The sequence below is a fragment of the Streptopelia decaocto genome (assembly GCF_964273445.1).
Source record: "Streptopelia decaocto genome assembly, chromosome: 4".
NCBI classification, from domain to species: domain Eukaryota; kingdom Metazoa; phylum Chordata; class Aves; order Columbiformes; family Columbidae; genus Streptopelia; species Streptopelia decaocto.
Window position 1 is genome coordinate 74,897,767 of NC_138658.1, and position 72,089 is coordinate 74,969,855.

Consider the following 72,089-nt stretch of genomic DNA (forward strand, 5'->3'; position numbering starts at 1 on the left):
TCATGCAAAGTGAATTACCAAAAGGTTTTAGGCTATTGGGCTTCGCTGGAATCAAGATCATGACCTTGCTTTCAAAGCACACCCCTGGTCTGGACTAACACACATCGGTGAACTCACCCTCTTGCCTCACCTCTGCCAACAGAGCAGCCCCATGGCCACCCAGTGCCACCTTCTGCCCCGTGTGTTTTTGTCCTTGTGGCCACATCACTTCCACCCTCTTCTTTCCCTCCTGTCCCCTTTTTCCACATCTTTGCCCTGGTGTCCAAGATGACACATGAACATAGAATAGAATCTTAGAACAATTTTTATTGGAAAAGACCTTTAAGATCAAGTCCAACCATTAACCCAACACTGTCACTAAACCATGTCCCTAAGAACCTCATCTATGCATCTTTTAAACCCCACCAGGGATGGTGATTCCACCACGTCCCTGGGCAGCCTGTTCCAATGCCCAATGGCCCTTTCCATGAAGAAACAGTCTATGGCAGAAAGGTCTATAGCAGGACCAAGCTTGGTGGTACCTTCACATGCATGCAGCATGCTGGACACCATGTGGTCTCCAAACCCAAAGACCCTCATGCCTTACAAGTGTCCCCTGCTCCTGAATGCCAAAGAGAAGCCCTCAAGCCAAACACCCAGGATCCTCTTTTCTAACCCTTCCCTCCTCCTTGTGGTCTTGACATCTCCATTTCTCTACCCAGCACCTATATCCCCTGTTTATTTAAACTGCAGCTGTTGAGACAATGACTTTTTGAAGTTTTATGGTTATCTTACAGTTGCCAGGATGGAACGACGTCATGACAACTTTTCTTTGTGGATCAAGTCCTATCATAGTTTGTCATCCTTTTCCAAAAGCTGTTTCTCAGGACTTTCCTTTATGAGCCAAAGAGTCAACCTTGAAAGGCAGGCTTTCACAAATCAAAGGTTCTTTGGTTCAGGTCTATAACCAGACCTGCCATTTGAGGCACTAATGGTAAATAAATGCTGACGTTTGGAGGAAGTGAAATTCCTCAAAGAAACAAAACAGCCAACAAAAATATTTTTCTGTGATAATGGAGAAGCCCTTCATGGCAGTTTTGACCTTTTGTAGCATTTTTATTTAAATATTTGTTCATGCTGTGATTTATCTTTTATGCTATTATTTATTTTATTCTATACATCAGTGACTGCTCTTTTTACACCATCGTTAACAATTTTTCTGTTAATGGTTAATTCTGTTAGTAATTTATGAAGTAATTTGCCTTATGTTTTGCTCATTCTTCCCCAGAAAAAAAAGTGTTCTGAAACATGGATCTAAAATGTTCTTTTTGCTATTGAAGTATTTTATTATATGCCCCTTAACAGAGCAAAAGACAAAAAAAATAATAAAAGAACATCTCTGAGGAATGCTTCATTTTGAACACATCAACATTCCCCCTGAAATAACAAACATGTCCAACTAGCCCTATAAACCACAATTACCTGCTTGTTCTATCTACCCATCCCAGCAGCCTCAGCTGCCCAGATGTCAGGATGGCACTCAGAGCTGTTCCCCTTGCACACTAAAAGAAAAATAAAGATCTGGCCTCTTTCCTTGGCTCCTGCCCACTGCATTGGGCTCTGTCTGAGATCTGGGGTAGAGATTTGCTCCTCCTGAAACGCCTGTAGCCCACACATGTCAATGGGCACTGATTGCTTTGCCACCTCGTTTTATGCCACCTCTTCTTTTGAGTTCCACATGGCTCCTCTTAGCTTCTGCCTTTCTCCCCCACTTGCTGGGTCAGCTATAGTACCCAGGAAGGCAAAATAATTTCTACTTCTGAGAGTATTCACAGCCAGGCTCTGTTAAAACATCTTCATTGCAGTAGGACAGTCAGAAATAAGGAGTCAACGTGCTTGGTAACTCCTTTCCTTTCCTTTCCTTTCCTTTCCTTTCCTTTCCTTTCCTTTCCTTTCCTTTCCTTTCCTTTCCTTTCCTTTCCTTTCCTTTCCTTTCCTTTCCTTTCCTTTCCTTTCCTTTCCTTTCCTTTCCTTTCCTTTCCTTTCCTTTCCTTTCCTTTCCTTTCCTTTCCTTTCCTTTCCTTTCCTTTCCTTCCCTTCCCTTCCCTTCCCTTCCCTTCCCTTCCCTTCCCTTCCCTTCCCTTCCCTTCCCTTCCCTTCCCTTTCTTTTTTATTTTTTCCATTTATTTTACATTTTTTGTAATTCAGTTGCCCCAAAATTAAATTAAAATCTGTAAGAGGAAGGTAATGCATTAATCTCTGCACCAGCTGGCAACAAGCCATGAAAGAAAGTTTTGGCTAGACCAGAGAAGACTTTCTAACCAAGAAGGCAGAGAGGCATTGGCATCTACTGCAGGAGGAGAAAGCCACCGTGAAGGGTGGGTTTGGAAGAAAAAACTCCATCTTCAGTAAAAAGGCTTGGACCAGATCACCGCTGTCCCCGCCATGTGTGGTTTGGGGACCACTGATGGCCACCAGATCTGCAGCAGGGTAGCGAACAGTTAAAAACTGAACCAAACTCAAAGCAGACACAGTCATAGGCACAGGTGAAAAGTAGCAAATAGAGCAAATGTAGCCATGGTCTTAATGTCGTGGTGGCTGGGATGGCTCGGCAGGGTGGAAAGGCAAGGGGAAAGTGAAGGGATAATACATGTTTGGGTAATTTTAGGTAGGTGTCACAAGAGGATTGTCTGATTTTCTTTCCCCCCGCCTTTATCAGTCAGCTGATATAAGCTATTTACTCTCCTTATACTTCTTGCCTCACTAATTAGACATAAACATGCAAAGTATATCCTGATTTTTCCTAGGCTTCAAATAAAATTGCAACAATGCAACAACAGAATTAAAATAGACATTCATCACAAATGTCACATACATCAAAAAAGAAAATACCCAAAAAAAAAAAAAAAAAAGTTGAAATAACATTATCGCAACATGGACAAATTTATGCACACTCCATCCCTTAATCACAATTAAAAGAAAAATTCCCCACAATTGTAATGTTTTCTGGTAATATCCAGTTCGTGTTTTGCCTGTTACCTCTCCCGGTTACCGTCTTTATCTGAATTTCTCAAGAGCCCTATGCTGGGCACTGCAAAGGACAGCAGCACAGCTTTGAATCCTCTCTTGCAATCACTTCTGGCCCAGTTTTAATATGTTTGAAGACCTGGGGTCGGCTGGACACAGGAGCCAGCAGAGCAGGAACATGCAGCCAGGACCAATCCCACCTTCCCAAAGGACTGTTGAATCATCTGCCCACGGTAAGGCAAGCCCATATTTATAATCACTTAAATATTATGATTGCAGAACTACTCTGCATTGAATGTGAGCAGGATCCACCTCTCCCAGCTCTGCACCCAGGAGATGCTGCAGGCAGCTGCATCGCAAAGGTGAACCCAGGACATGAACCCAGGGTCTGCCTTGTGTAAACCTGGAGTACATGCAAATACTGATCAAAATCACTTAAGCCGTGGTCTTTTGCACTGAAAAATTGCCTTTGCTTTTCAAGACTCAAGTATAACATGCAAATGCAGTGTGACAAACACTGTTCCTCAAGTGTATGTCTCTTTTATTTAAAAAAAACGGTTCACACCACTATATGGCACTACCCAAGTCCTAGGATGAACTCTGCCCCAAAAGGGTAAAAAAGAGGGAGGAAAGAGATGTAACACATCAAGAAGGGAAGGAGCTGCATCTCCTTCCAGCTCAAGCCCAACAGATTGGCAACGTCCCAGGAGCTCGAAGATCTCCATGTGAGTTTACTTTGACTTCTTCCATGCAGACCTACCCGAACACTTTTATTTGAGTTTAAGTGCATTAGTAATAAACCTGTTCCTCATTACTTTAAATTATCTGTAATAGCCCTGGTTTCAACTGAAACAAGCAATGGGATAACTAGATCTTAATGAGTTGATGTTTGCTAGCCGACCCGCGGTGACGGCATGGGACATGTTTTCCCCCTACCTGGTTCAGGAGGGGAAAGGCATCAGTGCAACCCTAAAGGTTTTATTCATGGTTGGGGCAGGTCCATCAGAGCAGCACATGAGGTGCCAGCCCCAGCCTTACCCCCAAAAATGCGCACCTTCATCTCAGCATCCCTGCATCCATTTGAACCCTGCGGTCCACACCAGCTCCAGCCTTCAACCGAACGACATTTCCTATCATGTCATTTGGGAGAAGCCTTTCTTTTCTGATCAAAAAGGTGGTTAAAATCCCACTGTACAAGAGAAGCTCAGTCCGGCCTTCACTTTGGAGGAAGGCACATGTTTTCTTTATCTCTGTATGTCACCGGATAGATTAAATGAGATATATTTATCTAGTCAGCAATCTGTGTCGCTGCAAAGACACAGCTACAAAATTCCATGGGCTGAGATCATCCCAAACTGAGTTTAGCATCCCAGTAAGAAATGATGCTTCATTTTGGTGGTTGACATGTTTTCATCAAAACAGAAGGAAAATTATTAATTCGACCTCAAGTGTTGGGTGTTTGGGCTTTTTGGTTTTAATTAACATTTTAAAAAATTAAAGGATTTGCTTAGTGGGTTTTTTTTAAGCAAAACCAGCCTTTTGAACGCTTTCTTTGTACAGCATTTGTTCCTGCTTGCTTGTGTTTTCCAGTTGCTCTACTTTGCTTGTTCCCAGCAGAGTCAAAAACCCTAGGAAGGAGGGCAAAATCTGAAGAAAGAGAAAAGTGCATGAGCAAAATAAGGAAGATCAAAAATGTGTCATTTCCTGTAATCACTGTCAAGGAAAATAAGGGAATAAATATGCTATTATATTTTTTTGTCCACTCTCATATCCAGTGAACTGACAGATCTCCCGTGCTCTGAGAGACAAGCAGTTAAATCACCTCACTCGGACTGCCCTTTAGAGTCATCTTTTTAAGAAAGAAAAGTTGAAAAATCATGAATAAACACACTCCAAGGAAATATTTCCTGTGTACAGTAGAAAGGAGCTGAGGGAGAGCCCCTTTTTGACACTGGGGTCAATCCCCATCGCAATGTATGGAGGCAGGAGAGTAGGGTCACTGGGAGGAAACCACTGTAAACAGGATCTGCTTTTATCAGTGGGAAACAAAAACAACCCTGTTTAAATTAGCCAGAAATATGTGCCTATATGTTTTAATCACAAGCTGCCATTTCCAAGTCTTGCATCAGGGTTAAGGCACAGACACGGAGCTGCTGACCACGGGCTGCCCCTTAATGCAAGACACTGATTGTCCCTTCTGATTTGGGGATGGAACTAGTGAGGGACAGCAGCCTAAGCAGGATTCCTGGGATAGAGCTGAAAGGAGGAGGAGCAGGGTTAGCATGGGAAGGATGTTTGCTGGAAGCCCTGGGTGCAGCACAAGAAAGGAGACCTGACAGCTTTACAGAGCACAGAATCATAGAATAGTTTAGGTTAGAAGGGACCTTCAGAGCTCCCCCAGTGCCACCCCTGCCATGAGCAGGGACATCTTCACCAGCTCAGGTTGCTCAGAGCCCCGTCCAGCCTGGCCTGGGATGTCTCCAGGGATGGTTCATCCACCACCTCTCTGCCCAACCTGGGCCAGGCTCTCACCACCCTCAGGGACAACAATTCCTTCCTCATGTCCAGCCTGAATCTCCCTCCTTTAGTTTAAAACCATCACCCCTTGTCCTATCACAACAGGCCCTGCTCAAAAGTCTGTCCCCATCATTCTTCTCAGCACCTTTGACGCACTGAAAGGCCGCAATAAGGTCTCCCTGCAGCCTTCTCTTCTCCAGGCTGAGATGGGATATGGCCACTGGGAAGGGGAACACCCACCAGCCTTGAAGAGCATCCCTCCTGCTGCGATGTGGTGACTTGGGGGGACCCGCCAGCCTTGCAGGGCAATTTTCTGGCCGGATGCAGGGGCTGGAAGGACCTACCGGCCTTGCAGAGCATCCCTCCTGGTGGGATGCGGGGCCTGGTGTTCAGTGGGGAGGTGCAGCCCCCCCACCAGCGCAGCGACAGGACCCCACCCGGGGCGGGGGGGGGCGCGGAACGGGACCTCCGGTCAAACCCTGAGCTCTGCTGCCCCCTGGCGGCGGCGGAAGGCGCGGCGGCGGGACGGCTGCACCCCCGGGGTACTCGCCACCCCCTCGGGGTGTCTCCACCCCACTGCTGCGTGCCCACCCCACCTGCATGACCCTGGGGGGCCTTCTCCCAGGGAGTGGGTGCCTACCCCCCCAAGTGCGTGCCCCCTCCGTCTGCTCCTGAGCCCACCAGCGGTGCCTGCCCCCCGTCAGGGGGTCTCTTCCCCCAAAATGCGCGCTTGTGTCCCCCTCCCATAGTGTCTCGCCTCCCCACGCTGGGTCTGAAAGCGCACGGCGCTGCTGCCGCCTTCACCCTGCCCTGGGCTCGCCTCGTCCCGCAGAGCAGCGCTGCCGCCGCCTCCTCCTCCTCCTCCTCCTCCTCCTCCTCCGGCCGGCACCTGACGCGCGGGGCTCCCGACATCCCCCCCCCGCCCGTCCCTCCCGTCCCTCCCTCCCCTCGCCTCTCCCGGAGCTCTCCCGTGCGAGCGGGAAGACGAGCGGAGCCGCCGAGCGCTGCCGGCGCTGCCCAGCGCAGCCCCCCGGAGTATGCGAGGGCAGCGGGGGGGCACCGACCTCGCTGCCCCCCCGGGGCTGAGCGGCGACGAGAGCCGGTGGTGGGGAGGGGGGCAGAAAGACCGGACAGTGTGAAGAGGGCTGGGGGGGGACGAGGAGCAGCGCATCCTCCATCCCGGCTCTGGGGACCGAGCCGTTCCCCGGGGCGGTGGTGCGGGGGAAAACGAGGTGCTGAGCGAGTTTTGGAGGGGGCTGCGGGGATCATGCCGAGGGGGCTGTGCCTCGGCATCGCTTTCTCCTCGCCCTCCATGGAGCCCGGACCTTTTCTACAATGACTTTCCCTGAGCTGAGCAATGGCAGCTTGAGTGGGAACCGGACGGGACAGGGAAGCCAGAGCGGTGCCAATCGGTCCTGGGGGCTGCAAGGTGAGGAGACCCCCGAGGGCAACGGCACCACGCTGACTTTCGCCTTGGACGTGCAGGCAGTGGGCGTCGGGGTCTTCCTGGCCATCTTCATCCTCTCAGCCATCGTGGGGAACATCCTCGTCATCCTCTCGGTGGCTTGCAACCGGCACCTGCAGACAGTCACCAACTACTTCATCGTCAACCTGGCCATCGCTGACCTGCTGCTCAGCACCACCGTGCTGCCCTTCTCAGCCACTTTGGAAGTGCTGGGCTTCTGGGTGTTTGGGCGCATCTTCTGCAACATCTGGGCAGCTGTGGATGTGCTGTGCTGCTCTGCCTCCATTATGAGCCTCTGTATCATCTCTGTGGACAGGTATATCGGTGTCAAGTACTCCATCAAGTACCCCACAATCATGACTGAGAGGAAGGCGGGGGTCATCCTCGTGGTGGTCTGGCTCTCGTCCATGGTCATCTCCATTGGGCCACTGCTGGGATGGAAGGAACCACCACCGCCAGATGAGAGCATCTGTAGCATCACAGAGGAGCCAGGCTATGCCCTGTTCTCCTCCCTCTTCTCCTTCTACTTGCCCCTCATGGTCATCCTGGTGATGTACTTCAGGATCTACGTGGTGGCCAGACGGACCACCCAGAGCTTGGAGGCAGGGGTCAAGAAGGAGAGGAATAAATCCATGGAAGTGGTACTACGTATCCACTGCCGCAGTGTGCTGGAGGACCCACTCTCCAGCACCCGGAGCAAGGGACACAACTTCAGGAGCTCCCTCTCCGTGAGGCTCCTCAAGTTCTCCCGTGAGAAAAAAGCAGCCAAGACTCTCGCCATCGTTGTGGGTGTTTTCATCCTCTGCTGGTTCCCCTTCTTCTTCGTCCTACCTTTTGGTAAGTGACCTTGTACTTCATCCCAGCCCCACTGAGCCCCTGGGGAACTGCTCTTTGGGACAAACTTCCAAGGCACAACTCATGCATGGAGGTGAGGGACAGGTAACTGACAGGTGAATAAACAGGCAATGAATTAATTCAATTAATTAACACTTATTCAATATTTATTAACCAGAGTCATATAATCAAAGTAAATAGCAAATGAATAAAATAGCAGCATAATAATTGGTTTAATTAATTCTTTCTGCATTCAGTGCTTTAATTAATGAAGTTCAGACTCAGGAGGAAGCAGCTCTGTTTCAAACAGGCTGCAATTATGGCACAGTGGTCCCCCAAAAGCTTTGCTGGCCCTGCTCTCAGCCTCCCTTCCTCCCAGTTTGGGTGAGGACACCCAGATCTGCCTCTGTGTGCCCAGGGCTCCCACTCCTGCTGTGAACCAGTGATGACACTGGAGATGAGTGAGGTTTGATCCCTCCAAGGTTAGTGTCAGGGTCTGAAGCACAAGTCCCACCAACTTTCTGGGATGCCAATGTTGTGCAGGGACCTGGGGCAGGAGCAGGTCTTACCTCCAAGGCTGGTGGTCCTGGGTGACTGATCCACCTCCCATAGGAGTATTGCCCTCAACTCCTGGCCTTGCTCCTCATTTGGGGGTGTCTGATGGGTTGTGCTCTAAAGTTTTGGCAAGTTGTCTGCCTGAGTGAAGAGGATGCAGCTCCCTGCATGCAGAGGAGGCTGAGCAGGCACAGAGCCCACCAGGCAGGGGGGCACACGATGTCCAAGGCAACGTCCCCCTCCAGCACCAATGCTACAATGACCCATAAAGTGCAGGAAAGCCAGAGCTCTTTGTCTCCACCTCATCTAACAACAGGCACCCAGTTCAGGGGACCAGATTAACCTTCTGGAGTACTGTAGCTAAACCCAGGGGAGAAAATAAAACAAAATAAAATAGGATAACTTCTGAATATCAATGATGGCCTTTGCACAGAGCTCAGCAAAGCAGAGAAGTCTCTCACTCCAACTGCTGGGTAGGACCCATGTGTCCCAGAACCCAGCAGGGACTTGTCTCCAAGTAACACCGCAGCCAGAGAAATGTTATAGTTAGTTCCACGCTTTTTCTCAAGATATTTCAAATCCTCTTGCTGGAGGCTGCCTCTCAAGTCAATGGACACAGAGTATGGTGACCACAGGATTCATTTTGACCCTTTAAGGTTTTGATCACCCTCCAGCATTGTGGCTGTCCCCTTGGGGACAGCTGAGCCCAAGGCTGTTGGACACTATTGAGGACACTCGGTCCCCACCTGATCTCCAGTGGGATAGTTCACCAGGACCAGTGGTGCCTCGGGAGCTGAGGCGTCCCCAGGGTGATGGATCAGGGTTGTGGGTGCCTGGTCCCACCATGTTGCTTTCTTGTACCTCCTTGCTTCGGTTTCTCTCCCTGAGTGAGGGTGATATTTGCTGAGTTTATCTCAGTTCTCTGTAGATGAAATTGCTGCTGTGAAGAGTTTTCACCCTAAGTGAGCATGAGCGTTCATGGTATAACTCAGGCAGGGAGGAGAAAGGCTGCAGTGAACTTGTCTCACTGCAACACCCAAGATGAATTATCCCGTCTATTCGTGCCTCAGTTTCCCTTTCATTGATCGGGTGCATTAGTGGATTTTTATAGCCTGCAAATAAACAGTTTGGGAATTGTGGGGCTCAGAGAGATTCTAGTACTTGACGGCTGAGATCTATGGGCAGCCCCGTTTTGACATTTGCCTCCTCGGCCGATCAGAAGAGCAGGAACCAGCTCCAAACATTTACACCCTACAGCTAATGAACTGGGAATCGGCATCCTATTCCTCTGAGTTATTCCTCATACTTGGAAATAGAGAACAAACATCAGGCAAATACTTTTCAGTAGGAAAAAATGTTTTATTTTGTTTTACCATATCTGTCCACATTCAAAACTCTTGAAGCAGCTTCTCACTGATGTAAATCACTACCATCGCACTGAAGACAAAGGAGACACTGATTTACACCCGCTAAAAATCAAAACTTCATTCTTTAATTACCCCCTGTGAACCCATTTGCTTCCTCCAAGCACACAACTTGCCAAGTTCTTTATAAACACAGTTTTGGTCTTTACTTCCTGCTGTATTATGCATATAATCTAAACACAGCTAAAGTTCATTTAATTTATGACAGCAAAATATGCTGCCTTTGATTTCACCCCCCTTTTATTAATTGCAATTTCCTATTCAAACCTAAGAATCATTCAATGCTATCTAGAAGGAGAACAGAAACTTGTGCAAGGTCTAATCTCTGATTTCACAGCTCAGGAGGCAGATCTGAAACTCAGAGAAATCAGCGAAGTTCACTTTAAATGCACAAGTTGAAACATGCTGGAGACAATTCCCTTGAAAAGAAGATTGTAAGTGGTTAACTAGAATGGCTGTTTTATTTGCTTGTTAGACAAACTTACATGAAAGAATTTGAGGCCAACTGGAAACGATATTGATACATATTTTAAATGAATTGAAGTACTGGTGAGAAACAAAAATCACTTTCAATTGAAGCGAAACATATTGTTTCAATCTAAGAAAAAAGGTGAATGGAAGTTTATTAAAAAATGAGTACTTAAATACAGTTCAACATGAACTGTCATATTAAAATGAAATGAATAAGCCATATATTTTCTTCTGAAAATTTTGAAATGTTTTGACTTTTATTTGACATGAATTTGCAAGAAGTTGTCATTGAGTGACTTACAGTGTTGACTGAAGGTTTTCTCATTATACTTTTAAGACATGAGTATATTTTTTTTTCAACTAAAAAAAAAGACTCCCTTCTCTACTTAGCACAGATTTAGCAATAAGAAACTTCTGTGTCATCTCTGTCACCATTGTCTGTGTGAGTCTGCACGCATCTTTCTGCAGAATAGTTTCCATGTTAGTTAAAAAGGAGTAATATTTATCCCATCAGTGTTGGACAGCTGAAACAACCAACAATTTTAAGTAACAGGATCTATGTATGTGCCAAACATTGTCAGACATTTCTCCATGCTTGAATAATCTACAAAGGTTCTGCTTTAAATTATCTCAAACTCCCCAATACTCTATTTACACAGTCTATTTATCAGCTAAGTAATTTAGCTCACCCTTGGGTTTGTGATACATGTCCCTAAGCACAGGATGCCATCACCACGAGTTTTAACACAATTAACAGTTTCCATGGCTAACAAGGCTCTTTAGGCAGCTGTTTTTTTGACAAGAGATGAAACCATAATTACCCACACAAGTCTCGTGTGGGTTGAATATTTTGCTGGGTGTGTAGTAGAGCTCTACTGAGCTGCTTTGTCTGGGGATCCTGGGTGGTAGTTGTGTGTTTTATGCCAGGGTCCTTCTTCCTTTAGCAAAGACCTGTCAAGAGAATGTAACTGGAGGTTCCTCAGAGACGTGGGCCAGTTTGTAGTGTAGGATTCATCTCACTTGGTTGTCCTCAGGCATCTTGTGCCTTCACCTCAGCTAGGCTAGTATCATGGAGATGCTAGTTGGAAAGGACTTCTCTTGTATATCCTGAAATTTTCTGAGTCATAATGGAAGTGGCAGAATTGGCATGGAGAAAGGAGTGGGCAACTGCTTCGGAATAATTTGCTATGGCCCAGAGGATCAGATCAAACTGGAACAAGAGCAATTGAAATGAACTGTTCCATCTGCCACACATCCCCCATTGATCCTGGTCCACAGGAACCATACATTCATTAAAAATGCCAGCAAAGACACACACAGCCTCAAAAGCTGCTATTTCCTGGTCTCCAGTTTGATTTATTGGGCATCATCCAGGCAAGAGGCAAGATTCTTCTTGTCTGCTTTGCACCACAGGATGTTTCCATCAAATGGGCTCATGCCAATTTAGCATATTTCATTAAATCATAGGGGACGGACGGGTCTTCCAGCCTACTTCCCTTTCTCAGGGACAGATCACTTGACCCCAAACCATTCCTGACCTGGTTTTAAAGACTATTCTTAAAGCATTACAGCAAGGGCAAATCCCTTGCTTTATCAGGCAAATCATATTGTTGCTTAAGCAGCCCTCAAATGTGATTTCTGCTTCTATTTTTCCTAGGGCATGGCAGGAGGCATGCATGTGGTGGGCACGGGACAGGGACACACGGGGGTGTACAGCCCGCTGGGATGACACTGGAGGGACAGTCCAGGCACAGGGGACCTGGCTGGGAGTCATCTGTGTCAATTGTGTCTATCTAGAGATAATCATAGAACCATAGAACGGTTTGGGTTGAAGGGACCTTTCAGGCTCCCCCAGTGCCACCCCTGCCATGAGCAGGGACATCTTCTCCAGCTCAGGTTGCTCAGAGCCCCGTCCAGCCTGGCCTGGGATGTCTCCAGGGATGGTTCAGCCACCACCTCTCTGGCCAACCTGGGCCAGGCTCTCACCACCCTCAGGGACAACAATTTCTTCCTCGCATCCAGCCTGAAATAATACTGTGGAAAAACAACCTGTGAGATGGGTTTCCCTCCAGGAAGAACATTTTGATATCCTGCAGAAGGGCACAGGAGAGAATTATAAGTAGGCACATGGATAAGGAGCCTACAAGTAAATCATTTAGCTAAATCATTTTACAGTGTTGATACACTCCTTGTGTCCTCCTGCAGAAACCACTAGAGTGCAGAACAACAGGGAAAGAGTGAACATGTGTTAAGAAATATCCAGAAAAAAAAAAAATATTATTTGGAACCCCAAATGAATGCGTTTGGTTCCCTTCCTACCCATTCCCCTGTGAAGAAGGCCAGAGACAGATGGAGAGGTTTTAGTACAGTTTTTGCTGGTGCAAGAGATGAAACATTCTGGGCCTCAAATAACGACTTGGGCACCCAAGCCTGAGCATATGCTTTGCCTCTGCCTGGCCAAAGTGATTCATTGAAGTGACTGGGAATAGGACCCAGATCTCCCATGACCTATGTATGAGATTACTCTGCTTCCAGTATACCCACCACACCCCCAAATGAAACTACTTAAAGCCAAATGTCTGGTTTTATACCACAGTGTCATGACACATCTGGAGGCAGTTGCTATAATGGACGTACCATAAACAGGAAAATAATCCATCTTGAAAAATTTAAACCTACTGTGATTCAGTGGACAAAATGTTATAAAATCTCTCAACAGGAGTTTTGGAACCAGTACTAAAATACACTATATAATATTAGACGCATCTATGTTAAGCTGGATCGGATGATTTTATTACAATTGCACACACAAAACTTTGTCATGGATATTCTGGGAAGGAGCTTGTAATTAGCTTGATCTATATTCATTAATTCACATGTGGATAAATATTTGCTCATTAATTCTGATAATCTGGTTAATGAGATGTAACAAAGATAGAGCAGAAGGGTGGGGATGCTCTCTGGTATGATCATGCAAGGTGGGCATTTAATCTCTTGTGACCAGCTTGTTTTTAAAGGGTTTTGCCACAACAAACAGCGTGGACTGGGTGCTAGCAACTCCCTTAGTGTGTATATACAGCATTTGTGCTCAAGGCTCTTCAGAAAATGAATATATTTCCTTGGGAAAGCAACATGAATTGTTTTCCAATTGATCAATCAGGACTTCTACTGTGCTGTATTCTAGGTAGCCCTGGTAGTCCCTATTAAAATCATGGGACTCTTGTGGAATAAAATCCTGGTTTCCGGTGCCGAACATTATCTGTTAGGTGAAGTTTTCCATTCTACGTCTTTGTAACAGGGTGAATTTGTTTTGACAAGTGTCAGACAAAATGAGATAGTCATATCTGACAGAGATGACAGGAAGAAAACCACAACTTTCACTTCCTATAGGAAGTTTTATGTTGACAGCCCTGAATTTAAAAAGTTCTGGCAGTACCATATGTTAGAGCAGAAACTGGACATTTTATTCCATCCAGTTTGGGGGGTGATTTATGTCAGGACAGGGCAGGAATTAGACAAAGCTAGCCCAATATGGCCAACCTCTGTGAAAAAAAAAATGCATGTTTCTGAGGTGTTGGCAAGGATGGGCAGTTTAGCAAAACTGGAGTTTGCTGAGGAACGACTTTTAAGATCCATGACCTGATGGTGTCTGATGGGCTCCTCTGCAGTCCCTTGTACTGCTCATTTCTACACTGTTCCCATCTGCTCCGATGTCAAGACAGTCCCTACCATTAGATGTCAAGAGTATACCATCTTCAGCCAATTGCTCTTCAGCTTTCTATATAACCAACAATAAAAAATAGGTGTTTTGAGGCTGCAGTTCATCTCATCCTGACATTGCTATCAAAATGGGTCATCTGAATCACACCCCAAAAGCACCGGTGGCTCCCCAGTGCCTCTGAGGGAGGCTGAAGATCCCAAGCTCCAAGGTCCCTAATACACATCTAAACCAGCTGAGATGAATCTCACTGTAAAACCAAACATGGGACCAGTTTTGCCAAAGTCTGACATACTTCCAGCTGGAGCTGGAGCTGATAGACATTCTGCTTTAAGCATGCGAAGTGTCCATAACACCAAGGACTCAGGAATCCACACTCAAAAACATAGACATATCTTGGTATTGCTGTGTACATGGGATGGTAAAATATTTCTAAAGCATCTTTTTCTCCTTGGCGACCTGTGAAAAGCAACATGTAGTTATTTGCAAAAAGTTTGGCCATAACTGAACTAAGTGCCTTCAGATATCATAGAATACCAGCTTGGAAGGCACCAGAAGGACCATCTGGTCCAACTGTCCTTGGCAAGCAAATAGTTCTGTCATCAGAGCGGAGGTGAGCAGGAGGAGTTTGTGAAGTGTGGAGCCGCATACTGACCAGTGAGGAGCTCAGCCAGGCTATTATTTGATTGAGCACCCATCTTACCTTGTCACTGGTATGGCACAGACACTGCGGAGACAATAGAGCATGATATTGAAATTAAATTCTTTAAATGTTAGAAACCAAAGTTTTCCATATGTAATTTTTCAGTTTGATCTTGTCAATCTTTTGAGTCCTTAACTTTGAATTTCCTTAGTGCTTATTTATCAGTTTTATTATTTAGAGTACAGTATAACTTGTCTGCAAGCTATTGCTTTGTGTGTTCAGTAAAAAACAGTGTTCAACAGAGAGGTAAACAAGACCATTTTTAACACATAACCCAATTGCAAAGCAAATAATATTATAATTTCTTAAAATATTTGCTCCCTGTATAGGAAAAAACATCTTTACAACAGCCAAAGCCCAGAATAAGCAGCTGCAAAGGCTGTGGTTTACGCACTATATTTTCAGTAGTCACCTTTGTATGGACACTGTTGGGATTTTGAGTGATACCTGCAACAACATTCACTTTTTAACATAAACTCCTAAATTCAGGTGGCTGATAAGGACAGGAACTGAGAAATTAGAGTTTTTATTTGAAATTTCTCTTTCCTTATAAATTCAATTCAGGAATATACAGTTCTACCTCTGGACATTTCTATATGGCGCATGGCACCATTGGGTATATATTTTGCCTGTCTCTTACCCTTATTGCCCTTTACATGGTGATCCTCCTAACCGGTTTATTTTTTCCTGGCAAACCTCACTGTCTCCCACTTATCTAAGATAGAAGTGTTAGCCCGTCTTGCATCATGGGTTATACCATCCTCCAGACAAGTAGCAAAGGGAAAGCAGCTGAACTGCAACTCTTGGAAGAATGACATTGTCATTTACAATAGAAAATATTTCAGGGTTTGTTTGTTTGGTGTTTGGGCAAAACTAGGTTGTAAAGAGCTTCTGGCCTGAAAGGTACTTAGTGAAAAATCCAGCTTTCCAATTAATTGATGTTTAGACTTTTTTTGCCAACCTAAGTGGTTCCATCTCCTTATTCCTTTTACATACAAAATTTTGAAGTCCTCCTAAGGTACCTAACCTTGAGGGTACAAAGCAGGTTTTTTCATCTGTCATTCCTGCAAGATAACTTGACTCTTCTTGTGTTGAGGGGATTCCTTGGAGGTTGTGAATCAGCTTTGTTCTGAGCAGACCTTTTCCCAGGAAAGCCTAGTACTAACTACACTTTGCAAATGTGGTTTTCTGCTCTATGTTGTGAACTAATTACCTCCTTTCCTTGTCATGTCAAAATGAGCCAAGGCTAAGTGTGGTCTCGTAACCCTGAGATTGTCATTCGCTTTCTCTTGGATTGTTATCAAGGCAGATCAGTTGCATGCGTCAACCCAAAATAGCTCTTCTGAAGACAGCCAGTGTTTTATTATTCTGTGCACTGGCTGTTAAATGGTGGTGTGGGCATTGGTGACTTTTCCTGCTGGGCCAGGCCCTAGATGAGCGTGGCTGCTGTAAAGTTCAAGGTGTTGTTTTTCTTTCTTCACAGCAGATGTTACATCAGGATTGTCACTATGGCTATATCCACTAGATAAATACACCCATTCTAGGAAGTAAACCCTGTACTTTCTCCAGAAAAGTAGTGCAGCATGACTCACATTCACATTACTGAGGGCTAGCCCTCCCTGGAGGAGACGTGCACATCCACAGGGACACAGGGTCTTCTCCAGATTTCACAAGGTATCTCAGTGTGTCTAAGACTTAATTAATATTTTGAGCCATTTTTAAAGCAAGATATACCAGTTGTTGGCAACCTGTCAAAGAAGGATTTAGGTAATCCAAGTGCCTTATCATTCAGGAGGATCTCTACAAATGAGGCCCATTTAACCCTCTGTCCCATCAGGTTAATATGTAGCACCTGTTGGGTGGTAACTCACTGTGGGCAAGGTCTTCTCTGTGGAGTACATGAGAGCACTCACCTCTTCCTCATAAGGAACTCTTGAGTGTGGTCATGAGGTTGGAGACAGCCAACCATCTGTAGCTATGATGGAACTTCTCATCTATTGTGACTTGTTTCTATGCAACATCTGTGACAGGAGGCAAGGAAAGGATTTGGAGATCTGGAAGGCACAGTAGGAGATGAGGAGGAAGAGCAGGAGGCTTGGAGTGCGGTGAGTCTAGCAAGGTGCTGGGAAGACTGGGATGGGAGCCTTTCTTGTCTCTGGCAGCCCTGAGGTGATGGAGCTTTGAGGTTTGTTGAGATGACCCAACAACAGGTGGCTTGCTGAGCGCCACACCAGAACTGTGCCCTCCCTCACCTAATACTGAAATTCAAAACAGTGTTTTGGAGGGCCAAACATGTCTCCTTGTACTTGGCACTGGTGAGGCTGCACTTCGAATCATGGGGTCAGTTTTGGGCATTTCACACCATGAAAGCCCCTGAGGTGCTGGAGCAAGTTGAGAGAAGGGAACAGAGCTGGTGAGGGGCTGGAGCACAAGTGTGATGGAGCGGCTGAGGGACCTGGGGGGTTCAGCTGGAGAACAGGAGCTGAGGGGAGACCTTCTGATCTCTGAACTGCCTGAAAGGAGCTTGGAGCCAGGGGGGGTCAGGCTCTGCTCCCCAGGAACAAGCGCCAGGAGCAGAGGAAATGGCCTCAAGTTGTGCCAGGGGAGGTTGAGGTTGGATCTGGGGAACAATTTCTTCCCCAAAGGGCTGTGGGGCATTGGAACAGGCTGCCCAGGGCAGTGCTGGAGTCACCATCCCTGGAGGGCTGGACAGACAGAGATGAGGTTCGCAGGGACATGAGGCAGTGCCAGGGGTGGGTTAATGGGTGGAGTCAATGATCTTGAGGGTCTCTTGCAACCAAAATGATTCTATGGTTATGTGTTTTATGGTCTTGTTTTTGTTTACCCACCTGGTCTTAATTTGGTTGTGGCTGAAAGATTTTGGGGATTTGAGAATGAGGATAATTCATGAGGAGCAGCTTCAGTATTAAAGTTCAGCAGCTGGCTGCTTTCACAGGAGAGCTGCTTTCTGATTTGGCAGTTAATTGCCATTCTTGTTAGCTGTAAATATTTTCTTTAGAATGTCATTAGGAACACTGAGTGATGAGATCTTCCTTCTGAGGGCTTTGCCTTTACAAGCACTTTTCATCCAGCAATCTCTCAGCCCTTTGCACCTGCACCTGAGCACACAGTCCCAAATGTCTTCATCCTCCTCCTTCCTCCAAAGCAAATTCCAGCCACTGCAACACAAAAGTGAAGTCTCTGGTGGGTATTTGTTGCATCGACTATCTGCTGTCTGGGCTGGTGAGGAAACCTGCCAGAGTGGCAGAGGTGGCATTCACATAGAATCATAAAATCATAGGACAGTTTGGGTTGGAAGGGACCTTCAAAGCTCATCTAGTACAACCCCCCTGCAATGAGCATCTTCCTACACGTGTGCTGGGGACAGACTTATCCCAGAGGTGCCATCCCCATAGTTCAAAGGTCTAAAGAGGAAAAAGGGGAACACATGCAAATGTCATTGGGAAGGGAGACAACCCATCTGTTTCAACACTAATCATCATTTTTGCTGAAGGAAACTGAGGCACTGTTACATACCTGTGGTCACTTGACTAATCTTCATTATTGCTAACACATCAGCTGTGCCTGTCCTGCTTTCTCTGTTTCAGTGCTGTATAAAACTTTCACACGGAAACAGAAAACTGCACTTCTCCCAGCACCACAATTTATGGGTGCGATTAGCCCAAGGATGGATTTACTGGAGTGGCTGGAGCAGGACATGGCTTTTTAGTTACTTCTAATGAATAGCTTTTCTCTAAGAGGGCTCCTTAGCTAATGCATTTGGAGCAGAGCCAGAGAACCACCAGGTCTGGTGGCACAAAACCAACTGCCAGCTTGCTAAAAGAGGGCATTTCCTCCTCCCGGGAAGTATCCAACCTGAGGCAATTCACCATTCAGTCATTAAGGCTCATGAAATGCAACTTTTATTTTTACCCCCTCCAGTAACATAAAAAATCAAATGATAAAATAAAAATTGCAAGGGATTTCTGCTGGAAGAAATCCCTGACCTAGACAAGTCCGAGCTGCTTTCCCATTGCTCACCACTGATAGATACACTGATGGCACTCAGTAAATCAGGACTGGCAGGAGATGGCAAGCACTGGACTGGCCCCAGCCAGCTCTCTCCAACACAAATCTGCCCAAGAAGTGTGCCTGGAGCAATATGAACATGAGATGGTTGGTGCCACTTGAGTCCAGGACCTGGAGTGAGACCTGCTCTTCTTCTGTTCACCAGTTTGTTTATTTATCGCAGTTAATGGGATCTGCATTTTCCCCAGTGAGATAAAGGCCAAAGAGCAAATCACAGGGGTTTACTCCTGAATTAAAGAACTCCTGGCTGCATTCCACTGCAAGACTGTTGCAATGTGAGGTTGCAAGTGCTGAAAAGCTGAAGACAAGAGCCAGGCTACAAATCCTCCAAAACATCATAGAATCATTTTTGGTTGGAAGAGACCCTCAGGATCATCGAGTCCAACCGTAACCTAAATCCAGCACTAAACCACATTCCTAAGAACCTTGTCTAAACGCCTTTTAAACCCCTTCAGGGATGGTGATTCTACCACTGCCCTGGGCACCCTGTTCCAATACCTGACAACCTTTTCTGTGAAAATTTTTTTCCTAATATCTGATCTGAAACTCCCCTGGTGCTACTTGAGTCCATTTCCTCTAGTCCTATCCGTTGCTACTTGGGAGAAGAGATCAACACCCTCAATGCTACAGCCTCTGTTCAGGTAGTTGTAGACAGCAATAAGATGTCCATGATGGGAGTGAGGGGGAGGAAATATATATATATATATATATAGGGAAGCTCTGCAAGAGATCTCCCATGCAAGGATCAATCAGGCTAGACATGAGGAAGAAATTGTTGTCCCTGAGGGTGGTGAGAGCCTGGCCCAGGTTGGGCAGAGAGGTGGTGGATGAACCATCCCTGGAGACATCCCAGGCCAGGCTGGACGGGGCTCTGAGCAACCTGAGCTGGTGAAGATGTCCCTGCTCATGGCAGGGGGGGGCACTGGGGGAGTTGGGAAGATCCTTTCCAATTCAGACTATTCTATGAGTCTATGATTTCCTCAGAGCAGCCTCACAGATCACTGAGGAACAGCCTGTGGGTAACAATAGGGATTGTGGAGGGCACTGGCTCAAAAATCCAGGGACTCAGAGCCACTTCTGAACCCCTGTGTCACCAGATGAAGCTGGCAATGGTGTTATTTCTTACCCTAGGTGAAAGCCCCTTCACCTCAGTCCCAGGCAGGGGAGTTGAAATGTGTCTTCCCACCCCAGACGTGTTTTCAGAAATGCAATTTGGAAGGGCATGGGGGACACATATATGGACAATAAACAGCGGAGACACCATCAGCTTCTCACTGACCTAGTTTGAGCATAGAGAGCAGAGAAAGTGGGTTCAAAGCAGCTGCCAGTTCTTGAACCTCTGCCTTTAAAGCCAAGTTCTCTCGGAGACACTTGTCAAACTGCACCAGAAAAGTTTTTCAGCCATGGGCTATTTCTGTTCCCAGGGTCCCTGCCATAGGAATTATCTGGAAAGCTGTGAGGATGTGTTGTGAAGTCGAGCTGGCAGCCAGCCACGGGCTTGTCTGCTTCCCTCAGTATTGCACTCAGGCTTGGGATTTGGGTAAAAAAACACAACAAAACAAACTTCACGTCACAGGGTTTGCTTTCCTTGCTCAGAGACAAACATGCAGAGACAGAGGATGAAGAAGAAAAGTTCAGTTTTCCAAATATTACATTGCTCTCTTTACTCTGCCTCGTAAAAGCAGAGTTATTTGGGATTAATCACCCTGTGCTTCATTTCCAGTGCCACCACACGGTTACAGCACTCCAGGCCTCTCTGCAGACTGATCTGAGATCCTTAACAATGCACAAGCCCATTTGTCATGTGCTTCAGCCCCTTTTGTGTCAGGTGCTGTACAAGCAGTAATATTATTTCTAGCCCAGAGGAACTCAGTGTAGTGGATCCAGATGGAGGTGGGAGGCAGGAGAGCACCTGGTGGTGCAGGCAGACTGCAGTTTTGCCAGTATTCTGGTAAAGGAGTAGGAAATAGTGATGTAGGTATCGGCAGATAGTTTCTGCTATGCTAGGAAAGTAACTGAGGAAAAGGGACCAATTCCCATTGCATCTGATCACCTCCTTGGCCACCACCCTCCATCCCTGGGTCCCCTTCCCTGAGTTCTGCCATACTGGTGTTTCCCCTCTCATCCATAGAATCACAGAATCATTTAGGTTGGAGAAGACCTTTAAGATTATCTGGTCCAACTATTAACATAACACTGCCAAGGCCACCACTAAACCATGTCCCTAAGCATCACATATACTTGTCTTAAAAAAAATCATTATCATTTAATTAATTATCATATTATTATCTTAATTTATTGTATTATTAAAGCACAGTGATTTAATTTCATTTCTTTGTGGTACAAAATTTACATCTGTGATTCACAGTTACTGTATAGGGAATATGATTTCACTAAAACCAGTAGCTGGGATTTGATCTACAAGCTTGTTCACTAAAAACACCATGACCTTAAAAGATTAACAACTAATTAACAATTAACTCTTGTCAGGATACATAAGAGAATAAACTCAGACGTGGTACCAGTGTTCATTATAACTATATAAACTGGGATCTATCCATTCCTCTGATTAACAAGGTACATAATCCTGGTTTGTGGTAGACAAAGAGATCAGAGGTAGGACCAGGCTCACAAGTGAAGACTTCTACATATAGTTGTCTATGGGCAGGTGTCTGCATGTGAGCTTGATGTCTCAGCTCCCATTATTGTCCATGTCTAGAGAGCTAGAGTGCTAACCAAATTTGGATTGTGACTGACTTCCCTCAAATATGCCCAGTGCTGTCCAAGATCCCCTAAGGTAAATGAAGCAACCATGTGGGGTTTTTGGTAGCAAGACAGGACCTAGAGAAGCCCAGTGCTCTTCCAGAGACCAGGAGGGACATCCCAGGGCGTTTATCTCCAGTGGTACAAGACAGGTAGGCAAGCTAAGTATCTACTTTAGGATGATTTGGATTGTGCCCTGGATTAATTTCCTAACAAATTAAAAAGAAAACCAGACACCCTCGTGGAAAATACTTCTGGTAACCTGCTGACACAAAGGTTACATGAAGGTTTCCCTGTCCCATAAACTGGAGTGTAGATTGTGCCTTGAAGCTCGGTATTTTGGTAGGTCAGTACCTTTCCCTCATGTGCACCCTTGCACAGGTTACTTCTGAAGCTGTGTCCTGAAAATAAAAATGAAGGGGTCACTGCTTCTTTTTCAGATGGCCTATTTGGAAGTCAATCTGGCTCCCTTTACATCACTGTCAAGCATTAAAAAACACACTTAATGTTTCAATGCAGGAATAGTAGGAAATACATAGGAAAGTTTTGGAAGGAAGGGCTTAATCTTTGCTGACTGGAAGAAATAGAGAAGAAAACTCATCTAAGAGAGTATACTGGTCTGACCTGGCTGTTTGTTCCGTAGGCTCCTTTACTTGGTATGATTATCATAGATCCATAGACTCCTTTTGGTTGGAAGAGACTCTCAAGATCGTTGAGTCAAACCTAACCGAACTCTGGCACTAAACCATGTCCCTGGGAACCTCATCTACACAACTTATAAACACCTCCAGGTGTCCACTTCCCTGGACCCATCTGGCCAAACAGATGAAAAACATGAAGCTACCTGCCAGTGGTGGGTTTGGTCTCTCCAGGTTGCCCAGGGAGATGGTGGATGCCCCATCACTGGAGACACCCCAGGCCAGGCTGGACAGGGCTCTGAGCAACCTGAGCTGGTGAAGATGTTGCTGCTCATGGCAGGGGTGGCACTGGTTGAGCTTTGAAGGTCCCTTCCAACCCAAACCATTCTGTGATTTAGGACATGCAGTGATAGTAAGGCTGTTGGAGATGGTGCTGGTGCACATGAAGCTTGTCCCATCACAGCTTTAAGTCTTTGCCCATCTGTTAAAGCTGATATCTGTGAACCAGCTCAGAAATAAACAACATGACACATGTGATGCACAGACTCTTCCTGGGCTTCATTAGCATCCCTTGATGACCCCAGCGGGAGCTGTGGCTGCTGCTTTCCTATAGGATGGATCCATGAACTTTTCCTAAAGGTCAGGGGAACCAGGACGTGGGTGGTTTCATTTTTCTGCTGCAATGACAGGGCAAGGGAAAGTATTTACATTCAAAACAGAACTTCTCCAGTGTCTGAGGCTGTTTGAGTCAAAAGCAGCGAGGGTAGGGGGCTGAGTGGAGATTGTTTACATTGAATGTGACCATCAGCCTGTCAGGATTTATTCCCACGTTCAGCTGGAAAAGGTCTGTTCCTTCTCTCCGGGTACTCTCGCTGCACACCCATCAGCATGCACTTAGAGAAACCACAGGTGATTAAATTAGCAGCCTAATGTATGGAACAAAAATAATTTGCTCCAAAAACAGGCATTTATCGCTCGTAGTAGAACTGGGTGACTCACAGTAGAATTCAGACAAACCATTGGAGAGCAACGTAACCAGAAACATGATCACATCTGCCATCCCACCAAGTGCATTAGCAATCTCTCAAATGCCTTCTTCCTTCATCACTCTTCATCTTCTTCTCCCTGTTCCCCCACCTATTTGTACCCCTCTGTGGCTCTGGTGTACAAATAGCACAGGCAGCTCTCACCATCTTGAGAAAGGCATGGCTGCCACTGCAGATCACCATGTTGCATGATCCCATTCAGAGTCACTTGAGCTTCATGTGTGTCCTAGTCCTTGACTGTCTGCTGCCTGTGCCTTTGGGGAGGCCATTCTGGATCTTATTGCACCCAGCTCTTAGAAACTTTGTTCACAGTGGGAACGTACCCTTGCCTCACTTGCAATCATTTAGTTTTGTATCCATATCATCTTCTTACGCAGTTATATTCTCTCTTTGGCTTTCACCCTTCTGGAAGATGGGTGGTCAGTTGTCTTCTTCCCCCATAGCCTCTTTTTGCTGCATTGAACAAGCAAAAATTCGTCCCACCTGATTAACTCCTTTTGCCTTTATCATCCATATTCCTCCACTGGTCCGTCTGGATTTACTCCCCTTTAGGAGAAGATCACTGACGGTTTGGATGCTTTAGGAGGACAAACTTGGACTTTGCACTCAAACTCTTGAAAATGCACCAGACAAGTGGATATCTGGGCAAGCAGTCTCACAATCCTGATGTCCCTGTTAGCAATGGCAGTGGCAGGTAACACCTCCCACCTAGAGAAGAGACAGACAAGGCAACCACTTGCACAGTGTTGGTGGATGTCCTCTGTGATTGCCACCATGCAACCCATGCAGCTTGGTGTTCTAGCTATTAAGTTGGCACTGGGTTTGGACTTTTCAGAGTCGTTCCACAGAGATCTCCAAGGAAGAGTATCTAAAGAAATTAATGGATGCTACTTGCCATGTCCAAGTGCATGCCCAGGATTGTGCCAGAGGGTTTATTTCATAAGCCCATCTTTTTCGCTGCTGTTTTGCTCCATAGAGGACTCTCCAAAGGACCCTCCTTCCAAACTCAGCAGGAAAAGCTCCCCAGGTCATTGGAGGGGATACACCTTGAAGACATGACATCTCCATCAGCCAGTTCTGAAATGTGGATTAAGAAATGCTGCTCCACTGCCAGATATGAGTCATCCTGCCTCTCGAACACTTACTGATGGTCACCATGGTGACTGGGTCAAGCACCTAAGAAAAATGATCTGGGAAAATACATTTTTCTTTCTCCCTGTTTCTTTCTTGTCACTTCCAAGTGCTTGCCTCTCACCCTTCTCCTTCTCCAGCCCACAAATGACCTGCATTTCAAGGATAAAACAGCTCTCAGGGAACCAAGGAGACCTTATTTTATTCCAAACTGCAACCATGAAGGTGGCAATTCTACCACACACATTTGAAAAAAGTGTCACAGTCCATGAGAAATCACTTTGCTTGTGAAGAGAGAGACAGATGGAGTGGGCCAACCATTGGTGGCATCAAGACCTGGTTCCACCACTCTTTTTTCATCAAATACTCCATCATCACTGGAGTCACCACAGCTGACACTCTGATACCTGCACAGATCCTTGTACCCAGGACCTGTCTCCTTCCTTCACAAGGCTGAATCCTTCCTCATTTAGCAGCTGTTGGTCTCCATCCCACTCTGAATACATTTTTTAACCAACTCTGCTGGTTACTCAGAAAAGTTTCAGCATTAGCAAGGCTTCTCTTGATTTCATCCTCTCATTATTGCATGTTGCTCCACTGCATTGGAGCACAAGTCTTATGAGGAGTGGCTGAGGGACCTGGGAGTTCCTCCTGGAGAACAGGAGCTGAGGGGAGACCTTCTGATCTCTGAACTGCCTGAAAGGAGCTTGGAGCCAGGGGGGTCAGGATCTGCTCCCCAGGAACAAGCACCAAGAGCAGAGGAAATGGCCTCAAGTTGCACCAGGGGAGGTTGAGGTTGGGTGTGGGGAACAATTTCTTCCCCAAAGGGCTGTGGGGCATTGGAACAGGCTGCCCAGGACAGTGCTGGAGTCACCATCCCTGGAGGGTTGAACAAACGGAGATGAGGTTCTCAGGGACATGGGGTGGTGCCAGGGGTGGGTTAACAATCAGATTCAATGATCTTGAGGGTGTCTTCCAGCCAATGATTCTATGATTCTATGTTCTGAGTCGGAAGGGACCCACAAGGATCACCGAGTTCAACTCCTGTCCCTGCACAGGACAACTCCGCAGGTCACACCATGTGTCTGAGAGCATTGTCCAGTCTGTTCTTGAACACTGTCAGGCTTGGGGCTGCGACACCTCCCTGGGGAGCCTGTTCCAGTGCTCCACCCACACAAAACAGAAGCACCATTTCAGGTTTGACAGATAAACTGAAGTCTGGGTCCTGCAGATTTTGGCAGAAACCATCAAGGCTGACATCAGTGCTAACCAGTAGCTGTGTCTCTGTTACCCCAAATAGAGGTAAGGAACAAAAAACATCCCACTCAACAGATGTTTCCATTAAATTTGGGAATGCCTGCAAAACCATGCAGGAAAGGCCCACAAATGAAAAGCAAACTGAACTGTTTGTTGCCCTTAGCAAAAGGAAGGAAAACAAACAAACAAACAAACATGCACACACAGAGTGCAAGAATGGGATCGTTTGGGAGCAATTCATTATTTGTTATTCCTTCTAATTAAATCTAGTCATACTGCAGTTACATCCGGGACTGTGTGTGTAGGAGCTGGCACTCCCCTAGCAACATGGCAATTCCTCACTCACCTTATTGTCTTGGTTTTGTGAGCTTAACTGTGCAAATTGTTGACCTCTGGCCACCATTAGTTTGTGGGACTATCACAAGGGGTCTACAGCAGATGCACAGAAGAACATCAAGCATTAAAATGTGTATGTTTTCAGTGAAAAGTTGGATAATGAGGTTGTTGAATCACCCAAGGGAGATCCAGAAGGGTGATAATGGTCCTTTATCAGGACATTTAGGGTGTAGTGAAGGAAGAGATAGAGTCGTTGGGTCAACAAAAGAAAATTAAGCACTGTTTTGCAAATTGACCCATAGCATCCTATTTCTTTTTATGTTTTGATTAGACTTGGTTTAGTTTGTAAACTTAAATGTAAATAAATTTTAATACGAAGTACTTTGGCATATCTGTTCCTCCCTACTCCAAAAAAAAGTTTTGCTTAGAAAAGTTTCAGTATTGTTTTTCAAATACTCTCTACCACATCTGCTTTTACCAAAATAACTTGACAAGTTTGCCCTGCATGAAAATCTGTCTTTGTCTCCTCCAATCTGTATACTTTTTAGTGAATGAAAGCAGCAACCAATATATTTTTCCCTGATACCATCAGATGTCTTTTCTTCTGGCAGGCTGCATGAGGGTAGTGTCAGGAGAGATATCCTGGTACAGCCTGGAAAGCTCTTGGGAATCTGTGTATAAAATGATTAAGAAGTTTGGATAATAAGGCAGACACATATTAATGCTATGAACAGCCATGACGTTTCTTGTTTGCACCCATTTTTCAGTTCCCCTTTGCAGAACAACTCCCAGACCGAAATGCACCTTTTTGCTCTGTATATCCCAAAAGCCATTTTAGGGGACAAAGTGGCCTCTTTCAAAGGAAAGTCTTGAAAAGGATGTCACCCAGCCCTCAAATCACCCTTAAGCTGTCCAAAATCCAGGCAAGAGGGGTCAGTTCAACATTGTTGGCCTGAAAACTGTCAGTGCACTTGATCGTGGGAGCAGCACCAAGGGCCAGACACCAGATCAGACTCAGATATGGAGCCAAATTCTTCCTAGTGTTACCTCAAAATTTTCTTGGAGGCTATGAACGCAGAAAATATCACCCATACTTCCTCGTATTGTCCACAGCTGGGACACCTGGGCTACAGGAGGTGAGGAATAAGGGCAGATTTGTAACTATGGAGGTTACCAGCTGAAGTACCAAGGGAGCCCTGACAGTCTGCAGAGCCAGCTCATAAATTGGACCGTTTCCTCTCTCTCAAAAGGAGCGCCCAGGGACTTCTCCATGCCAGGATGTCAAAGAGGAGATTAAAACCATGTATCTCATACAGCTAATTTATATCAGGGCTCTTTATTCCTCAGGGAGGTGTCTGAGGGATCCAAGCCAAGGGAGGTCAAAAGGAATGAGCAAAGGAGCATGAATGTCCCAGAGCATGAGGAGGACAGAGACCACCTTCACCCCAGGGTCTCCTAGGGGGAGCAATCTCCCAGCCAGTCCAAGACCCCACCTCTTCCTCAAGGACGGAGTCCATTAATGAAATCTAGATTGATTCATCACCCAGCATCCAGGGGAATGTCTCATGTAACCCAACTTCTTCCTCTTCTTATTTAAACAGCCTAGTGCAAGGGCAAGAGAGGATGTCAGTACAGACAAGGGGATGAAGGGATTGAGCAGTGCTGCAGAGAAGGACTTGAGGGTGCTGGGGGATGAAGAACTGGACATGAGCCGACAATGTGTGCTTGTAGTCCAGAAAGCCAACCACATCCTGGGCTGCATTCCCAGCCGTGTGGGCTGGGAGTTAAGAAGGTGGAGGGAGGGGATTCTGCCCCTCTGCTCCGCTCTGCTGAGACCCCCCCTGCAGTGCTGGTCTAGCTCTGGGTCCTCAGCACAGGACACACATGGACCTGCTGGAGAGGGGCCAGAGGAGCCACAGGAATGATCCGAGGCTGGAACAGCTCTGCTGGGGGACAGGCTGAGAGAATTGGGGTGTTCAGCTGGAGAACAGAAGCTCCAGGGAGACCTTAGTGCAGCCTTTCTGGACTTAAAAGGGGCCGATGAGAAAGATGGGGACAAGCTTTTCAGCAGGGTCTGTTGTGATAGGAAAAGGGGTGATGGTTTTAAACTAAAAGAGGGTAGGTTGATAGTGGACCTAAAGACAAAATATTTTACAATGAGGGTGGTGAGGCACTGGAACAAGCTGCCCAGAGAAGCTGTGGGTGCCCCATCACTGGAAGTGTTCAAGGCCAGGTTGGATAAGGCTTTGAACAACATGGTCTAGTGGAAGGTGTCCCTGCTTATGGCAGGAGTTGGACTAGATGACGTTTCAGGTCCCTTCCAACTCAAACCATTCTGTGATCCTGTGATTCTATGTCAACTCAGTGACCAGGAGTCATCTGGAGACTGTGGCTGCAGGGCAGCCATGTTCCCTTCCCTGTCTCCTCCACAGGGTCGGTGTAGGATATTCTGCAACTCAGCAGAACATCTCTGTTTTTTGATTTTGCAGCGAAGCAAAATTTACCTTATTAGAGAGCTGAAATGGGAAATCCCCCTCAGGACAATCTGAAAGTCAGTGTCCATTTGTCACAGCATGTTTTGATCTTCTCCAATAACTGTAAGGACTTTCTTCAAAGAGAAAGTGAAATTGTCTGAGCGGAAGCTTTTTGTCTTCCCTTGTCATCAGCGATCAAAAGAATAGGAGACCTCAATTTCTCATAGCTTACATCACTTCTGTACTTCCAAATTGTGCCAAATCCAGCATGGCTGGAGATGAAAGTGTTGGCTTTTACAGCACTCAAGTGTGCAAGGCCAGAATGTCTGATGGCACCCATGCTGCTGCAAAACACAAGCAGTGTGGTGCAGACCTGTATATTTGCATTTGCAAACCTGAATAATATTATTCTAGATACAAAATTGGCAGTTAAACTGCTTACAGGTGACTGATTGGCATCTTTTACATCAAAGTGGGAAAATGGTGTGGTACATGAGTGAGGAAGAAGGAGATAGAAAGAAAAGAAACCATTAGGCAGAGGATGAAATGGGGATGGAGATAAGATCTGTCTCTACAACATCTCCCTTCCTCCTTTAGCCATGCCAGAAGTCCCTGTGCTCTCCAGTGTCAGTCCAGAGTCAGAAGCAAATCCAAATCAATCTCATTTCACCTCCTCGTTGCAATATTTGAGGCATGGATTCAGCCTCATGAACATCTGCAAAGCACTTGTCATTTCTCCTGGGTGCAAAGCGAGACATTTAAGCAGATGCTGAACTCAGGAGATTCCCAAGTAGCAGATCTGGACACTGGCCAGTGAAGATGGATTTCATTGGAAAAAGACAACTAGAAAACCAAGTGGAAATATCCCAGGTTTAACAACCTCTACTTCAAGCACTACTCATAGCTCCGGGGCAGCCCATTCATGCCAAGTTTCCATGGCTCTCTTACCACGCAACGAGCAGAGTGAAAACCTTGGCAGCTCTGTGCTAACCCAGGGTTGACTCCTGCATCCAACACAAGTAATCTGGAAGCCTTGAGCCTCCTGGCTCTAGAAAGCGTTTTCTCATACTTCAAGGCTTCATGCTACAAGTATGTTAATTTGGAGTACTTTAAGACACTTCAGACTCCCAGATTCGTAAATTTCAAGGATCTGTTGCCTGATCCTCTGTGTCACTCAGGCCAAGGAAAGCCCAGAGAATGTAGCTGGCCAAGGACTTTCCATCTTCTGTACCCTGATGCTGGGGAGGCTTGAGAAGGAGGAGAAAAGGGAGACATCCTCACGGTGCAGATCTGTCTAGTGGTGGTTGACTGTTGGCATGGCTGTCCCCATGGATTAACAAGTGTTTCCACCTTAGCTGGTAGTTGTCAGGTTTCCAGAGATACACCCCTGTTAGACAACAGTGTGCGTGGCAGGTTCTCAGAATTCGTTTTTTTTTAATTTATGGTTCATCGGAAATTTTCATCATTTTTTTATTGCATTCTGGGTTTTTTTTTTTTTAATAAAATAAATATCAAACACTGGAATTTCCCACAAACTAGGCATCTGGATTTCCAGATAGCTCTGTTCCCAAGCACAGATTGATACACTCTGCAAAAACTGAATCTTAACAATCCCATCTTGTCATATTAAAATCATGGGGATTTGTGCCACTGGCTTTGTAGAAAAATAAATTGTTCAGGCTGGAAATTGTCTTAAGAGATGATCTGGTCCATCACTTGACCTCATGTCAGAGAAACTGCATCTGACCTGTGTTATGAGTATGTAGTAAAGTCTTTACATTACATGGAATCACCGGTTGACCTCATGCTATGAAACTGGTTCCAGTGTGCAAGTCTGATTTTGCTATTTAATGTATTTTAAGCAGTATATGCATCTCTACAAGCCTGTTTTCTGTGGCTTAACATGGAGGAAAAAGCCCTACCATCCAACTTGCTTCTTCTTTCCTGATAGCTCCATTAGCTCAGTCTCTTGAAACTGATTTTCTTTACCCTAGGACTCCCCTACACACAACACATATATCTGCACCCGTTCCCTAAAGTTGAACTGATTGTCTTATGGTGTGAGTTGGCTGAGAGGGTGGTTTACCAGAAGGTGTTTCCAAGCAGCAGAACTTTCAAAGAAGTGCAGATTATCTCATTTGGAGCTTAAATGCATGAAAACATAGTATGTGATATTCAGAAGTAATTATCTCTAAAACAGATTAAAGCTTGACTTAATAATATTTTTATATATATATATACAACTAGTGAATATCATGAACTTGTTAAAAATATATCATCCTTCATGTGATGCTCAGCCACGGCATCCTCCGCTGTGCCTTGGAAGAGATGGGCATCAATGCCATGCTCTTTGTTGTTTCTCCCTTCCATCTCAAAGTATTTTATGATTCTATGAAATGTGTTTGCTTGGACTCAAGGTCAGCCTAGGCTTAACTCCGTGCCTAGAAGGGAGCTCTTTCTTTTCTGCTCAGACATGGACTTAATGGTACTAGTAATAGTGGTGTATAGTTGTTTTGTAGCTACTTCAAAGGGGTATTAAAGAGGCTATCAGACCAGGGCAAGCACAGCTGAGCTAATCTGAGTTTTCAAGCCTGGAGGACAGCAGGAAAAAACAAAATACACTTTTAAAGGCTCAGCCCTCAAAATTAGACACTGGACAGCCACATGATTGTGTGCAGTTTTGGGAACAAATAAGCCCTACTTTAGTGTAAAATCAACAGTGGAGTAGAGTGACTTGGGTCTTCCAAGTATAATGGGAAGATGCAAAAATACTTAGGGGTGCTAGGGAAGGCATCACCTCCCGATATTCAGGGTTGAAGGCAGAAGTGTCAAGCCTCATATACTCTCTGTGTTTTGGGCCACATCTATGGGAACAACAGCTCAAACACATTTTTCTTCATGCCTACACCCCAACACAAACACACTCACACACTCCAGGGTTTTAAGTAAGGGATTGGTTCAGTTAAATAAGAACAACAATGGAGTTGTCTGACTTTAAACAGTAATTACTGCCCCATTTCCCACTATCTCGGGTCATGCACTCTGCAAACCAGATGCATATACTAAAAAGACCAGGGTATCCAAGTGATGCTATGTGGCCTGATGCATAATTAGGGGATAGCATCCATCGGCATATACAACATTGGAAGAGCTGGGATCAGGGGATTTATCCGCTTTCCTCTAGAGACAAATGCAAGGAGGTCACTCTGCATGTCAGCAGGCTTAGCCCAGCAGAGATCTCAGCATCCAAGGTACACTTGGAATAAACTGTATTTATTAAGGCACTCATCAGCAGTGATTGCTTGGCAGGCAGTAGAGACACAAAGCCAGGCCAGGCTCTGCAAAGCCTGCAGAGCTGCAGCTGGATCCTCAGCACAAGTCTGCTCCTCCCAAAAAAGGGGCACAGAGGTAAGAAAAAGAGATTTGAGGAGTGTTGAGACGTGGGTATGATTTTTATAGCCTCATGTATCCCACTTTCCAGCCATCTGGGACAAGTCCAGCACTGCAGCTTCAGCTGGAGATGTAACAACGAGGAAAATGTGTTTGTTGGCCCACAGCGCTTTTCAAAATGTCACTGAAAAAAAGTTACCCTTTTCTCTCCTAGCTTTCTGCTGACATTCTTCCCAGGGGTATGAGAGTCTCACGTCCCAGACCATGCCCTTCCACTTTCACATTCAGGCTTTCAACCTGTCTCTTCTGCACCCCAAAAAGCATCGTGGGCAATCTATTAGATTTTTTTTTTTTTTTTAGTTTTTTTTTTCGTTTTTGTTTTATTTATTTTTTTATTTTAAATTCTCTTACTGTTCATTTAATTTCAAAAAGTGGACCAGCTCTAGCTGCCCAGTCTGACCCAGGAGAGTTGTTGGGTTCTGAAAGGACTACCTCTCAAGGATTTTCCTCAGCATCTTGCAGTGAGTGGTCCAGGTGACATTCACTGAGAAGAGCAGCCCCATCTCCTCTGGGCCAGCAGGAGGGAAAGGGACCTCTCCAAGGGACAGTAGCAAGGTGGTGATTACTGAAGTCTCAGATCTCACACTTGCAGGGAGGAGAAAATAATATCCGAGATGATGCTCCTGTGCTACAGTCATGGAATTTGAGATCTTTTTATGGCAAAGCCCATACCTCCAACCTGGAGTCAAAGGGCTCAGCTAAAGTGAAAAAAGCCACAGTAACAACCTTTTTTTTGCATGGATTTACACGGGGAGGCAGACAAGGGACAGATGCATTCACCCTGAGAGACATCTGAGGACAACTTCCTTGCTTTCTCTCTGACCTACCTTCATGTGGCTAAGACATTTTCACCGAGAGAAAACAAGTATATTCCTTGAAAAAAAAAATATGAAAGCAGCTGTGGTGTCATCCCACCACTTGCTTTTGTCCCTGTGGCTTACCTGGGAGATCAGGCTGGTTTCTGGCATGGTTAAGTCCATTTCTGTGGCTCTCAGAAGACGTCAACCTCGCTCCTTAAGGGTGGCAGGGCCATAGCAAAGGAAAAGGACACAGGCAGCCAGCACTGAACAGCATATAAGGTGATCTTGACACTTTAGGGAGGGCAATCGGGCAGAGGAAATGGAGAAAGAAGGCGATCACCTACCCACCACCAAGAGGAGCAGTGATGCAGGATGATGAGAGCACCAGGACACAAACCTCCCCAGTCCTGGCACTGACGCTGTGCAAGGACTCCAGTGCCACCGAGTAACTGGCAGAGTTTGCCAAGTGCTTGCGGACAGGGCTGCCCTGGGTTTGGTTTTCCTCATTTGGACATGGCCAAGAACAAGCGTGTGTCCTTTGGCACCAGTCCCTGTGACAGTGAGATGCAACCACAGAAAGGAAAGCATGGAGGACGGTCACTGCCCAAGGCTGTTTGTTTGCCCTGACAGGGAACTGGGGATATTTTGATGGAGGCTTTAGCACAGTCTCTAGAGAGAAAGCATTAGGTGTAGGAAGGGAAAGGGAAAAGGCTTTTTTTAATAAGCCACTTTGGTTGGTTGAGATTTTTTTCTTCTCTTGAACTTGTTTATACGTTTTCTGCAGGACTAGTCAGGATAAAGGGATATTATTAGGAAAGCTTTTTTTTTATGGAGTTTTACATCAACACGTCTGCTCTTCCAGCTCCTTTGGGGATCCTCAGAACCACTCCTAGGTGGGCTGTGGGTCCCATAAATACAAGGCAGGGCAGGTGGTCAGGCACCAAACTTTACACACGAGGACACTGCAGGCTGCTCCCACCACCTGCCTTGAGTCCCCAACATTGCAAAGCTGTATTACCGTGCCATGCATTGATTTTTTCAGCAGTGACAAAAAAATGCATCTTTAATGCTGCTGGGACCTTAACAACTGTTCAAAGTTGCCTCAGGGCTCTACTCGTGGCATCCACAGGTCCATGCAGACTCTGCCATTAGTTCCAGCAAGAGGTAGCAGCTCATGTTGAGAGGAAGAACCCAGAAAGTGCTCTGCGATGCTTATTTCCCCCCAGCTTTGTTTGCTCTAGGTAATTCCTAGCACACCGGATTATATTAGCTCTAGACGTGAGCATGTGGAGAGGCTAACTGGTTTCAAATATCAGCGTTGTAGCGCATTGTAATTAATTAAATGTTGATATGATCGTCAACAAGCAAAACCTTCATTATACTCAATAAAACCCCTTGACACACATGCTTGACTCATTGTCAGTTCCTCTAATTAAGAGCCAATGCATAGAAATGTAGACATTGCAGCATATGTGTGTCAAACACGAGGAAAGATCTTCCAGCAGGGAACAAAGGTCCACTGCTATTCCCAATTATAGCAGTTTCTTGAACAGATCAGCTGTTTCTCAAACAGTTCTTGTACTTATCATGTCTGCAGATCCTCTGTGACATGCAGACTTTTACAACTCTTCTATATTCAGGACCTACCATATTTTGGAATATAATTTGCTAATCATAGTCACAGTTTGCACGGCTAGAAGGGATTACTCTGACTGTCTACTGTGATTTACAGACAACTGCAACCCTAAGTGCCTTGTTCAATAATTTCTCCAACTCCCTCATTACTCAAAAACAGTTTTTTTTTCCTTTGAAAGACACTCAGCATTAACTCATGACTGTAAATAATGGAGAATGCATGTCTCTAGTTGTGTTTTTTCCAGTTGCTTTATATCCTTGCTATTAAAAATGACTGCTTTCTTTCCAGGGTAAATTTATTTAGCTATAACTTCAAGCTATTAAATTTTTCTACCATTCTTGGCTAGATTAAAGATACGTTTGTTATCAGAAACAGTTTCCCCTGTGTTTCACTGCAATGCATGAGCAAGTCACTCCAATTTCTCTTGGATAATGCCAATAGATCAGGATCCTTTAATCTCATGGTCTAAGTCAAGTTTTCCAGACCATTGCATTGTCTTATAGAGCTCCTCAGAACATTTTCCATCTCCTTGGTTTCTTTTCTGCACTATGGGCACAGAAATGGAACATGATTTTCCATACAAGCAACCTCCATTTTTCATTCTTCCTTGGTCTGGTTCATCGGTTACAGCTCTTTTTATGATCTGAGCTTGTGTTATTGTTACTAAGGCTCTGTGAAATGCTACTATTACATGGCTCATACATGCCTTTTCACCAACAACCTTGACAGTCTTTCTGTGAGAGAGGTAGCTGTAAGAGCAAGTCATCAACTGTTACTAGAAGGAAAGACATCCCTGCAGGTATTTAAAAGATGTATAGATGTGGCACCTAGGATACGGTTTCATGTGGAATTGGCAGTGTTAGGTCAACAGTTGGAGTTTATGATCTTAAGGGTCTTTTACAACCTAAATGATTCTACGGTTCTACGATATTCCTCTAGAGAATCATTTCATCAAAATGTTCCCACGTGTGACTATTCAGGGTGGGCAACAATACCGATCCAGAACTGACGGTATTGCTAATGTATGCTATACTGGGATTGATACTGGGAACCCTCATGTCCAGAAGATATATTCATGCTTAATATACATGAGTTTAATGAGAGTTCAATGTGTAGCTTCCTTTAAAATCTGTGCCATAACATTCATGTTAGGGATCATTAGATGGCTTAGCTTAACTCAGTATTACAAGATGTTTAGGTGCAAGCAAGTTGATAGTCTTGAAAAAAGCATATCACTGGTGTTGTCTGAGACAGATGGTTTCACTTGCCAGGAAAACTGCTCCTTTTAACATGTTGAATATCTGGAGGCCATTTGTAGGGGATTTGCATTGTAGGGAAGCTGGTTTCTGTCTCACAGCAAATGTAGACTCTCTTTACTCAGCCACAGATTCATTACACAAGACTGAACATCTCTGCAGACCAAGACATCCTGGGGACCCACTGGGAGCCCCCATTGTACCCCCAGAGTCCTCACCTTTAGACAACACTGCTGGTGGAAGTGTACAAGCAAAGCAAGTTATACATGGCATGTATTTTGTTCTCTTGACATGAGGAACCATCAAAGTCTCCTAAGAGGGAAGTGGCAAGTCAGAAACTATTTGATGATGATGGAAGAGGAGATAATAAGTATCTGGGATAGCACAAGTCTTGACAAGGGCTGTTCACAAAAGCAGCACTTTCCTAAGAAGGGGTGGAAAGTCCACTTAGGGTCACTTCCCTGGAACAAGAAGTGAATATGCAAAATTAGCATATCCAAAAGTTAATGAGGAGTCAAGGCCACATCAAGACAGGGAGTGCACCCCAGATCCCATGGCTGTTACTTCTGAGCAGTGACTGAAGAGCACAGGAGGCAAAAAGGCTTGTTTGTCTAATGAAAAGGCAAGAGACAGGCAGGCAGATATCTCCTGGGATGTACTCAAATTGCCATGAAAATTGAATGCAAATTTCCATCCTTTCCCTTCAGAATCAGAGATTAAAAAATAAATAGAGATAGGGCAGAGCTGGAGCAGGAAGCGTGTCAGTGGAGAATGAGCCTCATCACTGTAATGAGGCACTTTGAGACACTTTTCTCAGCACAGATCCCATTGCCCTGTGCAGGCATTTAAACCAGGCAATGCAGAAAGTTTCTGGTATTCTGAAATGTGTCCTCAAAAATCCATGTGTCTGTAAACCTTGAACAAGCCACTGTGATGTGATGGCTGGCCCGCCTCTACATTCCTTGGTCCTTCCCAGCTTGACTTCATGCCTGTCCCAAGTCAGCTGCTGTGGTTAAGACAACCAGGAAGATGTTTTTTGCCTTTTCTGTCATTTTACTTTTCTATTCAGCCATGAGGTTCAGGTGGATTGGTCAGGTAATGAAAAATACCAGCAGTCTGGATTTTCTGGGCTTGTCACTCCTTCTCACTGACAGGTCCTGACACCATTGTGCATGGTTGTATCATGTCACTGGCTCTGCTGGAGACTGCTCTGGTCCAGATATTGCAAGATATCTCCTCCCCTGACATGGTGCAAACTGTGCAGTCTCTCCCACCCACACTGCCAGACATATTTGGGGACAGACTTTTTAGAAGACTGTGTTATGGTAGAACAAGGGGTGATGGTTTTGAACTAAAGGAGGGAGATTCAGGTGGACATGAGGAAGAAATTGTTGGCCCTGAGGGTGGTGAGAGCCTGGCCCAGGTTGGCCAGAGAGGTGGTGGATGAACCATCCCTGGAGACATCCCAGGCCAGGCTGGACGGGGCTCTGAGCAACCTGAGCTGGTGAAGATGTCCCTGCTCATGGCAGGGGGGGCACTGGGGGAGCTGGGAAGGTTTCCAACCCAAACCCTTCTGTGATACTATGGTTCTAATTCTGGATCACAAATCCTGGGGTACAAACCTCGTGTGTGCTGCAGGCATGCAGGAATCCCCTGCTCAGGATTGGGTAGCAAACTTCACATTTAGGGGCTGGTTTTCCACCACTCTGTGTGCATACAGCACTTAGCACAAAGTGTGGTCCCCCCATCATTTCAACATTAGCAAATAAAAGACAACAGGGTCTATTTGTTGGCCATGTGCTTGGCATTGCCCCAATTAAACCCTCCCGAACAGGCATCTGCATGCAGGTACACTCATTGGCTCTGCTACCCACTGCACCATGTCCACACCAAAGTAACACCAGGGTCCGTGCTAACAGCCTGGCTGCCCCACAGTGTAAATCCGGTCCCTTATCCTGTCCCTGTTCACTGTACCCGTAGAGATACAGCTTAAGTGCATCACTGTCGAATAACCAGATAAGAGATGTACAGCTGGTCACATCAGACAGATGTCATGACCCTTCCTGTGGAGTTGGGGAAAAGGACTGAGCAGGAGGGATCTTTTGCAGGCGATCGATGTGGCATTGAACAGAAGACTTTATCTCTTTGAGTTAAAGGCTTCAGGAACTGTCGGGAGTGATGAGGATGTTCTTATCTCACCATTCCAGTTATATTTTTGGAGCCTTGCTACATTGAAGCATTGTTTTCTGAGAAGGGGTAAAAGTCTCTTTTTGAAGTGCAATGTTTTTAGAGCTTGATATCAGCTGAAAGTTGGCTTTCAGGGCTGGGGAGAGACAGAGCAATTCTTTCCTATCTACTCTGAATAATTCCAGGTTGGGGAAAAAGAAGGAAATATTATTTTTAAGTTTCCCTTTTTGCTGGGGAAAAAAAAAGAAAGAAAGAAAGAGTAGGTGAGTGATGAGAAACTCCGCAGATTTTTCCATGCAAGCTAACACAAGAAGGGCTGTGCCTTGGAGCTGAGTGCGGAAACACGACAGGCGTTGGAGGATTTTCCCCTTCAAGCCTGAAAAGAAACAAGAAGTTGGCTGGCTGGTCTTGAATAGCCCCTCCTGATCCTGCACGCTGGTCCCGGTTTTTCATTAGAGCTGAAAATATCAACCTCCCCCAGCGTTTCTTCCCCACCCTTTCCTCCTCAACGTCATGGTGCCCAGGCCCTATGGTCCAGTGCTCTGGAGGATGCTGTTCAGTATCCTTCACAGCTGGAGATGCCAGGAGGGGGGTACAGGCTGCTGGTGCCAGGCTCCATGACTGATGACGTGCTGTCTGCCCAGTTCTGATATAAACAGAATGTCCTTGAGACCCAGCACGGTGGAAACGCACTGAGGAAGCTCCCACACCTCCCTTGATAGCGTGTTTTCCAAACGCTGGCGTCCCGCCACTAGTAAGTTCTCCAGACTTGAGGCCACCAACGTTGCCAACAATCAGCTTAAGTAAACCTTCCACTGTAGCATCCTTCTAGATCAATGGTCTTATCTCTGTTTGGGTCCTCATGATACCTACCCACCCAAGGTGAGTTCTGCTCACTCCGCACTGTAAACTAAAGTCAGACATTTTGCCCTGGGGAGACTTTTTTCCTGGGTTGGGCCCAATGAAAAATTGCTTTTTCCTTTGCGCAGCTTAGATCTGGCCTCACTGTACATAAAATGCCATGTGTTCCCAGCAGGATTCAGCCCTTCCAAGGCCTACCCTGCAGCCAAATCTGATCTACATATTTACAAGCTTGTAAACAGGACAGGGTGGGTGAGTTCACATTCTTAGAAAACCAAGTGCAGAGAAAAGAACTTCTGAGTTGGAAAAACAAAGCGTAGTCTTGGGTCCGACCCAGCAAACACAGTGGGTTTTCCAAGGCTTGGATGACTTGTTTGAGAATCTTTCCCCTCCGCTCCTTTTCTGCAGGATTTCCCAAGCTTGTTCTTTAGTTGGAAAAAATAGACTTTCTCAATGTTTCTGACCAGAGCAGAGGAGACAGCTTGATAGAAAGGAACATTTTATCATGGAGAGGACCTGAAGTCAGGCTTCTGTTTGCAGTAGACACAGAGGAACAGCACCTACTTGCAAAGGGAACTTTAAGGAAGGTATTAATTGGAGTTGCACAGAAAAAGCCGTCTGGAGTGCTTATCACAAAGTGCCTTTCTGTCTGCCAATAAATGCGAGAACCAATAGTCTAGAACGGTGGTTCCCAAACTGTGGTCTCCAGATCTTGATGGTCCATGAAGGCTTAGGAAACAGTTCTTGGAAAACCAGTTTATAAGGGAGCCGGTCAGTCTGCCAAAAGGCGTTATGAGGATTAACAGGTTTAGGTTCAGAGTTGGAGAACAGCTGGTCTAAATCCTTGTACCATGTCCATTTGCTAGAAGCAGGGAGCTCTTTGTTGCAAGGGGTGAAGAAACATATTTGCAATTTCCCTGCAAAAAAAACCAAAAAAGTTTTGATGACATTCCATGAAATATGTGTCAAAGGAGTTATCACAGGGCTAAGTCACAGTAGTGCCTCCACTAACTTGCCCATCTTGCTGAGAAGTTTGTCATTGTTCCTCTCATTAAAATACCCAGAGTTTTCTCTAGTACATTGTTATGGCGAAGCCTCAGTGACCTCCCAGAGTCCTTTCTGGCATCTGTTTTCCTTGGTTATTGGGGTTTATTCTTAGTTCAATATGTATTTAATTAAGTTCTCTGCCCTCTGTATACAATATTTTCGTCTCTCTAAATAACAATGCTAATGATCATGAGCATCTTGTTGATATTTTAGAGTAGTCCATGAAAGAAACATTGTCTTAACAATTAAGGTCATGCAACATTTCCTAATATCCATTAGACGTTATGTCAGTGTGAGGTCTGTTGGGAACCTCTCCAATATTTGTCCCTTCCACAGTCTACAACCTCCACCCAACTGAGAGCATCAGTTCTTCCCTCTGTTTATCACAAGTTTTGAATGTTAAACCCTGTAAGATGGTTTCAAGGTATATCAGGATAGTGTCTCAGCTGGTTCATCAGTCATTGAGGTGCCTGAGCAAAAGACTGAAGCACAGACCCACTGGATTGCCAATGGAAGATGGTTGGGACCTCAAAGAAGTAAACATTTCCTCGTAAGCCATTCATCTCCTTTTACAGGGGTCTTTGGACAAACAGAAGCGTTAAGGCTATATTCTTAACCAACCCCATGTTGAATTTTGCCTTCATTCCTGAGAAATCTCATGTGAGAATTTACGTTCCTGACTAATCCTACAGCTCGTCATGAAGGGAGCAGAAACCCACAGCAGATATTGATCATACTGATGCCTTGTGTTGCTGGACACCTTCTGATTATATCTCCTAAAAAGGGATCACTTGAGGCAATTCTTCATGTCACAGAGAGAGGAAAGACTTTTGGATTGTGGCATAGGTGACCTACTGCATTTCCAAACCTCTTTGCACAAGACTCCAAAGCAAGGAGTTAACGGTAGCCAACCTCTCTTGCTTCTCTGTGCACAAAAGCACCAGATTTAAGGTCTTTGTGGTCCCAACACTGACTTGGCACAGCACAGGTTTGATTGGGAAATTGATAGGTCAAAGCCCAGGGTAGTTTGTCACCAGTTGTATGAGATTCATTTCGCTGAGCTGGACTTGGTGCCTGATCAAAAGCCAGACATCCAGGGCTCAATTCAGTAGCCTAAACATCAGTCTCTAGTGTGACCTGAACCACCCCAGGGTCCCTGAGGCACCTGCACAGATCAGGCTGATGCGGGGCAATTTGCAGAGGACTCAAACCCTTTTTAAACATTAGCAGTAGATTGGGGTGTCTAAATTAGTTGTGTCCTCCTATGTTTAACCAACTGAGTCACACCAGTGAGACATCAGTGCAAGCATCAGGAAGCAAAGGATATAACCTCCTACTGCAAAGGGTTATGGTCCACTGAGAGAGAGCATTATGCAAGCCATTAGCTAAAGACAAATTTATCGATGGAAGAGAACTTACACGGTTTGCCATCATACGGTTTGAGTCATGGAGCTTGAATAAGCAGCATCTTTGCTTATTATTATTTGCAACATATGCCTATAGTTGGATTTTTGCCTGTGAGATGTTCTACCTAAGGCTTACTCCCGCTGCAGATGGCACCCAGTCACCTTGTCTGTAAATGCTTCCCTTTCCCAAGGGCTGGTCATACTGGCTGTGTCACCAAGAAGTGTCCTGGAGATGCCATCGTGCAGAGAACAGATGCCCAGGCGCAAATGCAGCAAGACATCAATGCTCAGGACGCTCCCACGTTTGCAGAATGGAGAGCCCCGGGAGTGCTTCTCTCTGAATGACACGCTGTTTTTTGCATTGCCCCAGAGGGAACCTAGCAACCCTGCACAGCCGCTTGTTCATTCACATCCTCAGCCAGATGGAAATTTTCTTTTCAAAGGCTGCCCCAAGCGTGTTTCCTCTGTTTAACCATCCAGGCAAGAATCTCACTGTGGTCTCTGCTGAGCTCACTCTAACATCAGCACACAGATTCCAGTCTTCTTCCTGCTCAGACAGCAAGACAAGAGCTCTTGACATGTGACTCAGTTGCCCTGACTTTTTCCTTCTCTCTGGGGACATATTTTTTTTTTCTTCATTTGCATCTGGCAAATAAGAACCTTCCTGATATTTCCCTTCGGATTTGCCAGATTGGCCAATCTTCCAGACTTCTTTTTTTTTTTCCTAATTTTATTTACATCTTTTTGCTGAGTCTCATGATTTTAAGTTTTGTTTTAAGGTCCCCTTTGGGGCTGAAGTCAGACAATTAGCTGTGAATAGTTAAGGAAGTTGTATACACATATATCTTTCCCGAGCATAAGAAACACTGCAAAAAATATTACATTTTAAGGGAGACTGTACTAGAAGAGAGATGAAAAAAGCTTTCAACTTTGTCTTCTTTTTAATCTTGTGGCCCATTTTCAAAGTCCGTCTTCCTGCTGACCCTGCCATGTTCTACATTGTCTGTGTCCCTGAATCTGCTACCCAGCCCTTCTTGGAGGATGAACCAAGGAGCTGAAAAGGCTTCTCCTGGGCAGGGCAGTGTTGAGGTTGTGTTTAGGGACAGCTTGGTTTCAGGGCATGGAGAGGACAATATCTAACATCAAGCTTGGGGTTACCCTCTGTACAGTCCATTTTCAACACTGAACCATCCACACTCTTCACCACAGAGCAAGAAAAGCACTCATGATGATGAGCTCACCAGGTGGCCCAGGATTGATGTCCTCAGAACCCAGGTCCTGGTTTCATCACAGGCATGAGAAAGCTGATGGGCCAACATTGCCTCCCACAACATGCAAAGGAGATAGTTGGTCCTGATCTTCATTCCCTCGTAAAAGGATTGCCTTAACCACTTGGAAAGCTTTCTTATAAAGTGAACTTGGCTTGCAGTGTCCAGGTGTGATTTCAAAATCTCTCGTCCTTTCTTCTGACTCTTTCTTCCTGAGTAGGGTCTACAGAGCTCCCCTTAAAATCAAGAAGCAGGGAAAAACCTCAGTTGTCATCCTGCTGGCATGTATACTTCAAAAGGATGGTTTTGTCATCATCCCACAGAGCTACAGAGCTGGAAAACAAGAGAATCCCTTCTTGGCCCTTCTACAGACTCAGAGCTCTATGCATCTTTAGATCAACCTCTGTGCAGTGGTAGGTCACAATCCCTAGGGATAAATCGATTTTGCTTTTGTTATCTTGGGCAATACTTTCTTCTTTATGGATCTATAATGAAAGATACAAAGCAGTTTATGCAATGCAGCTTTGTGCATGGTGTTACTGTGGTACATCCAGGATCTTGGAAGGAAAATGCAATAAATGTAATGAATTTTGGAGGGGGGTTTGTGCTTCTGCTTTCAGCTATGTGTCCCCAAATGAAGGGTCAGTGCCCTCCCAAATAACTTGGCACATTGAACTTTCTTTGGGCCCCGTCACACACATTCCCAGCAGTATCCAGCAAATCACAAGTTCAGCTAGAACTTGCTCAGGAGCCAAGCTAACTACTAGGGGTCACCTATACTGCTAATACACACACACACATATGTACATATATATATATTTTTTTTTTTAATTATTATATTTTTTAGCCAGATTATGGTTGCAAGCCCCCAAAGCAAGGGCTGTAGAGCAGACTAGAGCACACTAAGTACTTTATGATACCTGGCCGAAAGCCCTCTCAGGCCCCATACAGTGCCCCAGTGGTCCTACAACATAATTACTCTCTGGTGGGAGTTGTGAATCTCTGGAAGAGCAGAGGGTGTCGTGTGGAAGCCCACCAGAGTGGATCTTCAGTCTGAAACAGATGTATTCCCTGTGATGTGGCGTGAGGGCATATGGAGGTAATTAAGGGAGCAGAGCCTGCAGGGACAACATTGGAGGACTGCATAGTCAAAGTCAAGTCCTTATGGCCTTTTGGGAACAGCCTCTGGAGTGAACTGTTCCCTGAACCAAATTTATCTGGAGAGGTCTAGCTAGACCTCGTTAAGCAAATTAGCACTGTGCACAACCCAAAACTTGAAATTGTTTGTTAGCTTTCTGTTAGGTAACAATGTACCCACGGGGCTCTTCACTGTGTCATCCTTCACCATTGTGGAAGGTTCACTGGTGAAATTCTTCCAGTGATGGAAGTCCCGTCCTGCACAGGAGAGAAATTGAGGTATGGGAAGTTTGGGCAACACCTCCCAAGAGAGGAGAAGACCACCAGATACTGATGACATTAAGGGTGAAATCCAACAGGAGTAACCTTGGATGTCTATGATGTGGACGCCCATGAGGCAAGAGTCTGGGTCCATATCTAAGAACTAGTGTGATCCATCTGCCCAGTACAGCCTTATACTTTAGGACAAGAGGGATCACTCCCTCCTCTGCACAGAGTCTACTGACTAAACCATTGACTGTAAGAGAAGCCTAGGGACCTGCTCAGGTACCTAAATTCAGTGAGATGACTCATAACAGATACCCAAAATTTTGGGGAAATTTGATAACTTGGAAACATCCTCATGTCAGTGATTCCCATCAGTGGTCCAGATCCTGGGGTTGCTTTGAGAAATGCACCAATATGAGATTTGAAGGGAATGGAAGGCAATTTCAGCCAAAGTCCTGCGATTTAGAGGAAATCTATAGAGATATCACAAGGACCATACTGCCAAGAGATTAGGAGACAGGTTTGACCACTGTGAATTAGACAAATTATCAGGACAAGGGCCTGCTGCATTATCCTTCTCTCGCTGACAGGCAAACCACACTCAGTGCTTAAATTTGAGATCCAGCCTGGGAGCATTCATGTTTTTCAGAGCTCTGAGACCCTCAAGCTGATCTCTCTTACCTTTGAAACCTCCACACTACCCCCAACCTACACCATGCTTCCCTGAGCCCCACCACACCACAGGCTGCCCTCTCTTCCTACGAGGACACTACGTGTCAGGTATGCACACCCCACCATAGGCTTTGACACGGCCGAAGGGTCTCCAAGAGGCTTTCTCCAGCCATCAACTTGGGACAAGGTTTGCCTAGAAGGTCAGAAATGGGTAGGGGAGTGATGGCTTCTCCTGCTTTTCTTCTCAGCCAGATCAGGGTGCAGAAGTTGGAGCAAGCAGGCATGCCTACGCGCAGAGAGACATGCAAGCAGGTCATCGGGGCTTTCATTGGCGTGACGGAAGCTGTTGCTTATCTGTGACATTGTTTATGGGGTCAACTGGAAGGCTCACAGGCCTGAGGAATTCCACTTGATATCCCCATGCTATCATCCCCCTGGGAAAATGCTGGAGTCACTGTGAACATGTTGTCCTCCTCCCTACGCCAAGCAGCTCTTGGATCTGTCCTAGGAGGGCAGTGAACTCCTCCATCACTTCAAGACATGCCACCAGCTGCAAGGAGGTGTTAACCCTCTAGGGACCCTGAAATGCCTACAGACACCCAGCAGAACTGGTAAATAGCAGATGAAGAAGGTTGAAAAAGACCCATCAGAAGCTGAGGCTCCCAGTGTCACACAGAAGCAGAGATCCTTGCTGATATGTAGCCCATTCTCCCAGAGCTTGGCAGCCACATAAGGGAGGTTTTCTATCATGGGAGCCCAAAAAGGAGCTGGCAAGGAAGAATGCAAGCTGGGTAATGAGTAGAAAGTAGCAGCTCATTATTATTTTAGCCCAGATTTAATTAATTTACTTTGTGAGAGCCAGTAGGAAAAAAAAACAAAGGTGACTGACTGTTTCTTTGACCATGAGAACCCACAGTGAGATTCAGCAGATATAGTGCATCCTATGTCAGGGTTTCTTCTAAACCAGCAGGCAATTTTCAGCCTGGAAAAGAGAAGGCTCCAGGAAGACCTTATTGTGGCCTTTCCATATTTAAAAGGGGCCAATAAAAAAGATGGGAACAGACTTTTCAGCAGGGCCTGTTGTGAACGGACAAGGGGTGATGGTTTTAAATTAAAAAAGGGGACATTCAGGTGGACATGAGGAAGAAAATGTTGGCCCTGAGGGTGGTGAGAGCCTGGCCCAGGTTGACCAGAGAGGTGGTGGATGAACCATCCCTGGAGACATCCCAGGCCAGGCTGGACGGGGCTCTGAGCAACCTGAGCTGCTGAAGATGTCCCTGCTCATGGCAGGGGGGGCACTGGGGGAGCTGGGAAGGTGCCTTCCAACCCAATGATCCAACCCAAGCCTATGATTCTATGATTCTCTTGACTTTCTGCTCTGACACATCCTGAGTGTCTCCTAAGAACCCTCCTGACCAGTGAGGTCACATTCAGGAGAAGCTCTCGTGATGGGGTCCATGTCCCCACCATGGACCTAATCCTTTATGTGGATTTCTGGAGCTTTCTAACTCAGGAACAGAGTGGTTTGCACCTTGGTAGAATTCTTCTATTATTCCATGAGTTTGGCCAATCATTTTTTAGCATACACAACCTCCTGCTGCAGGGACATCCACAGCTGAGCAACATGCTGTGAGGTGAACCATCTCCTCATCTTTGTTTTTAACCTACCACCCACCATTCTTCATCTCCAGTAATGCCCCTTGTTGTGGAAAAGGCAGTGAATAATAGCTCACTATTTAGCTTCCCCATGGCATTCCACCAACACCCTCAAAGTCCAATTCTTCATACACTATTTTGGTCCAGGATCATTCTTCTTACAAAGCTCACACCAAGCAACTGTGAGGCCCCTTGTCAGTGTGAACAACCCTGCTGGTCCTCACATTTCCCATTCATGGTGGGATGGCATTGGGGCACGACTTTGGCACTTTGTTTTTCCCACCTGCTACTACATCTGCAGCACTTTTGTGCCGTTGACTATTCAGGACATGCTGTAAAGCAGGGACCTTTTAAAACAAAGATGCCCTTGCCAACTGCAGCAGAAAGCAAGCCTGCTCACAGATTCTGGCTGCATACTGGGAGCGGGGGCCAGAATTTAGATTGGACTGGGTCCATTTTCATTTTTGCATTTGTCTTTTTTCTTGTTTTGCTTTATTTTTTTGAGCCCTGAGCGCTGGGACCAGCAGCTCTCCAAACAATCCAGTGATATCACCTTCGAGTGAGTCATGGGGAGGGCAGGGTGGAGAAGTGCAGACAAGGAAAGATCATGAGATTGTGCTCAAACCATCTAAAACAAAATGGGATATGTGTTTGGATATGTAAAGGGAAGACTACATCCACTAGCGACCCAACACAGCATGTCACAGTATTTGTACTTGGCTGGTTTTTCCCCAGATATGAGCAGGGTGATATTACCTAGGAAAAAATATAGTCACACAGTACACAAATGCATATGCATGTGCTGCTTACACAAATACACACACACACACATTCCATAAGAACCACAAATAAATTACTCTTTAGCTTTTACTTCAGAGCACATATCTTATTGGCTTAATGTTGCAACACCAAAAAAAATGAAATTCAATCTTCGGATCATGTTTAGACTGAGTCCAGTCACTCTGCACGATGGGGACAGCTTTTCCTGATGTCACCTGCAGCTTTCTTAATTTCTTAATGATCCTGAAGATAATTCTGTATGGTTAAAACAGGACTTGCAGTCCTTGATCTGACCCAGCTCTATCACTAGGATGTAGACTCTGCAAGATGTGGAATGACCTTTTATAAAATGCTGAAAGGAATAAAACCCCGAAAGGAATTTCAAGCCCTCCAGCAGTATTATTATAAAATCTTTATTTATGAGGACAAGACGAAATCCTCATCAGGATCTCTATAAGCCAACATAGATCCTTCTCAACAAGACAGTAGGAAATATGAAGGATGAGGCTCTGCACTCAACCCTACCTGGGAGTATCCTACACTGAGATACAACCAGGATCCATGGACAAGCCAAATCTCCTTTGTCTTCTCCCTGTGAGGGCTCTGAGGTCCCAGACGCTCCAGCACAATAGGGGGTTCTTGGATCCCAGGACACACACAGTGTTGCTGCTCACCACACCAAGACCACCCTGTGGACGAATGTCCCCAAGGTGGATGTCAGCACCTCCTCCTTTGGAAACTACAGCAAGCTTTGCCATTCTGTGTTGAGCTGGATGCCCAAGAGAGGTGTCCAGCAGGCTGATTTTGAGTGAATAGGAGCAGCGCTGCTTTGACACACGACCAGATTTCACAAACTTGTATTGTGTCACAAGTACTGCAACATTTGGCCTTCCTGTTCTTTCCTTGATATTGCCCTGTTCTGGCTTTGGTGCTTTTGGAGGCAAACCATTAAAAAGGGCTCTTATACTGAGATGTCAGGCTAAAGTGCTGGTGCATAATTCTCTGTTGTTTTACCTGATGTTTTACTCCCATTTTCTGTTTCTGGACATTGAACACATCTGAGTATGTTTCCTGAGCTCTTCAAGTGTCCGTTACTCGGTACTGTCTTCCACACATCCTAACAACATCTATACTACTATATAGGATAGAATCATAGAATCACAGAATAATAGAATCATAGGATAGTTTGTGTTGGAAGGGACCTTCCCAGCTCCCCCAGTGTCCCCCCTGCCATGAGCAGGGACATCTTCACCAGCTCAGGTTGCTCAGAGCCCTGTCCAGCCTGGCCTGGGATGTCTCCAGGGATGGTTCATCCACCACCTCTCTGCCCAACCTGGGCCAGGCTCTCACCACCTTCAGTGTAGCAAATTTCTTCCTCATGTCCAGCCTGAATCTCCCTCCTTTAGTTTAAAACCATCACCCCTTGTCCATTCACAACAGGCCCTGCTGAAAAGTCTGAGCCCATCTTTCTCACTGGCTCCTTTTAAGTTCTGAAAGGAGTATAGTAACAGTGTAGTAACTGTATAACAACTATATAGTAACTGTTAGAAAGCCTAGTGCAAAAAACCTCCCTCTCTCAAAATGTTGTTGCATTTTCATGCATATGAAAGCAAGAGCTAATTTCTCCATTCTTTACTCATTCCCTAAATAAGGCCCCACAGCTCTTCCTTATGTGCAGCCTCCCAGTGCCTACCGAAAGAATCTGATGCTCCAGCGTGTACAAAGTTACCAGCCAAGGACCTGTTCTGGGGACTCCCTGCCTAGTTCTGTTCACCCCAGTGTGATCAAATGAGGAAACCATGGGTGTACTCAGGACACGTCTCTTCCAAGGGGCACTCTTATTTGCATGGTAATGAGCCCCTTGTCTTCGGATGTACACAAGGTTCTAGCGGGTGAAACACAGCCAAAGTTGAAATTCAGAGAATTCATAGCTTTTTTTTTTTTCTTTTCAATTTGTATTTTGTATCTGGATGAAAAGGGTAAAGTATGTAGTACAGAAACTGTGTAGTGCAATGAACTGCTAAATGCTGGATATAAGTTATTATTTTAACAGCCATCAGGCTGTTTAAGCAAGCGCCAATCTCTTAAGTAGCACGGCTCAAGCAGTAATTATGAGTCTCATTTCTAAAGAGACCCTTCTTTTATTTGCTTTGTTACCATAGTTTTTTGTTTTCTTTTCCTCTCAAAGTTAAAAAAATGCTACATAAAGCTCTTCTGAGAACCCAGTGCGCACTGCAAACAGGGTTCACAGCAACGCTGTGAAAGAGTTCATGGTAATTGGCCTCTTTCTTCAGAGGGGAAACTGAGGCAGGACATCTCTCCCTGACAAAGGAATGAGCAAGATTACATGCTTAATGAAGTCTTTCACCTTACATGGCCCCAAACACTCACACTAAGCTATGGCAGGGTCAAGCTGGGACAACTCAATGCCTTTGGGCTGAGAGCCAGGGATCACCTTGCAGAGAGGACAGGGCTGTGGGTAGAGGCTGGTCCATGGCAGGATGGAGAGAGGGGGAACCTGGGCAGGAACACAGACCCACCCCCTACTGCCAAAACCTGATACTGAGGAGAGAAATTGATGCTGGGCTTGGAAAGCCACCTGTGGTCCACATTGCACAAAGCTTCAGATGGTGCATGGTGGTGGGTTGGAGGCAGCGTGAGAAGGGGGAAGGCTCAAAGGCGTCATCATATGGAGAAGAGAGGAGATGTTACATGCAATGCAAAGAGGGATGGCTCCCAGCACCACTGAGATGTTTAGAAGCTCCTGGCTAAACACTTGGGGGTGGTGTTTCTGCTGTGGTTAGAAACATATGTGGTGATTCAAGCAGCCTATAAGCAACCTACGAAGTTCACCGCTGTCCCAGAAAGAATCACAGAATCATAGGATTATAGAATGGTTTGGGCAGACAGGGACTTTAAAGATCATCTAATTCCAACTCTCCATGCAATGGGCAGGGACACCTTCCACTAGACCAGGTTGCTCAAAGCCTCATCCAACCTGGTCTTGACCACTTCCAGGGATGAGACATCCACAGCTCCTCTAGGCATCCTGTTCAGTGTCTCACCCTTTTAATCAAAAACAACTAAGGAGGAGTCATTGCTTCTACAAAACCCAACTCCTGTGTTATTGCTCTGTTCAAAACCACAGGCTACGACACCAGCGGCTGCTCATTAAACTGCAAATACCACTCATTTCCATAAAAGACCCAGGTCTTTCCAGCACGGAGACCTTACTGTCCCCATTCAACGCCTCCTTCAGCACATATTGACAGCCAATGTGTACTCCAGCCCTAAGACAGGGGTTGGCCTTCAGCAGATATTTAAGTTGCACGGCTGCATCTCTGTTTTCCCTGCCTAACCATCAGAAAATGCTGAGATCTGTCTTTTTTCCCACCTGCCAGTGATGCAGTAGACCACATACCTAACGCTGAGTCTGGCTGTAACTTCTGCACTTTTTAGGGATGAGACTTTGCTGGAACCAGTGTTCTGGGTTTCCTGGCTGATGGTTTTTTAATCCAGCAAACAGCTTGTGGAGCTTTTATGTATTGTCAGTCCAAAATTTCTGTCTCCTGGCACCTGTTTTACTGTTTTGACACCAGGCTTTTGAGCACAGGGAAAATAATAATGATATCCAGAGCTAATGTTATTTACTAAAATACAAATTAGCACTCAGTCACATGGTGGTACTATTTGTCATCCAGAGCTAAAATTAAAAGAAATTAAGGCTGAGTCAGAAAGTTATTTCGGATCTGAGTGGGGAAAGAGAAGTGATAGGGCCATGTGGGTGCAACACTGACATCTTCTGGCTGCAAAAAAAAAATCCAGCTTTTTCACCAAGAAAAACACTGGGAATCTCCAGCACAAAAGCATAAATAGGGTTGGGGTGGACAAAAGAGCTTTTTCAAGTAGCAGATACAAGCTTGGAGTGGTGGATATTATCTGAGCCCACTTTAAGAGTCCACATTAGCATCACCACAAAATTTGAACAGCGAGTGTGTAACACTGATGATACAAAACACATGAGCGTAGGAGGTGAAGGGGTGTTGCTCTTCCGTCAGTGCAGGTGACAGGGTTGTATCCATCCTTTTACGTCTCAGTGGTGAACTGTGCAGTGCCACACGTAGGAAGAGGCAGGCACCAAGAACCGATCCCTGCAGAACATCCAAGCAACAGTTTTCTCCATCTGATCTGGAAGGGGACAGGGCCTGGCTACCTTGGTTGATAAATCAGGGAGGCATGGGGACCACTGAACCTATTCCCCAAAATGATGCCCTCAACTTCGCTACAGGATCTCAGGAGGCAGCCAGGTTCCCAGGTGTGGAAAATAACTCTTGGGTGCAAGTCTCCTGCATCAATTCAGAGCAGGATAGTTGAACCCACAGTGAGCAAAACGAGTTTTGCCATGTGGCTGTTGGATCATTCACCAGGATTTTCCCCTCTGAAGTGCATTCTGGACTTCAAGGGTGTAGCTGGATGGTGGTCTGGAGACACATGTGAGAAAAATCCTCCAGCCCCCAACCCCTCATGCTCATGTAGCAGCAACAAAAATTAACAGCCTCCCTCCAAGCTGTAAGGGCTTGACTTGATGGCTCACAGCTGTATTTGAGGGTGCTGGGAGCCCTTTTGCAGTGGAGTATGAGGTTCCTGCCAAAGACATGGTATTATCCATCATTATCACTTTAGGGTTGATGCCTTGCAGTCCTGCAGTGGCCAGATCTTCACTCTGGTGGCAGTGACATTGCTAGCCGAGGGCCTGATAGCAGAATCACACCTTTCTGCAGGTATCACCTCTTCCAGACTGAGCCGACCACGACCCTTGCTACCCTGTGCTGCCATACCCTTCCCCTTCCTCTAACCATGTTTCTTTTAATCTCTTCCAAGGTTCTTTCTTCCCATCTCTGAAGCCCTCCGAAATGGTCTTCAAGGTCATCTTCTGGCTGGGATACTTCAACAGCTGCGTGAACCCCATCATCTACCCATGCTCCAGCAAAGAGTTCAAGCGAGCTTTCATCAGGCTGCTCAAGTGCCAATGCCACCGGAGAAGACGGCCCATCTGGCGTGTCTACGACCACCACTGGCGAGGGGCCTCCGTGAACAGCTCAATGCAAGACTCTGAGACAGACCTGAGGCCCAGGATTAACACCCTGAACAGCTCGTTCATATTTAACTCCTCCTTGCAGGAGAGGGCCAGTAAGAGGCGAACACTCAGCTTCAAGGGCTGGAAAATGCTCACTCCTTTCCAGAAACCAGCATCCACCCAGCTGAAGGAGAAGATGAACAGTCTTTCTAACAAAATCCGGGGTGGTTCCAGCAAAGGGGGGGTGACAGCCACCTACAAAACAGAGGTGGAGTCTGTTTCTATTGGGATCCCTCATGACTTCGTGGAAACCATTGACTATCAAACCCATGACTTAACAGACTGCTGCGGGCTGCGAGAAACAGATATTTGAAGCCATTGGGACAGCTGTCGGTGGTTTCTTTAGAGGTATCATCTAGCGGAAACATGAAGGGATACCATCTGTGGGTCTGTCAGGCAGACTGGAAGCAGCAATCAGGTATAAAATGCAGTTGCCCAAAGGTTATACAAGCATCCTCCATGCAGAGGTCAGCCCCTTCTCCGGGATTATGGGTTCCTCAAAAAAGAGCCAATGGTGTATCCCATTTCAATGAGCTGCAGCAAGAGGGGAAGGTGTGGGGTGGATATGTGGATGTGGCCCAGTGAAAAGAGTTGTTTCCTCCAGTGGATGGTTATCTTTGACTTTGGAAGAATCCGTGCAATTAAGGGAAACCAGCATGTCTCCTTTGCCTTAAAAACACCACTGCAAAATCTAATGGAAAGATCAAACCCTGAAAGATGCCAACCCTGCCTTAGTCCATGTGATCACGTTTCCATCCAGAGGCAGCACCTAGAAAGGATGTTGCTGAGCAGTAACTGGCAGCTTATCCTTCAGATAATGGGTTGGGAGCTTGTAGGTCCACAGGGCTGAGCGGGACCTCCAGCCGAGACCTTTGCTTTGGAGGGCGAGCAGACTGTGGTATTCCCAAGCAGGGTGGTGGGGTCCTGGCTCTCAGCCACCATGTCTGCAGTGACCACAGCTTTGCCCTTTCCACGTAACCCAGTTTCAGGCCAGAGAAGCAGTCCAGGTGTATACGCTGATGCCAATGGGTGTGCAGGTCTCTCTTCTTTAATTCCAACCTGTGATGCATTTCTCATTTTACTTTCCAGTTAAATGCAACCCGCCTTGCTCTAGTGTGCAACCCTCTACAATAGAGAAAGCAGCTCCTTTTGGTGTCAGTCATCCCCAGCCTTTTCTGTCCCCTTCTTGCTCTTGTTGTCTCTCTCAAACAACATGGAATAAAGATGCGTCCTAGGGGCTGTGCTCAGGTCCGCAGTCAACCTTCGCTGTGGCTCAGCAAAGGTGACCCATTTCTACTACCCATAGAGTCAAAGCTAAAACTAATGTGAGGTTCAGTTGGAACCCCTTCGTGCAGATGGATCTGCTCCCCAGTCAGGGTCATGCCCATAACTCTTCTCCCAGGTGGCTTTCCACACACCAGATACATCAAAACCTTTGGTATCTATGAACAATTGTCCTTGGTTATGTCTGCTAACATAGTAAAGCAATGTCGATAAGGGGTTTTTTTTGCCCTTCTCACCACCCCAGAATGTGAGCTCCACTCAGGAGGGCACTGTGGCCTCCTCTGGGGACTGCAAGGAGGTTGGCCATGTTTTTCAGACACTGGTTTATCAAATTTCAGAGAGAGAATGAGACACAGAGCGATATCATTAGATCAGTCACTGGGCAGATCCAGGACACATGTAAACGATAGAGGCAAAGTCTGGATCTGAGATGCAGTATCTCAAGCCAGGTGAGTGAAGAACAGGAACATGAAATCGAGGGGTGGAGACATGACACTGAATATGTGTTGGATGGAAACTCATCCACACCAGCACTGTCCCTCAAACCCATTAGGAGCCATTCACTAATGTACCTCCAGCACATCCAGCTAGTCCTTTAAAGGATGGCTATCAAAGGAGACTAAAGGCTCCTAGGCATAGCAAAGAAAATGTCACCTTTCTTTCTGCTGTTCATCTGCTTGAAAGGAAAACAGAACAGAGAAACTGTACTTATTTTATTTTTACTTTTTTTGTACAGTGCATACTGAGACACGATTTCTGGAGCTGGCCCGTCTCAACACCCTTAACACCCTTCTGCCCTTTACTCATTGCAAGACCCTGAACTGGATGAATTACTGCACAAAGACCTCCAGATTTTGTCCAAATATTTTACGCCCAGCAGTGAACCCCACCAAGGCACATGGGGAGCATTGCACTGGCATTGAACCCAGACTCATTACTGTCTGCAAAATCAGCCAGACATTGCCAGCCTTAGAAGTTCAACCCTACCAAAGCAAGGGTCCAATACCCCATGGGAATCTCTGTGGGGAAATGCACCTTTTTTTTCCCCATTTCTTGGCCTTGAAGGGATGTCAGACCCTACAGTGATGATGGGGTGACACAGAAAGTCATTTTAAAGACTGCAGCTGCCACTTGTTTCCTGGGTGGTTTGGGGATCCCGATGGGAGAGCACACTGATGGCACTGGGTACATAGCAGAGAAGGCATCAGGGAGAAGGCAGTCACTGAAGAACTAAGGTGTCCAGAAGGTCAAGGTGAAAGTATTACTACTCCTGCATCCCACCCACCTCTCAGGATGCGTGTACACACATGCCACTGGCGAAGGGAGTAAATGCACACAGTTGTGCATTTTTGGCCCCTGTTATGGTGACGTTGTTTTGCAGGTCTAACACATGCAAGTGTATAATTTAAGTGATTAGGGGACACAGTTTGGGATGAGCTTGTACACTTATAATCAGAAGTGAAAGTCTAGTCCAGGGGGGAGATGGACATTTGCCATTAAATGTTCGTTGGTGCTCAGGAGCAGATTTATCTCACAACTCTCCAAAGCCAGAGGCCCATAACACATGGTAACGTGTGCATCCATGACCATGCAGATACAAATATACATTTTACTACATTTATCTATATAAATGTCATCTCCAAAATGGCAGACGTTCTCCTATAAATGGAGACTTTGCAGGGGCTTTTAGCAATTACTGGCAAGCAGTTTATTTCCATGAACAAGTAGACATTATTGCTTACACTTTTCCCTGATCCTAGAATCATAGAATGGTTTGGATTAGAAGGGACCTTGAAGATCATCTAGTTCCAACTCTCTGCCATGGGCAGGGACACTTCCACCAGACCAGGTTTCTCAAAGCCCTGTCCAACCTGGCCTTGAACACTACCAGGGATGGGGCATCCAGAAATTCTTCAAGCAACATGTTCCTGTGCCCCACCACCCTCATGATGAAGAATCTCTTCCTTGTACCTTAACTAAATCTATACATCTTTCTTTTATTCTGATTTTGAAATATTTACAGCCTCCAGCCCCTTCAAAGAATCCAGAAGGGAAAAAAAGGTTAGTCTGCAGGTTTACTGCCTCTCTGTCTCAATTCTTTACAGACCTGTGGGGGGAGGAAATGAGGATAAAGTCTGTTTAAGCACACATATGCATACAGAGAAATTCCCGAATTCTGGCTCATATACTTTCCTCCATTGCAGCTGCACCTGTGATTCATCAGGCCCTGAGAAATACCCTAGAAGGGGCTGGAGGGAAGGAAGTCTTGAGCTCTGCTGTGCTGCATTCAGGCAAAATATTTGCTTCTCATCTAAGCGAGGGCCCCTCTTTCATTTAGCATCTTGCATCAGAAGAGGCAATGACAGGCCTGGTCTCTGAAGATCCGCGTGTAGAGCATCATTTAGAGTGGACAGGGATGCCTTTGCTGGCAGGGGAGGAAGGATAATGTTGTATGAAATATAACTTGAGTGTCTAAAACTTTGCATTTCTCTTTGATGCCCTTAATCTCCAAGCTCTCCCAAGTCTGGAAAAATGGGCTCAAGACCTTCAAGAGGTAAATTTGGTCTGATGCAAATGACTTCTTTGGACCCACAATGGTGTGACCAGCTAAGGATATGGTCCCCTTTCTCCAAATTTGCCAACCAGACCATTCCCCAGAGCACACATTGGTTAAGCAGCATCTCTCACCTCTTTGCACTGACTTCATTTTACTATTGCACCATCAGACTTTGCTGCTTCCACAAACCCAGTGCAGGATGGTGAGCAGCAGCTTTGACATCAGTCTACTCTCACAAGTCCTATTTAAGGGAGAAGGAAGGTCCCTGTCAGCCTGAGCTGGACTGCAGTTGGGTTGCATTACTATTGTTTACAGTGTGTATATAAGTGTACATTTTCTTCAGCAGACATTGAAATTTTTTATGTATAGATGTTTATTTTTCATCCCCAGATGTATTTATTAGCCAGAGTATTTCTGTTTTGTGATTCGAGTTCTGTCGGATTGGTGTAAGCTCTATGAAACAGAATGCACATATTTTTGTTTGTTTGTACCAAATACATGCACAAACCTGTCTAAAACATCGCTATAAATTGTTGTGTGTGATTTTAAAACAGCGGGTGTAAGGGATGTGGGAGGGAGGAAAAAAACCTGCAAATTATCCACTGTTGTTTTTTTCCAAATACTTTTTCGTAATTTCACAAGGATAATTGCTCCCACATGCAAGAATTTATGACAAAAAACAGTCTGAAGACAACTGTCTCAGCTTTGTGCCGTGCAAGGACGACAGGGTTGCATTAGCCATGTCTTCTTCAAGATGCCCCCTGGAGCAAGAGGAATCTGAATACAGCCAGGATCCATGGGAGTGGAGGAGGGCAGAGGAGGGAGAGATGTTGTGTAGTTGGTGGTTAGGAACAACAGCCCTGCGCCCTTGTGGCCAGGAAGGCCAATGGTACCTGGGGTGGATTAGAAGGGGGGTGGTCAGTAGGTCAGAGAGGTTCTCCTGCCCCTCTGCTCTGCCCTGGGGAGACCACACCTGGAATATTGTGTCCAGTTGTGGCCCCTCAGTTCCAGCAGGACAGGGAACTGCTGGAGAGAGTCCAGCGCAGCCACCAAGATGCTGAAGGGAGTGGAGCATCTCCCGTGTGAGGAAAGGCTGAGGGAGCTGGGGCTCTGGAGCTGGACAAGAGGAGACTGAGGGGTGACCTCACTAATGTTTACAGATATATAAAGGGAGAGTGTCAGGAGGATGGAGCCAGGCTCTTCTCGGTGACAACCAGTGGTAGCACAAGGGGCATTGGGTACAAACCAGAACACAAAAGGTTCCACTTAAATTTGAGAAGAAACTTGTTCCCAGTGAGGGTGGCAGAGCCTGGCCCAGGCTGCCCAGGGGGTTGTGGAGTCTCCTTCTCTGCAGACATTCCAACCCGCCTGGACACCTTCCTGTGTAACCTCATCTGGGTGTTCCTGCTCCATGGGGGGATTGCACTGGATGAGCTTTCCAGGTCCCTTCCAACCCCTGACATTCTGTGATTCTGTGATTCTGTGATCAGAGTAGGGATTTTTAATGAAAACTGAAATTTCAGCTTATCAAAGATTTCTCTGGAAAATTCTCATTTTTCTTCTAAAGTTAAAATTCCAGTGACACCTACAAAACCACTACCTGTAGTGAAGTGGAAATATCATTTCTTATGCTCTCCTCTAACTTCAGGTATTCCATTTCACAAAATGCAACATGATGGCACCTCTAGATACTGGGTACTGGTGTCTCAGCGCTGGGTGCCATGGAAAGCACTCTGAGCTGGAGACCCCAAAGAGGAAAATGGAAAAAAAAGGACAAAATATCTGCCCTACCTCTAGGATGATAAAGCGACATCACATAGCAGAGTCTGAAATGTGGTGATGGGACAAAGAGAGCTCTGAAATCATCCAACAAGTATTCCAGAAATATTTTTTTCCAGAAGAATAGGTTTTCTTCTGACCAAGATGATTCTAAGATTCTAAGATTTCTTTACAGTGCAAATGACCAAACACAGCCCAGGACCCTCTGTCCTTCAGGGATGGCTCCAGGCGGAGACAAAGTGAGCAGCTACCAAATGCAACTCAACAGCTCCAGGGGAGAACTCTCATGACTTCATGACTTCACAGTGCCTCTTGCTGATGCTCATGTGTGGTTGAGTCCTACTGATGGTGAGGAAGGAGGATGGTTGCTGTGTCCCATGGTGAATCCACAGCAAAGGATGCTCTTGACTGAGAGTGCTCATATTTTATTTTCAAAGGGACTTGTTGCCCTTCTGCGTGACTGTCAAGCCAGGGTGCTGCCATGCTCAGGTGCCAGGAGGGAAGTATTAGGTGCTTTGACTTTCTCCAAGGGTGTGATAAGAAAGACCCTTGCCATGGCCACAAGGACTGAATGAGCCTTTGGAGCCATAAGGCAATGCTGGGCATGTTGCTTTTGTCATCCTTTCTTGCCCCAAGTTTAACCCCCTGAGAACCTTGTGTGGCCTGATATATGCAGACAGTGTCAGGGTCCAGGGCTACACAGTCTTGGTATCTGTCAGAGCTGGGGGTGATGTCGGTCTGGCTCAACAATCTCATCTCACAGCAGATATATCTACTAATGCAGCCTCACAGGGATCATAGAATCATAGAATGTCCTGAGTTGGAAGAGACCCACAAGGATCATCAAGTTCAATTCATGTCCCTGCACAGGACAACCCCAAAATTCACACCACGTGTCTGAGGAGATTGTATGTGACCTGTACAACTCCCAGTGCTGTTTTGGTATCCAAAGAAGACAGCCCAGAGACACAGCAAAAAGCCAACCACTCCTTTAGAAAGCAAAGGACGTTGGTAGCACCTGTATAAATTTGATTATTCTGTTTCTGCATCCCTATTTTGGGGGATGTTTGGAAATTCCTAGGCAGCTTCTGCTTTCTCATCTCATCATGTCACATCATGTCGTGTCATGTTGTCTCACTTCATCTCAGTCTCTCTTTGCGTTCTCCAGTTGCTTTCTTTGGACCTGGCTGACCTCACAGTCGACAAGTCATCTCTCCATATGAAGCCAGTGCTTTCTTTTCTCTATCCTGCTCAGCTGTTTTGCCTATTTAAATCCTACAGCTCCATTGCCCTGACACCATCTAGGAAGCATTCACCCCAGGATTGCCACACTGCTGGTCAAACCCAGGTGGTCCTGTCTCAACACCCTCCCATGGGGTTTTCCGCAAACCCCGAGAGTGACACATTGCAAGATGGGAACTTCACCTGGAAAACCTGCCAGGGACAGAACAGAACTTGCAAGAATTTAACAAAAATGCAGCTGAGGCTTTGTGAAGGATCAGATGTTCAGATATGTGAGACATAAATATGTAATAGACACCTGAGACAGGAAAGGCAAAGGGAAAATCAAAAGTGGATATAATATGAAAGCATTGGATCAATACTTGACAGCAGTCACAGAAAAAAAACTGCATGATAGGGAATTTTGGAAAAGAGATGGAGAATAACCTTGAAAATGTCTTTGCATCTCTGAATAAATCTATGATGTACCTGCAATTTGGCTGCTGTCTGCTTTTCTGATTAGCTCAGCTCAGAAAGGATAGAATAGACTTAGAAAGGGCTCCAAAGAGGCTGACAAAGATGACCGAAGATACGGGATATTTTTCATCCAAAGAAAAATTAAATCAAAGGGTCCTTTCCTGGAAAATAGAGAAGACCAACAAAGAACATAATGGAGGTGTATAAAATACAGAGTGTCAGGGAGAAGACGAATAGTGGATGATTGTTCACTGCTTCTCATAATAGAAGAACTAAATGATATCAAACCAATTTATGAAAATGAACAAAGCAATGTCATTCTTCACGTGGCACATAAATAAATGGTTGAGCTCATCACCATGAGATATTGCATCTGCCAAAAGTCTATAGGTTAGAATAGCAATTAGGTGACTTCATGACAAAAAGGTCCATCAAGGGCTGTTGGAAACATTTATATAATCTCTGAGCTAAGTCCCTGAGGCAAAGATTGTTGTCAGCTGGGAGAATATTTCAAAGGATATTTCACTGTAGGCTTTTTCCCTTTATCCCTCCCAAAGTTTCCATCAACAGAGAGCTCAGCTAGAAGGCTCCAAACTGGTCCAGCCATTTGTATGTCCCCTTCATCAAGATGCTGGGTAGCCCATCAGTGCCACAGTTATATCGTTCATTCCTCTGTCAGTGGACTAAAAGTGAGAAAATATATGGAAAGCTCAAGGTTAGTCGCCAATGCACATTAGATCAACAAGGTCAAACCATTTTGCCATTGCAGTGTGCCAGTTCCCAGAAGGAAGTTTCCATCACTGAGCACCACTCAGAAATTGAAAACCATGTCCTGAATAGGCTGACTTTTAAGATCTTTCCACAAAGGACAGGTTTGTAGATGGAGTGGGGAGTTGCCTGGAGATTTCCCAAGAAACTTCAGCCATCTTGTGGAAAGGTTTAAATTTCTTTTCCACTTTCAGGCCTCCCAATGTCCCTCCATGGAAACACACATCATGCATAGTGTCATTAAGGCCCCTGAAAAGCAGGTTGGCTTTTCCTAGGTACCTTCAGTGGGACTCAGCTCACACATTAAGACATCTCCACTCCAATCAGGTGTCCATATAGGAGCCAGATGTTTAAATCAGGTGTCCATGTATGACCCAGATGTTTAAACTCCATCGTGGAGATCTAGAAAGTATTGTTGCCTCAATATAGGTGGTTTATGCCATTTGAGGCATCCTAGGCTATCCAAGATATCTGTATATGGCCAGGAAACAGGACATAAAGCCTGTTGTGCAAAACTGACTCAGGAACATGGCAGAGGACCTGATTGGTAAAGTGGGAGAAGAAGTAAAAGTTGGGTATAGAACAAGCAGAAATTGAAGTTCTGGTGCCCACTTTTTCCCAGGGAACAGAGTAATTACTGTGATTTAACAGTAAAGATCTAAAATCAGATCAACACTTGATTCGCAGGATGAACCCCACCACCCAATCGCTATGATATTTTGGGAGACAGTCCTGCCAAGAGGGTGGGGAGGACAAGTAGCCAGAGATGGTAACCTATCTTGAAGTCCCATGAGGCCAGAAAAGATGGGTTTATAACAAAATGTTTAGTTCTGTTCAGTTCCATAAACCAAACTTATCCAACTTTAAAGTTTTCCCATGTGCAATACTGGTGGATAAAAGATGTCTTGGGGTTTGAAGAGTAGGATGCAGTTATCCAAAATATTTTTTATGCATTTTTTGGAAAGATTATTTTGCATTTATTATGCCCAGCTCTCCAATTTAATTTTCAAAAAAGCCTCAAGCAGGACATTTCACACAGTTTGGAAATTGCTGAACTTCCTGCACTTCTTTACCTTCAAAAAGACTGAAGCAAGGCAGGAGCTCTGCCTATGATAGGTCCATCTGATCAGTGTTAACAATCTCACTTAGACCTTAGAGAATACATTTGGGTATTTCACAAAAAATCAAAGCCCATTCCAGCTCCTGTGGTGAATATTTACTCTTCTCTCTTCCACAACTGCTGTTTTCTGGGTGGGAAAAAACATCTACCTAAAGGCTATAGGTGATTTGAAATCTCATTGAAATCTGACCATAATTAAGTAGCAGTAGCTCTACTCAGAGATACATCATTGTTTGTTCAAATCCCACTGCTGCCTCCTAGCAGATCTGTGGTTGCTGTAAAGCCTGATAGAATAAAACATGGATCAGAAAATTGAGTTCTGCTGTGGCAGGAGGGTGGTTTTGGAAAGAGAAGGTCTCAAAGACTAGCCCTGCCCATGGCCAGAAGGCTTCAGGTGGCACAGTCAGAAGATGAAGTCACATTTATCAAGGAACAAAGCAAGCTGCAGGTACAAGGAGTCTCTCATGCCCACCTTTCCATCGCATGTGATTTGACTACAAGCCAACCACTTTATTCCATAAATATCAGATCCTGGGTGAGCCTTCTTGGAGCTCTCCTTGCATGGCTCCATAGCAGTGATCTCCACTTGAGTTGGGTCACCTCTCAAGGTTGCTCCTTGAGGCAGAGAGACCTTTTACCAATGGCAGATCTTTGGTAACCAATCAATATCACACGTAACCTTGTAGTATGGTAACTTTGATTTTGCCCTGGTAAGTTTGATTGCATGCTGAATTGGTACTAACAAAACATTACCAACCCATGTAGCCACTCAGTATTAATTATTATAAATTTTGTCTAGATAATTCCATTAGACATAAACCATTGACCAAGTCTGGGACTAAGTTTGGACCTAGCCACACCTATGTCTCTAAGGAGATTAGAAAGCAAAAAGGTCCACTCTGAACCTTGTGACTCAATGGGAGAGTCTTCCTCACCCTTTTGCGCCTCCAGTCTACGTGTGAATAATTCTAACTCAATTTTCCTTTGTATGCACCTTCCATGAAGTAATTAATAAGCAGAACCTTGCCATCAAACTTACTGAACCTTAGTAAATACCTGTTAAGCTTTGTTAAAGCCCATCGAATTCATTGAGTTCTGTCAAATTATTATTTTACCTCAATAAAACATATTGCTGTGTCTCTTTCGAGTGAGATTAATTCCACCCATCTGTGACAGTAACCCTGTTTTTATCACAACAAGGCACTTTATATGGGTTTAAAAGGCTTGCTACTGACAGCTCTGATGCTAATCTGTGGGCAAGCTGCCTTTGTTTTATATATGTTTATTATTACAGTCTTTAAGCAAATGATTCAGAGTACAAATCCAATTTAACTTTGATTTCTGTGGCACTCTCATTTGTAACCTGTTTTAAGCTTTCTAGTTTAAAGGTTGCTTCTCAAAGCTTTAGAGTATGGGGGTTTTTACAGTGTATAAATATGTTTTTATATAGATATATATATTCATATATATGTATAAATAGACATGCCTGCACAGATATGCAGAGATGCACATATAAATATGTATAGATATTATCCTTCAAATACTTTTTTATATTCTTTTGGCAAAAGGACTTATCTGTCTGTGGCCAACTTCATACCCAGACCCAGAGGTACTACCCAAAAGTCATCACGTTGAGTGCAGCTCCTGGACCACCATGTGAGTGACACAGAAATCAATAATGAGTTTCCTAATATTCCATTACCGAAATCAGTTGCCCAGGAAGGATGTGAATTCTCCATCACTGGAGTTCAAACAAATATTTGTCTTAGTTAGCATTTTAGATAGGACGTGTCCTGATGCAGGTGATGGGGCAATCTAAGCATTTTAGGGTTCTTATAAGCTATATTAATGCATATTCTATACTGTTCCATATGTTGTCCCCCATAACCTACCCTTGAGAAGTAGAAAAAAGGTGTTTTATCAAGTTTTGTCCATTGGCCACCTATTGCTGATCGCACTATTGGTATTAACCCCACCTCCAGCTTCTCAAACTGAGCAAGGCACTGTGCTAACAAATGGCCTGTTAAAAGGAATAAACATCCTCCTGCTGATTAATTTACCAGTAGGCATTGTTTAGCTTTTCTTTTATTATCCTCTAAATGATCATCCTTCCTCTGGCACGGCGTTAATCCTGAGAATCACGCGTGCTTTAGCCTAGCTCCTCTCTTCAGACCACATCTCCAGCAGTGAGACCTTGGGATCTGGATAAGCAGGATGCTTTCATTCAACAGACAGAAGACTCGTAAATCCACCAATAGGCAGCTGAGCTTAGGGAAATTAAGATTAAAAACATAGTGAGCACGGGGAGTAATTAACAACTGGAGCAAATTTTCTTGAAGATGTGAGAGGTTCTTGGAAAGCAAAATTTGGGAGAGAAGAAAAAAGAAAATTATTCTATAATGCAGGCTCTGCCTCAGGGACAAGTAATGGGCTTGATGTAAAAATTTGCTCTCCTGCCCTGCTTACACAGGAGGTCAAGCTAAATCACCAAAATATGCTGGCTGGCCTTAAAAATAAGTGGTTTTCTGCCTGAATTGGCAAGCCTTGCTGAGCTTAACGTATTGCCCAAAGATTGAACCTGTTTTGCTGAAAGGAGAAAATACACCGTGCTGAGGCATCTGCTGCTGACCCAAAGGAATTTGGGTGAAAACTTCTCCTCTTCCTCAGTAACTTGTTTCTTTCTTACTTTACTTTTAGCATCTATTTTCTTTGCATTACATTTTTTTCATCGAGGGCCTATATTTAGCTGGTGGAAATCGGCCATACAAGCTAATTTTTTCTTCACTCTTTTCATTTAGGTGTTTATTTTGTAGGGATTTCTTAGCAGAGAAAGGAATCTGACTGACAGCCTGAGAGGACTCTGTCTCCCTCTGCCCTCTCTTTAAGCCAAGGAATTGGTTTTTGACACTCAGGGCAAGTAAAGAATTGGTTGGTCACCAATGGACCACATCAGTGAATTTTTCTAATCCCCTTTTTATCCCACATCTACTTTCAGCCTCCAGTATACCCTGTGACAATAACTTCTGTCCATTGCAGATGATCTGCCCAGTGCTTCCTCCTTTTGAACTCTGACATGAGATAAATAACTGTTCCCTATCTGTTATCTGTAGATGGGTATAATTAATTCACCACCATGTCCATCCTCACCATCTCCTTTCTGGTGGAGTCCTACCCAATTTAGTCTATCTGAACATGAAGTTTTCCCAGACCTCTTAATTCCTCTCCCTCACTTGACTTTTTCTGGGTCTATTATATCCTTCTTGTGAGTATGTGGCCAAAGTTAACCTGTTTCATTTGTGGTTCGCCCAGGGAACTGAAAAACGTCATCATGCACATGGCATAATGATACTTTTCTTTATTCTCCATTATTACCTTAGTAATTCCCAACATTTGATCAGCCTTTTTGCCACCGTTGAGCACAGAGCTGAGGTTCCCATTTCAGCTTTTTGCAGAGATTCAGCATCTCTTTCCTGCATGTTAATGACTACTTTTGGGCGCACAACCACCTATGCATAGTTCTTTCCTCATCTACATTATTTTGCATTCATCAGTATTAAATCCACCACCTGCTAATCCAACATCATGACATCTCTTCCACAAATATTCACATTTAGCATTAGCTTTGACTACCCTGATTAATGAAGGATTGTCAGCAAACCGTCACCAACCTATTTACATCTTGTCCCAGATCTTTTTGGAATACAGTGAGTATTATGGGACCCAGAACTGCCGTAGGAAAATTTCTAATAGCCTTCCTCCACTCTGAGAAATGACTGTTAAATCACACTTTTTGCTTCTTCTCTGTTCTACCAGTTATTAACCCAGAAGACTTTTATTTGTCCCATGATAGCTTAGAGAGAGCTAGGAAGTGTTTCAGGATAGAAAGTTGAATATTACATACAAGACTGTAAACAGTAATGAAACCTTCTTAAAAGGCAATATTGACCATATAGGAAAGAGAAAAGGAAGAGTAACAGGTGATATCACTTCAGAGGAATTTGAAAAGGGTTCTAATGTATCAATACTGTGTACAGCATCTGTCACATGCCAACTTCAGTAGATCAAATACAACAGCAAACGTCAATGTGACAGGCAACTGCAAAGCAAAATGGCCATGCATTTATTTTAAACAAGAAAATGGTGCTTGTGCCAATGTATACCTAAAAATACTGTTAGTAGTACAGAAAACATGGGAAGGGAACAGCTAGAGCTCAGGCTTTGCAAGAATTAGCTTATTCCCATTAATAATTTAGGTAAACATGAAAAAATAAAATCCATAATTGCACTAGGCTAGAAATACCTAGCGTAGCTTAAAAATATTCCAACCCTTAGGTGTCTTCAAGACTTAATACCTAACGGAGGGATGAGGTACAAAAATAACTGAGAAAGGAATGGAAATATCTTCAAATGAAATTGGAATCTCTCAGCTGAGTGCAGAACAAAGGAGGAAAACGCTTCCTGCCTGCAGCTCACTATGGGAGAGGTTGAAACAGAAGCTGGATGCCTTGAGAGTCTTAGATCAAACAGAGCAGCCAGAATACCAGCACTAGTTGAAAAGTAAGGGGAAAAAAAAGTTAAAAGAAAAAAAAAATTGACCTTTGCATTTGCATAGGTTATAAATAATTAATCAAGGAAAAGAAAAGTTAAACAAGTATTCTGCTTCCCCATCAAAAGGAGACATCAGAGCATTGTTCCTGATGCATCTGCAAATCTCTAGGTGATGCCCCTGGGATTCACAGGTTTGGGGGTGGCTGTTGATTCACTGGAAGGATGGGCTGCCATGCAAAGGGGCCTGGACAAGTGAGTCCAGAGAGGGCCACAGCAGTGGTCAGGAGTTTGGAGCATACACACAAGGAGATGTCAAGGGAGCTGGGTTCATACGGCCTAGAGAAAATAAGGTTTTAGGTGGGCATCTGGTTGATGCTTGGAAGAGTTAAGATACTAGAGAGTGTCCTGAGGAGTCTATGAAGTTGGTGAAGGGTTTGGAGGGGAAGCTGTATGAGAAGCAGTTGAAGTCACTTGGTTTGTTCAGCCTGGAGAAGAGGAGACTAAGGGACCTCATCACAGTTACATCTTCCCCACAAGACACAGAATTCTTCTCTTTAGTGAACAATGACAGAACCCAAGGGAATGGCAGGAAGATGTGCCAGGGAAGTTTAGGTTGGACATTCGGAAAAGGTTCTTCACCCAGAGGGGGCTGGACACTGGAACAGGCTCTCCAGGGAGGTGTCACAGTCCCAAGTCTGTTCAAGAAGAGACTGGACAACGTCCTCAGACACATGGTGTGAATTTTGGGGTTGTCCTGTGCAGGGACAGGAGTTGGACTCAGTGATCCTTGTGGGTCCCTTCCAACTCACGGCATTTTATGATTCTGTGGTTTAGGTGGGCATCTACTCTAATGAGGTTGCACAGAAGACAGAGCCAGGCTCCCCTCAGAGGTGATGACCTCAACATTTAACAAGGGAAACTCCTCTTAGATACAAATAAAACCTATTTCCTCTGAGTACAGAGTAGCCCTGGACCAGCCGTACAAGAAAGGCTGTGCAACCTCCATCCTCAGAGATACTTGAAACTAGACTAACAAGACTCTGAGCAACCTTGCAGTTGGCCCAATATTGAGCAAGGGGCTGAAACAGAGACCTACAGCCTTGTTTATTCCTCAAGCCTACAGTTCTGTGGAAAGCAGATCACATGTGTAAGGCTTCCAACTCACCCCTTTAGATGTTTTTTTGTAGACTACCATTTGTGTTGGGCTAAATTCCTCTGAGGATCCAGTGAGAAATGCCATTATTTTTTTTTCCATGACATGCAAAGCACAGAGCTTTAGAGGGGTCATTTTGTTCTGGAGAGAAGCAACAGAAGGACATGGCTAGAGGCTCTGAATAGTTTTAGAAGAAACAGCTTTTCTCAGGCTGCAGAGTCATACGGACAGTCCTCAAACACGGAGTTGGCTGGGCACAGCTTTTTTAAAGACACTTCATTGAGAAACATTGGCTGCTGTCCAGAATATTAAAAACATAAGAAGAAGAAGAAGAAGAAGAAGAAAAGAAGAAGAAGAAAAGAAGAAGAAAAGAAGAAGAAGAAGGAGGAGAAGAAGAAGAAGAAGAAAAGAAGAAGAAGAAAAGAAGAAGAAGAAGGAGGAGAAGAAGAAGAAGAAGAAAGAAGCAGCAGCAAAAATTTTCTTCTTCCCTACTGATTCTGATTTGTTTATATCAAGGGGAAAACACAATCCCTGTTGTTTCATTTCAGATGTCCTCTTAAGGTCGGCACACCCTGCACCCCGGCGTTGCTCATAAATCATTAATGACCTAAGTTTTCATCACTCAACTTTGTTCTGACTGGTTGTAGCTCTTCATTACATCTATCCTGTCATCAGAAGGGTTGGCGACAAAAAGAGCACCAAGGTCAAGCAATGTACTTCTAAGGGAGAGACCTTCCCAGCCTGACACCCCAATATTTACTGTCTGAGCCTCATCAAGGTGGGTACCAGAGAGAGGAGAGGAGTCAGCACTGCACAGCAGGAGCTAGTTGTGACCCATTTCTCCAGGACACCCCACACGGGTGACAACCAGCATCTCCCAGAACTCATGTTTCCAAGCTCAACAGGGTCTGGGAGTCATTTTGGGGCACAAGCAGCATTTGCCCAGATAATGGAAAAAGTTAACCAAAAATACCAGAATCGTTTGGATATTTCTCAACTCATTCTGAAACAAAAGGCATGTAGATACCATCAGCTAGAAAAAAAATTGCTCATGACTGAAAGTGAAATTTGTCATTAAAAGTGGAAAATAAATGGGATGCGCTCAGAAGAATCTAGAAGTAGACTGAGTCACTTTTATGCTAATATGTCTTCATCAGACCTCCCCAGTGAATACATAAAATGGTCTATTTATTGTAATTTAAGTTTGTGATAAAAGCATTTCCATATTTTCTGTTTATTTACACAGCTAGCCAGAAAAACTTGTTTTTCTCTCCCTTTTTCATTTTCCATAGCTTGCCCCCATTCTTTTCTCATTGGGAAGTGTTGCTTTCAAGCAAAGGAAGCAGAGATACCTGCTCAGCTGTACAAAGGGAGAGGTTGGCTCACTTGGGTACCGCACCTCCATCTCCTTCATCCCTGGTCACCTGCAACTGGCGTGACACCGATTGCCTCTGGCTGCTGAGGTGCACAACTTCATTTCTCATGGCCTTCGCCTTCTCTTCATCCTCCCTCTAATGACTCTGAGCTAACAAGAAGAAAATTGTTGCAATTCCTGAAAGGCTGTTGCTCTAATCTAAAATGGTTGTAATTCAATAAATGCCTGTAAGCATTCCCCTATTCCACAGATCTTGCAGCTGATCTCTCCTATTGATTTGCATCTCCCAGTTGTGGCTGGCTCGGATCTCTTTTAGCCAGATGTGTTATGAACCACATCAGCATCTCTTCTCCTCTCTCTACCACCTTTAAATATCTTGATCATGATCAGAATACACTTCATTCATACAGGGACTGAGAAAACCTCCCATTCCCAGCCCCATCACCCCAGCAGGCAATTTAACCCTCACCTCCACCATAGCAAGGACATTTGCTCCAAGCCACCATTCCTTCATCACACCCACACTAATGACCTGGAATTCTTTAAATTTTGCAAGATTTAGAGTCCCCTTACACCACAGCCCAAGCAACAGCCCATGGAAAACTAGGGTGAGCAAGCATGGAAACAACCACCCTACCAAATCACAAGAAGGGTATGTGACATTGTGGTGGGTGTTATCACACTGGGACTGGTGAGGTCAGTGAGCCCTCCTGCCTAATTGGGGACTTTCATAACATGGGCATCGATCTTGATGATATGATCCCCAGTCCTTGCTCCCCATCATCTCCACACTACGTTTTTCTCCAGCTCAAGAGTGAAGGTGACAGAGCTCCTCTGGTCTCACCCTGGCACAGAGATGGGATCAGGCTGGAAGATAAAGCAATGCCAGAATCTGGAAAGATGTCTTGTGTCTCTACTGAACAGTCATGGTGCCTGCTGAAGACCTAACGTGACATGGACAACACAAAAGTGCACCAGATTAAGCCAGAGACACCCAGTGGGTTATCTGCCAAGCATGAGAGGGGTTTCAATATCTGATTGTACCCACATGGAATCTTAGAATCATAGAGAATCTCAAGGTGAAAAGACCCATAATGATCATCAAGTCCAACTTCCTGCCCAGACTCATCAATGAAGAAAGTTAAATAATCATATGTGAGGGTCCAAAATTAAGAGCAGATCCACCAGTAACTGCCCACATCAGAAAAAGAGCCAGTAACATGTGGCTTTGCCCCTCCATAAATGACTCAAAATATGCAGAGAAGCTGTCAATTTTTTTATATGGCTGTTGCTACCAGAGGTTTTGACTTTCTGGAAAACGGCCAGTGCTTATGATCAAGCATCTAATAATTGCACTTGGTCAGAGCAGCAGCACTTCACAGAATCACAGAATCGAGTGGGTTGGAAAAGACCTCAGAGATCAGCAGGTCCAACTCCAGCCCATTGACTAGATCATGGCACTAAGTGCCATGGCCAACCTCAGTTTGAAAACCTCCAGGGCCGGTGAGTCCAGCACCTCCCTGGGCAGCCATTCCAATGCCTGACCACTCTCTCTGCACAGAATTGCTTTCTAATCTCCAGCCTAAATTTCCCCTGGCAGAGTTGAAGCCCATGCCCCCTTGTCCTATTGCTGATGCCTGGGAGAAGAGCCCAATCCCCACCTGGCTAGAACTGCCCTTCAGGTAGTTCTAGAGAGTGCTGAGCTCAGCTCTGAGCCTCCTCTTCTCCAGACTAAACAAGCCCAGCTCCCTCAGCCTCTCCCCATAGGGCTTGTGTTCAAGTCCCTTCACCAGTCTCATTACTTCAATGGCTTAGCAGCTCTCAGAAGCAAACAGTCTGTACCAGAGAGACACGGGTCTCCGGAGGGGCTGCCACCGTCAATGTCCATTTTTAGATGACAGGTGCTGAGAGGAAAGGATGTGATATTAAAAAAAAAACAGTCTTTTTAATACTTTTTGATAGTGGGAGCAAGTCCTGCCATGACCCAGTGAGGTGTTGTATTGATGGTCCTTGTTGATGCTCATTAGCCTTCTCTGGAAGGAGAACTGGCCAGATAACTGGCCAGGAGTTGTTTTCATTTTGAATCTGCAGGACAGTAAGTCCCAGCACACCTGTGGTTTTCTGCATCCCGTGACATCCAATTATTTCATGTATTCAATGTATTATTTCATAAGGTTTTGCAAATCAACCTTCTTACTTGTGTTGCAAATAATGCAAATGTTTTCTAGTCTGTCCCAGGGACACAGTTCTCTCTTGGTCCTGGATCCCAGTTTCCACCATTTGAGTGACTTTGCCATTATTTTTTTTGAGGACTACACATTGATTTTTATGTGAAAGCACCACCAGTATTAGTCAGATCTCTGTATTTACAAAACACACTGTTTTGTTTGCTTTCTTGACTACAATTATAGAGTGAAAAGAGGTTTGTATTGAACTGTCTGCCCTGATACAAAGGTGTCACTCTCGACCAGGCACAGGTTATCTGAAAATCCTGTCCAGCTCAGGATTTGCTTCATTTCTCCTCTCTTCTGTGTTACTTTGCATTTTATCAGTGCTTAATTTCCTCTGCTACGGTGGTGCTAATTCCCTTGGCTTGTTTAGATGTCTCTGAAGTTCCTCCCTGCTTTTGACTACCTGAATTAGTTCTGTGTCATCAGTGGCTTCATCTGCCTCTATTTCCAAGCCATGTGTATCAGCACATTAAGCAGCAGGGCACACCTGGGACTAAGCACCGAGCTGTGACCTTCTGCCATAATTGACCATCTAATCCTCCTCTTTGTTTTCTCCTAGGACACCTGCAGACCCACAACAGTAGTTTCCCACTCATCCTTTGACCCCTGAGCTCCCTCAGGAGGGTCTTTAGTCTGACCTTGTTAAAGACCTTCTGGGTACCCATATACATCATGTCTACCAAATCTACTTCATCCACCGTTTCCCCTGATGCGGTCATTGAGTTGCAAGCCCTCTGTGAGACCTTTCTTCTCCTCAAGCTGCTGGGTCCATGCTCTCTCTTTACGAGTTATCATTATCCTGCTTTTAAATATCATTTCAAACTTATTTCCCCAGGAGGCAGGTAAGGAGGGGTGACTTGTGATTCCCCCAATCTCACTTGAAGGCTTTTCAAACACAAATGTAACCTTCCCTACAGCCCAGTTCTTGCTTTTTTTCCTTAGTAAGCCTATCAAGTCCTATTTAAATTGCTTTAAAATTGCAATCTAGACCCACGGGAAAGGCCTCCTGAGACAATCTTTGAGACGTTTGGGGTTCGTGGTTGGGTTTCTCTCTGATGAAAGGTCTATCAAGTAGAGAAACCGAAGTGTGAGCCAGCTTATCTCTGGAAACCATGCTGAAATATTAGTACAGGGTGATGCTTTGGCTAATAATGCCTCAAAGGGAGATCATAACAAGATTGTGGGGACCATTTTGAGTCGTCTTCCTTCTCAGCCTCCTCCCTCTCTACTGAAGCCCAGGGAGGGACAGAGGAATCACAGTCCCTGGTAGTTTGATACCTCCCCAACCTCCAGCACACACAGTGTTCAAGAAGAGACTGGACAACACCCTCAGACACACGGTGTGAACTGTGGGGTGTCCTGTGCAGGGACAGGAGTTGGACTCGATGATCCTTGTGGTCCCCTTACAACTCAGAACATTCTATGAACTGGCATGCTTGGCACTGTCTTCCAGCCACCTGTCTCTTGGAGATCTCTATTCCAAAATCACATCCTTTCCCCTTTCTCTCTCTATTATCTTGTTAGAATCACAGAATCATAGAATGGTTTCGGTTGGAAGGGACCTTCAAAGGTCATCTGGTCCAACTCCC

At 45.2% G+C, this 72,089-nt stretch overlaps 1 protein-coding gene across 1 annotated transcript; it reads left to right on the forward strand.

Annotated features, from left to right (window-relative positions):
* Positions 1 to 6,858: 6,858 nt before the first annotated feature.
* ADRA1D (adrenoceptor alpha 1D) lies at positions 6,859 to 52,300 on the forward strand (the record flags this gene model as incomplete). The annotated part of the gene is made up of 2 exons (XM_082050222.1): positions 6,859 to 7,825; positions 51,732 to 52,300. The coding sequence occupies 2 exons, from the start codon at positions 6,859 to 6,861 to the stop codon at positions 52,298 to 52,300; spliced, it is 1,536 nt and encodes a 511-aa protein (XP_081906348.1).
* Between the last annotated feature and the right edge of the window lie 19,789 nt (positions 52,301 to 72,089).